Below are 71,686 nucleotides of genomic sequence, written 5' to 3'. Positions count from 1 at the left end.
GCACCGCCATCAAGTCCCAAGCACTGGCCGACTTCCTCGTCGGCTGGGCCGAGACCCAATACCTGCCACTGGCTCCTGACTCCACCCATTGGCGCATGCACTTCGACGGGTCCAAGATGCGCACCGGCTTGGGAGCCGGCGTCGTCCTTACCTCTCCCAAAGGCGACAAGCTCAGATACACGCTGCAGATTCACTTTGCCGCCTCCAACAATGTAGCCGAGTACGAGGCGCTCATACAAGGGCTCCGGCTTGCCAAGGAACTCGGCATTCGCCGGATCCTATGTTATGGCGACTCGGACTTGGTGGTTCAGCAATCATCCAGCGACTGGGACGCCAAGGACGCAAATATGGCAAGCTACCGCTTCCTGGTTCGGCAACTCAGTGGATACTTTGAAGGATGCGACTTCCTCCACGTACCGCGAGCCGACAACGAGCCAGCCGATGCCCTGGCTCGAATAGGCTCCACTCAGCAAGCAATACCAACCGGCGTCGCTCTACAACGCCTCCTCAAGCCGTCCATCAAGCCGTCTCCAGAGTCCGATTCCATCTTCGTACCGCCTGACCCCGACGCGGCCAGGTCCGGCTCGAAGAACCAAGCAGGCGACCCAGGGACTTCCGCAGTCGGCCCGGGGACTTCGGTAGCCGGCTCGGGGACTGCCACACCCGGCTCGGGGACTGCAGTAGTCGGCCCGGGGACTGCACCAACACAACAGCCGGCGGCCGACTCCAGCATTTCACCACCCAGCCCGCCCACCCTGGTGGCAGTAGCCACATTGGCAATAGGAGAAGTCGCGGCTCCGTCATGGGCTCAGTCCATCCTCAACTTCCTAGTAAACCAAGATCTGCCAACTGACGAAACAGAGGCAAGACAAGTCCAACACTGAGCCGGAGCATACACAATCGTCAACAGAGAGCTCGTCAAGCGCAGTGTCACTGGAGTCCTCCAACGATGCGTCGAGCAAGAGAAGGGCATTGCAATCCTCAGAGACATCCACCAAGGAGAATGCGGCCACCATGCGGCTTCAAGATCACTCATCGCCAAAGCTTTCCGCCATGGTTTCTTTTGGCCGACTGCTTTGGATGACGCCAAAGAATTGGTTAAATATTGCAAAGGGTGCCAACTCTTCAGCTCCAAGCAACACATGCCGGCTTCGGCACTCAAGACCATTCCCCTCACCTGGCCCTTCGCCGTTTGGGGACTGGACATGGTGGGCCCATTCAAGACGGCGCGCGGCGGCATGACGCATTTGCTCGTCGCCGTGGACAAATTCACCAAGTGGATTGAGGCAAAGCCGATTAAGAAGCTGAATGGGCCGACTGCCGTGACATTCATCGCAGATATAACAACTCGGTACGGCGTGCCACACAGCATCATCACCGACAATGGCACGAATTTTGCCAAAGGAGAACTGGCACGTTTCTGCGCAACGCAAGGTATCCGGCTGGACTTAGCGTCCGTCGCCCACCCGCAGTCAAACGGCCAGGTCGAGCGAGCCAACGGCCTCATCCTCTCCGGCATCAAGCCCCGACTGGTCGTACCACTGGAGCATTCAGCCGGCTGTTGGCTCGACGAGCTGCCGGCTGTCCTCTGGAGCCTGCGCACTACCCCAAACAAGTCAACCGGCTTCACTCCTTTCTTCCTCATGTACGGTGCCGAAGCGATCATCCCAACCGACATCGAGTTCGACTCGCCCCGGGTAACCATGTACACGGAGGCGGAGGCCAAGGAAGCACGAGAAGACGGCGTCGACCTGCTGGAAGAAGGCCGGCTATTAGCCCTCAGCCGGTCTGCCATCTACCAGCAGGGTTTGTGCCGCTACCACAGCCGGAAGGTCAGACCAAGATCCTTCCAAGAGGGCGACCTTGTGCTCCGGCTGATCCAGCGAACAGCCGGCCAGCACAAGCTCTCGGCCCCTTGGGAGGGCCCCTTCGTCATCAGCAGAGCTTTAGGCAATGACTCCTACTACCTAATCGACGCACAGAAACCCAAGGCACGCAAGAGAGACGACTCCGGCAAGGAGTCGGAACGACTATGGAACGCCAACCTCCTTCGAAGATTTTACAGTTGAAATGCAGTATGTATTACGCTAACTTTTATACTGAGTACGAGACAATAGCCCCCCCGAGGAGGGCTCGGGGACTGCCATCTTTTATTTATGAATGAAGAGTATCATGCTTATGACCTTGTCATTTCATTTACTTGTTCCGTCCGGCACCGGGTTCGACTAGTCGGCCCGGGGACTGGCCGACTGGAGTTATATTAGAAGTCCTACCCGCGGTCAGACAAGTAGTGTGCCGACACCCAAGCTCAGCTCTTGCCAAAGTCGCAGTTCGAAGAACCGGCTGTCCGGCTGGCAAGAGTTAAGAGCAGGAAAGGATGCCCACACGAAAAATGGCTAGGGACTAACGGACTAATATAACGAAAGTCGGTTTGCCTCCTACCACCGACCGACTACCAGAGTAGCCAGCCGGCCGGTTTCCATTCACTTCACTTTAATCCAAGAAAGCTCGAGTACTTGCCTCCCCAAAGAGGGAAGGCGGCAAAGGAAAAAGCCTCAGGATAAAAAGCATACGCGAATGGAAACCAAGCATGCACACAATAATATTTACATAAAAGACCTCCAAGAGACCAGCATTCAACATAGTTTGGATACACCCCCAGTGGGTGGAACTGCGAAAGCTTAATAAAAATTGTTCAAAAGGCAACAAGCAGGAAAAACAAGGACGGCAGATTAAGCCGGCGGAGCGACCGACGAGCCAGGCTGGTCGGTGGAGACGGTTGTGTCGGCTGAAGGAGTGGCCGGCTGGCGAACCTCGGCTTGATCACCGCCTCCCGCAGAGGGCGCGCTTGCGCGCGCCTCGTTGCTAGAGGCACAGTCAGCCTGAGGCCGGACGGTTGTTCCACCGGCCGGATCGACGTCTTCACCGTCCTCTTCTTCGTCGTCTTCGCCTTCGTCGCTGGAGGCGATCTCTTCCGCCGAGTCCTCGCCCACCGCCGGGTTCAGCCCAAACCACTCCTCCGGCTGGGCAACGCCGTCATCATTGATTTCAGGCGCAAAAACGCTGATGTTGGTGCACTCGGCGATCGTCGAAGCACGTTGAGCGATAGCCGGCCGCACCTCCTCCAGCTCCGCGTCGGCCTCCAGCCGCCAAGTGTGCAGCTGGTCCAGGTTCAGCCCTGGGTACCAGGCTCGGACGAACTCCAAAGCCCGCCCGGCTCCAAGCCGGGCCGCCGACGCCCTCCAAGCTTCAAAGCGACTGACTGCAACCTCCAGCCAGTCGGCAGTCCGGCTCGGGGTGCGGGGGATCGTCTCGCCGGGCCAGAGGGCGGCCAACACCTGCGCTCCGGCACGTTGGAGGCGGCGAAGCATACGATGAGCCGGCTGCAGCCGCGCTTGGACCGCCAAGAGCTGCTCCTCAAGCGTCCGATTCGCATCCGGCGCGATGTTGACCCCCGCCTGACGGCGCGCCTCGCGATGGGCCTCGATGGTTTGGGCGGCGAAGACGGAGTAGCCGGGAAAGTAGTCTTCACAGAGAACAGGAAGCAGCACAAGTCAGAGCAAAAACCAGGCAGCCAGGGGCAGGAGAGGAGCGAGGAAGGCGGCTTACCGTCGACCAAGTCCTCGATGCGGCCGAAGCCTTCATCCAGCGCTTGCCGGGTCTCAGCCCAGCCCACCGCCTCAGTCTCGAACTCTACCTTCAGGGCGGCTTCGCTATCCTGCGCTTTCTTCAGGGACGCCTTGTGGCTCTCCTCCTAGTCAGCCAGTTTCTTGGCCAGGCGGTCACGCTCCTGGACCAAGGCAGCGTACTCAGCATCCTTGGTGCGAAGGGCGGCCTGCGCTTTGCTGAGCTCCCTCCTCAAGTCGGCGTTGGCCCCTGCAAGCACGAAAGACAAAAAGAAAAAAGCCGATGAGGAAAAAGTCATCAGGAAAGATCCGACCCGGCTGCTCAGCAGTCGGCCCGAATCTCGGGGACTACACCCAGTGGGTGCGCTCACGCGCCCCCACAGGAGACAAACAAGATCAAGTACTTACTTCGGCTGTTGACCAGGTCTTCGGTCTTCCGACCCAACTCCTGAGCCTGAGAGTTGAAGGCGGCAGCACGGGAGTTATGGTACTCCTAGAAGAGCAAACAAGAGGCGAGAATAAGGTGATCGTCAAGGAAGATCCGACCCGACTGCTCAGCAGTCGGCCCGAATCTCGGGGACTACACCCAGTGGGTGCGCTGACGCGCCCCCACGGAAGAAATCAAGAGAACAAAGGGACTGAGGATAAAAGACTCACCCGGATGGCGGCCCGCGTCGAAAGGAACTCCTGGGTGTACTGCTGCAGCAAGGCGGCCTGGGCTTGAAGCCGGCTCCGGACCTCTTGGACCACCACGTTCAGCTCGCCCGTCCCCCCGCTGGGAGTCCACTCGGACGTAGCGGTGCTGGCCGCCTCCAGGGCCTCCGCCGACTGGCCGGCGCCCACAACTCGGCGCGGCTCCGGCACAGCGGTGCCTCCTCCTGCGCGCCGGCGCGTTACCGGCTGCACCTCGAGGCCGGCTCCGACCTCCGGCTCGCCCCCGGCCGGCTCCTCTGGCGCCGCTGATGATTGGCCGCCTTGGCCCACTCCGGTTGGCGCTGCCGGCGGCGCCCTCTCCGCGAAGACCGCGGAGTCCTCCCTCCTCTCCATCAGCGGCGGGTCTTGGCCGATTTCCTCCGCCAGGGGCCACGGCTCGAAGGGGAATGGCGAGCAGCGGAGGCTGGTTATGCGAGCCCTCCGCCTCCGTCTCCGCAGCCACCGCCTCCGCTTGGGCCTTGGCTGCCGCGTCGGCCTGCTCCTTCGCCGCCTGGGCGGCCGCTTGTTCCGCCGCCTCCCGCTCCTCCCGCGCCTCACGGGCGTTCCGCTCCGTGGCCTCCCTGAGGTTGGCACGGGGGTCCACGCGGCGGGAGCCTGAAGACCCTCCAGTCGGACCAACTACGGAGCCGCCCGGACCCCGCTCAAGGGAAAGCGGCGCCCTGTCCAGCGAGCGAGGAAAGGTTAGGAAGAATGTTCAACTGAAGAGAACAATGAAAAGCACGCGTCCAAGCAATCGATGACTTACGCTGAGACCGCCTGAGGCTGCTTCACCGCCTTGTGGAAGCGGGCTGCCTTCGCGGCCGCTTCATCTCATTTGGTCGCCGCGGTGGAGGCCTTGGACTTCTTCGGCCAGCTGCCGAAGAGGATTGATGCGGCCCGGCGCTTCTGTGCGCCGCCGCTGACAGCCGCTACGGTGGACGAGCCCGCGCCTTGATGGTCAGGCGCCGGCTAGCGGTGCGGGGCGACTTCGACTTCGGCATCATCCGGCCAGTCCTCGAAGCCGGAAGTAAGCCCCGTGCCTCCGGGCTCGTCATTGTCCCCCACGACGGCGTCTTCCATGGCGGCCGCTCCCAAATCCGGGTCGTCGACGTCGTCCACCGTGCGGTCGGGGACATACTGGCGCTCTATCCCTGCTGCCCCGGTCGTCGGCGGAAGGAGGGGGTTCTGCTAAGGAGGACCGACTGATCGGAAGCCGGCCATCATGAGGCCGGCTACCAACAAAAAGAAGAAAGAGAGGAAAACATACCACGGGCGGAGGGTTGGCGCGAGAATACGGCGCCTTGCCGTATCGCCAGTCCTCGGCGAGCTTGCAATTGGAGATATAATTCACCATGTACGACACCTCCGAATGAGGCATCTCCCTGGTGCTTAGCCGGCTTGGGTCGAAGCGGCCGCTCATCTGACACATCATGTGGGGACGGCTTTGGAGAGGAAGTAGCCGGCGCTCCACGAAGGCGGCCACCAAGTCGGCCCCGGTCAGGCCTTCCGACTGGATCATCACCCGAAGCCGGGAGACGGCTGCGTTCCCGGCCTGAGACAGTGACCTGGACCGGAAACTCCATGAGGGTTGCCTCCCAGCCGGCGGGCCGGCTACGTATGCCGACAGGTTGATGTGGTCTCCTTGCTGGGAGACGTTCTTCACATAGAAGTACGACTTCTGCCAGATATTCACCGACTGGATCAGGGGGATGGATGGGAACGGGTTGTTCTCGCCCGACCTCCTCATGGCGATGTAGGCCCCGCAGGGGGCGGGCACGCCTGCGACGACGGTGCCGAGTTTGCTCTGGAAGAATTCCCCCTAGAGCTCCAGCGTGGGGAGCACCCCCAAGAAACCTTCGCAGAGAGAGACGAAGGCCGACAGCAGCATCACCACGTTGGGCGTGAGGTGATGCGGCTGAAGATTGTAGAATTCGAGGAAGGAGCGCAGGAACCCGCTCGCCGGAAGGCCGAAGCCGCGCAGGAAGTGCGAGCGGAAGACAACCCGCTCGCCCTCCTCCGGTGCCGGCGAAATCTCCCTCTCCGGCGCTAGGCGGACCCGCACGAGGTTGGCATCGGGCAGGCGCCGAGTCCGGCAGAGGAACTCAACGTGGTGCTCATGGACGTTGGAGCTATCCCACGAGCTCGACAGCGCCATGGGAGCGAGACGAAGTGGTGGCGCGGCGGCGCTGAGACGGGAAGCTGTGGCGGCAACGAGAGGAAGAAGGAAGACGAGGGGGGCGGAGTGAGAGAGAGCATGCGAACCTCTGTCTCTCCCCCTCCTCCCCCTACTTATAGGCTCGCGCGGCGGAGCCAAGGAGGCGTGGCGTGGGGAAACGTGGGGATCGACTATGCCCACTCCCCCACGTCCCGCGTTTATTGCGCCCTAACGGCGAAATAAAATCGCCATGGGGAGGCGAGCGGTCCACCTGGGCCGTAGAAGATCAGCGCTCGGGTCGAGGCCTAGGAGTGGCGGGCCCGGGCCTGCGGCGGCGTCCCGTCGCGCGCGTGCACTGGCAGGGTTTCGCTGCCACGTGGCCCAGGGAGGGCCCGCGGTCGGCACGCGGGTCAACCACGTTCCCACCTGCAAGACACAGAGCTCTCCAAAATCGGCATACACCAGCAAAGTCGGCTCCTCAGGGTAGGAAGCTGACCAAGCTTCTCGTCCCTCTGTCCGCCTTGAAGCTCGATCAGCTTCGGGGACTACTGTCGGAGTAAATAGCCATGGGTAGCCAGGCCGGCTTCCCCTGGCCCTTCTAAAAAAATTACGAGCCCGTCCAGCTCTCAAGAACCCAAGACGTGGGGCCGCCTTCCCCTTGCTGGCCGTCACCCTGGCCGGCTGCCGGAAGGCGGCCCGACTTTAGCCCTCGCAAAGGAAGCCACGGGAGGGCCGGCTTCGAGAAGCCAGCCGCGAGAAGGCCGACTCCAAGAAGCCGGCTCCCACAAAGTGGTCGAGACCATACCCTCAAAGTTTGCATCCACCTAACGGCGATGTGACAGGGCGCGGCTACAGTAAAGCCTGCCACCCCCAAATCCCGGAGCACGATTGGCACAGTGCACCGTATGGGTGACCATGACCCGTCCGGTGCAACACTGTTGCCATGTTGACCCTGACGCCATCCACGATGGGCTGCCAGTACGGCCCATGGGCGGTGGGCCCCTTCGGGTAGAGAGACACCCGAAGGCGGCCACGCCTCCCCCAGTCGGCCCAAGACAGAGCCGGCTCCCCGTAGCCGGCTTGCCGCTTCCCTCGAAGGAGACGCCCCATTAAGGAGACAAGACGCGGTGAGGCTACAGCAATCGCCCGCCGGGTGGCGGCACTGTAGCCACGCCTACCTCGACGAAGCCCACGTCACCAAGATAGAGCAACAGTAACCAGCCGCCGACCAGGTCCTAGACAGTGGGGCCTGCCTGTCGACCAAGGGGCCGGCAGCCGGCGGGACCCACCAGTCGGCGGGCCCCAGCAGCCGGCGCAGAAGCCGGCGAGCGCAGTCACAGACGGCTGGGCCCCGCGCCCAGTCGGATTACCATTGTACCCCCAGGGGGTAGGCCTATATAAACCCCCCAGGGCGCCCATGCAAAGGGTTGGACCCCCAGCTAGTTTTAGACACCTCACAAGGAGAAGAAGCAGGCCAGCCGATCCTTCTTTCTCCTCCCACCGAACAGCTCAAGGAGCATTGTGTAGTTACTTGTCCATCTAGTGATCATGCGGAGACCCCGCAGAGCAGCAGTAGGGGTGTTATCTCCACGGAGAGCCCCGAAGTTGGGTAAGATCCGCCGGCGTGCATGTCTTCGCCTCATCCCGTTTCCAGGCAACGGCGATGTCTTACTGGCTCCCACAATGATAAGCCACCCGTTGGCATATGTCGCACCTACCACCCGACAGCACTAGAGGCCTCGAAAAACAGTAAAGTATCATCGGCGAATAACGGGTGGGATATACCAGGGGATGATCTGCATACCTTAACTAGGGTGATCTTGCCCAACCTTACTTTGTTCTTTAAAATTGCAGACAAGCCATCCGCAACAAACAAGAATAAGAATGGTGAGACACGGTCGCCTTGCCGAAGTCCACGCGACGGTGCAAATGAATCCAAGAGGGTCCCATTTAATTTGATAGAATATCTCACCGATGTGACACACGTCATAATCCAGTCAATCCATCGCTGATAGAAACCCCACTTTTGCATCACCCGCTTCAAGAAAACCCAATCCACTCTATCGTATGCTTTTGACAAATCAAGCTTATAAGCACAAAAAATCTTTGTTGGATCCTTCTCCTGCTTGATGTAATGAATGCATTCGAAGGCCACAAGAGCATTATCCGTGATCATCCTACCAGGAATAAAGGCACTTTGTTCTTGAGAAACTAGGGTATCCAATAGTGGTTGAAGCCGGTTCACCAAGCACTTTGTGATGACTTTATAAATTCCATTGCAAAGGCTAATGGGACTGTAATCAGAGATCTTAGCAGGGTTAGAAATTTCAGGAATAAGAACAATGGGCGTAGAATTTACCCCCTCAGGCATTATTCCAGTCACAAAGAAATCCTTAACCGCCGCAAGCACATCCTCTTTGATAGTACTCCAATTTCGCTGAAAAAACCTGGCGGGAAAACAATCCGGCCCTGGTGCCTTGAGCGGTCCAATCTGAAACAACGCATCAGAAATCTCCTTGTCCGAGAACAGGGCACATAACTTGACATTATCTTCATCCGTCACCATAGACTCCAAAAGATCGAGGACCGGTGAAGCATCAAGTGTCAGGTCTGCAGCAAAGATATCATTAAAATAGTCATTTGCAAGCTTACCCATTGCAGCAAACTCCGAGTGCACCATGCCAACACTGTCTGTAAGTTGGCGGATTTTATTCTTCCTAGCTCTCCATATTACCTTACTCTGAAAAAATTTAGTGTTTCTGTCCCCCTCCTTCAACCAAGAAATTCTAGATCTCTGAAGCCATAGCATTTCGTCTTGATATAATAACTCGTTCATTTTATTCGTCACCCTACGGATGTCCTGTTGGTCCGCATTCATATGCATGAGTTCTTCCAGTTGGGACCTAGATTTGGCCAGCTCCCTAGTAACATTTCCAAATTTTTTGCTCCACGAGCCGATAGTCTTTGTCAAAGCATCTCGCAATTGTCCAAGGTTTTGCATCCTTCCTACAGCCATCCAAGCATTTTTTATCACCTCTGGGAGTGTGTCATCCCTCTCCCAAAATAGCTCATACCTTCTAGACTTTGCTCTTGTTGGCCCCGGATCCGACGATCCCTTGAGTACAACTACCACATGATCAGAACATGGTGATGGGACATGTAAAACTGAAGATAATGCAAACATGTTCCTCCAGGGCGTTGGTAGCTACAGCTCTATCAAGGCGAACACACACATTACTTGCACCACTACGTTTGTTGTCATAGGTGAAAGGCACACCTACGAAACCAAGATCCACCAAGCCATAGATTTCCAATGCATCTTGAAAAGCTATCATTTGAGCTTCAGCCCTTGGAGTTGCTGACATATGTTCAAAGTCCCAAAGCGCCTCATTGAAATCTCCAATCACTAACCATGGCAAATGACTTACATTTTTCAGATTCTGTAATTTTGTCCACATGATATGTCTATTATCAACTCTTGGATCCCCATATACACAGGTGACCCTCCATTGCTTGGCGTCCTGATTAACTCGCACACGGGCGTCAACATATCGCTCATTTTTCTCCATGATCTCAACATCATAGGATTCATGCCAGAACAGGGCCAGACCACCACTCATTCCATCACTATCTACACCACAGAAGCCTTTGAGGCCTAAACGGCCCCGAATCCTCCTCATCTTTTCTGATTTTTGCCTCATTTCACACAGAAAGACCATAGTGGGGGAATGCGACTGACATAACGTCGCAAGTTCACGAACTGTCCGGGTATTCCCCCCTCCCCGGCAGTTCCAGCTTAAGTGAATCATTGGACTCGGCGGTCCTTCGTCTCGGAGGCCGCCTCCATACTCATATCAGTATCATCTCCGACAACACCTTCTCCCTGCCGTCTTCTTTTTACTATAGGTGCCTTGCCCGGTGTAGAGCTAGCTAGCCCTGTTACACCTAATGTTTCTGTAATACTCTTGTTCTCAATCAATAAAATTGTAGTAGACACTCTCCCTAATAAACTAGGCACTTCTTGTCCCCTAACATTGATGGAACCATCAGTAGTGATAAGTCTTTTCCAAGCACTCTTCCCATCCTCCCCTAGAGCAGCAACCTGACCGAGCAAACTGTTTCTGTTTTCAGAGCTGGCTCCACCCCCTTGCCCCGCTTCTGGTGCTGATCGTCCACCTCTCCCTCTGCCACCACCACCTTCCCCACGATCACCACGACCACGAGCTTCGGATGTACCTCTCCCCCTTCCAGAACTTGTCCATTCACCACCTCTCCCACCACCAGCACCTCCATTGGGTTCATTATTCCAGTGTAACCAGTCCCCCCATTCACAAGTACTTGGGTCATGTATGCCATCTCCACATTCCTCGACAACGTGTCCCAAACAGCCACAGAAAAACAGAAATCTGGCAACTTCTCGTAACTAACAGGGTATTTCTTCCTCTCTTTCAACGTGATTGGTACAAATCTCACGAGTGGTTCATTGACATTCACATACACTCTCACACGCAAATAGCTAGAAGGATTTATCTTCCCTTCATTAACAATGACAGTGAATGGTGGGTTCCCCACTTTCTTCGCAACCTTCTCTGCAAGCTCCTTTTTCCGTGTTAAACCATCTGGCAGACCTTTGATTCTTGCCCATAAAGGATACATATCTAGTGCATATTCAGCAACGTTCGTAAACCCATCATATTCAACAAGAACAATTGGATCTCTTCTAAACTACCATGGTCCTCCTTGCATCACTCGCTTCCAGTCGCCTAGACAATGGCACCGGGCCAAAAACAGATTCGAGCCCTTAATATTGAAGGTCACACCTTGTGCGCAGACCCAAGCGTTCCTCATGGAGTTCAACAAAGCAGCATGACTAAAAGGCCTCATTGTATGAATGCTTAATAATTAATCTAAGAACACAATTCTTTCATGTACTAATAGTCAGTGTTGTAGTAGTGTTTTTCCTAAAAGAATTAAATTGTCGTACTTGCATACACATTGCCTTGAAAACTAGACATAAAAGGAGCAAACGAAGAACTCTTGACCAAGACCTCCGCAACGGCCTTCTTCAATTGACGTCTCTCGCAACCATGAAAGTTGACCATCAGGCAAGGGAACAAGTAATGCTAGTGAGCAAAAATGTATCATTTTCACCTAAGGACTCACCAAATTTTGACCACATAGATGTCTTGACCGGTCACGAATGGCGGAGCTTCTTTATAGAGGACCGATGATGACTTCAGGTGTTGGGGTACGTAGTAATTTCAAAAAAATTCCTACGCACACGCAAGATTATGGTGATGCATAGCAATGAGAGGGGAGAATTTCGTCTACGTACCCTCGTAGACCGTAAGCAGAAGCATTATGACAACGTGGTTGATGTAGTCGTACGTTTTCACGATCGACCGATCCTCAGTACCGAACGTACGACACCTCTGCGTTCAACACACGTTCAGCTCAGTGGCGTCCCGCGAACTCACGATCTAGTAGAGCTTTCGGGAAGAGCTTCGTCAACACGACGGTGTGGTGACGGTGTTGATGAAGCTACCGATGCAGGGCTTCCCCTAAGCACCGCTACGATATGATCGAGGTGGATTATGGTGGAGGGGGGCACCGCACACGGCTAAGAGATCAATGATCAATTGTTGTATCTCCAAGGGGTGCCCCCTCCCCGTATATAAAGGAGTGGAGGAGGGGGAGGGGGCCGGCCTCCTATGGCACGCCCCATGAGGAGTCCTACTCCCACCGGGAGTAGGACTCCCCCCTTCCAAGTAGGAGTAGGAGAGGAGAAGGAAAGGGGGGCACCGCCCCCCCCCCCCTCCTTGTCCAATTTGGACTAGAGGGGGAGGGGGCGCACGGCTTCCCTGGCCGCCCCTCCTCTTCTCCCATTAGGGCCCATTAAGCCCAATATACTCCTGGGGGGTTCCGGTAACCCCCGGTACTCCGATATATGTTCGAAACCTCCCGAAACACTTTCGGTGTCCGAACATAGTCGTACAATATATCGATCTTTACGTCTCAATCATTTCGAGACTCCTCGTTATGTCAGTGATCATATCCAGGACTCCAAACTACCTTCGGTACATCAAAACACAAAAACTCATAATACCGATCGTCACAGAACTTTAAGCGTGCGGACCCTACGGGTTCGAGAACTATGTAGACATGACCGAGACACGTCTCTGGTCAATAACCAATAGGGGAACCTGGATGCTCATATTGGTTCCTACATATTCTACGAAGATCTTTATCGGTCAAACCGCATAACAACATACGTTGTTCCCTTTGTCATCGCTATGTTACTTGCCCGAGATTCGATCGTCGGTATCTCAATACCTAGCTCAATCTCGTTACCGGCAAGTCTCTTTACTTGTTCCATAATACATAATCCCGCAACTAACTCATTAGTTGCATTGCTTGCAAGGCTTATAGTGATGTGCATTACCGAGAGGGCCCAGAGATACCTCTCTGACAATCGGAGTGACAAATCCTAATCTCGATCTATGCCAACTCAACAAGTACCTTCGGAGACACCTGTAGAGCACCTTTATAATCACCCAGTTACGTTGTGATGTTTGGTAGCACACAAAGTGTTCCTCCGGTAATCGGGAGTTGCATAATCTCATAGTCATAGGAACATGTATAAGTCATGAAGAAAGCAATAGCAGTAAACCAAAATGATCAAGTGCTAAGCTAACGGAATGAGTCAAGTCAATCACATCATTCTCTAATGATATGATCCCGTTTATCAAATGACAACTTGTGTCTATGGTTAGGAAACTTAACCATCTTTGATTCAACGAGCTAGTCAAGTAGAGGCATACTAGTGACACTCTGTTTGTCTATGTATTCACACATGTACTAAGTTTCCGGTTAATACAATTCTAGAATGAATAATAAACAATTATCATGATATAAGGAAATAAATAATAACTTTATTATTGCCTCTAGGGCATATTTCCTTCATCAGGGTCAACAAGTAGTCCCATCTAACCGAGTCAAATGCCTTTCTGATGTCGAGCTTGAAAAGCAAGGTAGGCTTCTTCAACCGATTCTTCTAGCAATATTTCGCACGTACATGAAATTGTCATGTATACTTCTGGACCTGATGAAGGCACTCTATGAGCGGGATACCAGAGTGTTCATGAAAGGAGTCAGACGGGATGCCATCATTTTGACCACATTAGATGTGTTGACTGGTCACGAACGGCGGAGCTTCTTCGTCGCTGTGGGTTCCCGGTCCGGTTCAGAGACATGGTTGTCGCCCTACTTCGAACTTCATCCTCGAGAGTCCTGTTAAATGGGGTGCTGGGTGAGCCCATCTTGCATGGTGGCGGACTTCGGCAGGGTGATTCTATATCTCCTCTGCTTTTTGTCCTCGCCATTGATCCCATCCAGAGCATGCTGGACACCGCCACTAGGCAGGGTAAGCTGAAGCTGATCGGCGGCAGGACCGCCCACATGCGCACCTCTTTGTATGCTGACGATGCGGCAATCTTCGTGGCGCCCGTTAAGGAGGACACACAGCAGCTCACTTCCATCCTAGCTAATTTTGGGGAGGTCACTGGCCTGGTGACAAACTTGGAGAAGAGCACCGTTGCGCCTATTCGGTGTGATGGTATCAACCTCGACAATGTGCTTGAGAGATTCCCGGCCAAGCGCTCGGCCTTCCCCATGCGATACCTTGGCGTTCCGATGTTGGTTTACCTACTCAGGAAGATTGACCTACAACACTTAGTGGACAAGGCCGCAGGAAAGCTTGTGCCTTGGCAAGGCCGATTTATTACAGCTATTGGGCGCACGGAGTTGGTTAAATCTGTCCTTGTGTCCCAGGCAACCTTTCATGCTACTGTAATTAAGCTACCAGAGAGCACACTCGGCGCCCTCAAGAAGATTCAGAGAGCACACTCGCCCAATCACTCGCGGTAAGTCTTCAGGTGACTTCCAAACCTTCACAGACTCGGTCACTCGGCGATCCACAATTTCCTCTTGGATGCTCTAGACCATGACGGCTAACTGTCTGGAAGATGCACAGTCTTCAAAGTAACAAGCGTCGGATCCATGCAGGATCAATCTCTTCAGTGATGCTCAATCACTTTGGGTTTGTAGGTGTTTGGGTTTGGGTTTTCCTCACTTGATGATTTTCACTCAAAGTCCTCGGAGGATGGGATGCTCTCAAATGACAAGTGTCAGTTTCTCTCGGAGCAGCCAACCAGCTAGTGGTTGTAGGGGGCGGCTATTTATAGCCTAGGGAGCAGCCCGACATGATAAGACATAAATGCCCTTCAATGATATGACCTTTAGGTGGGTAGATATTTTGGGATAGCTGATGCATAGCATAGCAACGGTCGGAATTTTGAGTATCAAATTCCTCAGGGCTATCATATTCCTCACGGTGTAGGCAGTCCGCACTAGCAAATTCCTAACTCCTCAGTCAGAACAAATTCCTCAGAGACTAGAAGAATTTCGTCTCTGTCACTGAAGAATATGACTGAACTGTATGAGATTGTCAATGGCTTCACTCGAAGGGATTGGTAGGTGTAGGATTTTGAGTTGAGCATCACATGGAAATTTTTCCTTAGTATTTCCTCGACCCCCTTTAACAATACGGTGTTTCCTATGACTCAAGAAAGAGAAAATGAAACTACGAAAACAAAAGTCTTCACGCTCCATGTTCCTCGAATGAATACCAAGTCTTCAAGGTCACACAAATTTCTTCACTTTCAAAGTCTTCAGAAAGTCTTCAGAAATCCAAAGTCTTCAGTCGAAGAACTTCATTTTTAGGGGTCGACTTTCACTGTAAATATCAAACTCCTCGTAGACTTATAGACCCGTGTACACTCACAAACGCATCAATCCCTTAACCTATAAGTTTTCAATACACCAAAATCACTAAGGGGCACTAGATGCACTTACAGGATCTGATAAAGTCTCTGGTGGGCAATGCAAGGTCAGTTGGAGGCTGGTATGCAGACCAAAGGGGCTTGGTGGCTTGGGTGTCCTTGACCTGAATATGTTTGCTCGTGCTCTGCGATTGAGGTGGCTCTGGTACGAGTGGAAAGAGCTAGATAGAGCCTTTTTATGCTGCCTCAACTATCACTGTGGGGGATGGCCGGAAGGCGAAGTTTTGGCACTCCCCTTGGCTGGAGGGAAGGAAGGAGCCCAAAGATATAGCTCCATCCATTTTTGCGATCTCTGTAAGTTGGTTAGGGATGCCCTTTAGGACTGTAATTGGATCTAATGGATCAACATGTCTGACGGACTGGAGGTGCGGCATATTGAGCAATTTTGCGCAATTTGGGAGATGATTCGGCACATACAGCTGCATGATGACATGGCTGATGACATAGTTTGGAACCTCACGGCCAATGGAGTTTACACTTCGTCATTGGCCTACAAGGCACAATTCGAGAGGACTGTGGCCTCCAACATGACACGGGTTGTTTGGGGGCAATTGGGGGCCTCCCAAGTGCAAATTCTTTGCATGGCTTGTTATCATGAATCGGGTTTGGACGACGGATCGGCTTCAGAGGAGAGGATGGCCATATTGTAACTTATGTCAACTCTGGAAGAGGGAGCCTGAGACGGCGGCGCGCTTCCTCTTGCATTGCAGGTTCTCCACACGCATTTGGAATGCGGTTAAGTGTTGGCTCGACGTTCCGGAGTTGGATGTCGACGCCTGGGCTGGGATCCCCACGATCAAGCAATGGTGGGAGAAGATTGTCCTTGGACGAGGTCACAAGAGGAAGGCCGTGTCCTCTCTTCTAATGCTTGTATCATGGGAGCTGTGGAACCAGAGGAATGCGAGGGTGTTCCAAAAGAAAGCCACGATGCCGACCGTTGTGGTCGATTGAAGGAAATATGCCCTAGAGGCAATAATAAAGTTGTTATTTATATTTCCTTATATCATGATAAATGTTTATTATTCATGCTAGAATTGTATTAACTAGAAACTTAGTACATGTGTGAATACATAGACAAACTAAGTGTCACTAGTATGCCTGTACTTGACTAGCTCGTTAATCAAAGATGGTTAACTTTCCTATCCATGGACAAAGAGTTGTCATTTGAGTAACGGGATCACATCATTAGAGAATGATGTGATTGACTTGAACCATCCGTTAGCTTAGCACGATGATCGTTTAGTTCGTTGATATTGCTTTCTTCATAACTTATACATGTTCCTATGACTATGAGATTATGCAACTCCCGAATACCGGAGGAACACTTTGTGTGCTATCAAGCGTCACAACGTAACTGGGTGACTATAAAGATGCTCTATAGGTGTCTCCGATGGTGTTTGTTGAGTTGGCATAGATCGAGATTAGGATTTGTCACTCCGTGTATCGGAGAGGTATCTCTGGGCCTTCTCCGTAATGCACATCACTATAAGCCTTGCAAGCAATGTGATTAATGAGTTAATTATGGAATGTTGCATTACGAAACGAGTAAAGAGACTTGCCGGTAACGAGATTGAACTAGATATTGAGATACCGACGATCGAATCTCGGGCAAGTAACATACCGATAACAAAGGGAACAACGTATGTTGCTATGCGGTTTGACCGATGAAGATCTTCGTAGAATATGTAGGAGCCAATATGAGCATCCAGGTTCCACTATTGGTTATTGAACGGAGATGAGTCTCGGTCATGTCTACATAGTTCTCGAACCCGTAGGGTCCGCACGCTTAATATTCTCTATTTTTTTCTTCCACGAGAAGCACATATTTGCTTTTCGAGGGGGCACAAATTTGCTTTGCGCTTCTCGGAAAGGGAATCTTTTTTTGAAAAAAGAAGTGCTTCCCGCTCTGTTTTTCCCTGGAAACAAAAGTTCACAAGCAAGCTGCACAAGAATGAAGCCAAAATCACTATATTTGGCTGACCCACATTCAGGTTGCTCTTTAGGCGAGCGGTCTATCTGTCTTGCAAAGAGCGAGATAAGTGTCGTGGTTTTAGTGTTGAACTAAAACCACAACACTTATTTTAGAACGTGGGGGGGAGGGGGGTTACATAATTAGTTTCATGTAATATCTGAGCTAAAAAAATCGTCATTTTCTGGGATGAGGGCCTATAGCAAGAAATTATTCACTTTTTTGTTTAGCTAAGAAAATCAGCTTATACCATCCTTGTGGTAGCCACACATACGATGGGCGATCTCGGGGCGACTTCCGCCCCGCCGCCACATACGCCTGGCCGGGTCCTCGCGCCCGCCGGCGATGTTTCCATGTGTGTCCCCCGGACGCACTGTGGACCGTTGGCGGCTCTGTCCGCCCTTCCGTCGCTGGGGCTCCGAGCCCTTGGTGACCACGCTGTAGATCGATCTGAGAAAGAACAGGATGGGAGACGGGAGTCCAAAGCCGCCGCCGATACTCACACCTCTTTCCAGTATTGGGGCGCCCTGGTCTCGTCCAATGGAAGGGGGTCTAGGGTTCTGGGCGGATCACACACCGATCCGCGCGTTCCACCTGATCGATGTAAGCCACCAGATCGGATCTTCAGAACGAAGACGAGAACAACGATATTGATGCAGGGGATCATGATGGAAAGCACACCTGTAGTGCCGAAGGTGTACCTGGAAATCGGTGGGTGCGATTATGGGGCTCCCCTTGTGGATGCTGCCCGCCCGAAACCGGCAGAAGGGGAAATCGAGGGCACTGTGGTGGCGTATCCAATGGCACCTGCGCTCGCTGCAGCGGACCAAGGAATACTGAAGAAATTTGTTGATTTGAAAGGAAAATTAGCAAAGGAAGGGGAAGACCAGGAGGGAGAAGAAGTTTTGGCTATGGGTGACTTGGCTGATCAGGAAGGGGAAGATCAAAAGGAGGAAACATATCCTGTACTGGGCAAGCTTGCAGCCCAGCAGAAAGAGGTGGACATGCAAGCTGATCATGCAGGTTCTCAAGGCAGACCCACTGATGGGGGAAATCATGAAAACGGCAGGGAAAAGAGCATGCAGGACATGGAGCAGCTAGCAGAGGGAATGATGAAGGTGGACAGTATGGTGGACATGGAGGCAACCAGCCATGGGGCCGCTGGTGAACTGACGGGGCCAATTGTGGTGCCCCGTCAGGAGCAATGAATTGCATCAGTTGGAACTGTCGGGGTGTGGCCAACAAACCGACGGTTCGTGATGTAGTGGGTCTTATAAGGTCCGGTAAAGCAAATTTGGTCTTTCTGTGTGAAACTAGGCAAAAAGCTGAAAAAGTTCGTCGCCTTCGAGGGAGGTTAGGCTTAAGTGGTTTTGCTGGTTCTGATAGTGATGGCCTTAGTGGTGGTCTGGCTCTGTTCTGGTCCGATCAGTTATATGTGGATGTCAAAGAAACAAATGAACGCTATATTGACACTCATATCCGTGTCTCTCCGAATGACCCCTTGTGGCGCTTGACATGTGTTTATGGTGAACCGAGAGTGGAAGATAGACATCTCATGTGGTCTAAGCTCCAAAGTCTGAGGGTACAGACTGATTTGCCATGGTGTGTGATAGGGGATTTTAATGAAGCGCTTTGGCAGTTTGAACACCTATCAGTATCCAAACGAAATGAACAGCAGATGATTGCCTTTAGGGATGCACTAGAAGTTTGTGAGTTGTTTGACTTGGGGTTTGCAGGCCTCCCCTACACGTTTGATAATAAAAGGTATGGCAGGAAAAATGTAAAAGTAAGACTTGACCGTGCAGTGGCTAACAATGCATGGAGGGACATTTTTTCAGATGCTACAGTGCAACACTTGGTCAGCCCCTGTTCCGATCATGCTCCCATAGTGTTAAGATGTGAGAAGGAAAACGAACAGCAGCACAGGGCTGCCATGAGACACTATGAAATAGCATGGGAGAGGGACCCGAGCTTGGCTGAACATGTGGCAACAGCCTGGGCTAAAGCAGGGAATCGAGTGCACCTTGGTGACATTCGACAGGGACTCCGGGACCTGATGACGGAACTGCATGTTTGGAGCAAATCGAAGTTTCGCAACATAGTGCGTGAACTGGAAAAATCTCGGTGTCAGTTAGAGGAACTAATGTCCATGAACGCTGACAGGAAAGAAATAAGAAAAGTTGAGGATCATATGAATGAATTGTTATACAGAGAGGAGCTTTTGTGGCTTCAACGTTCTCGAGTCGACTGGTTGAAGGATGGTGACCGAAACACAAAGTTTTTTCAGCGTAAGGCAGTCTGGAGGGCACGAAAGAATAAAGTGAAGCGCCTCCTTGATGATAATGGTGAGAGTCACAATGATCATGTCGTAATGGAAAGTATGGTAAACTCATATTTTAAAAATATGTTTACTAGAGATGATGGCTTGGTTCGGGAACCCCTTGTTAATCTTTTTGAGGCAAAGGTTACTAATGATATGAACACCAAGCTTTGTGGTGAGTTTACAGAGAAGGAGATTTCTGATAGCCTGTTCCAGATAGGTCCTTTGAAGGCTCCTGGGAAAGATGGTTTCCCGGCACGATTTTTTCAGAGGAATTGGGCTGTTTTAAAAAATGATATTACCCACGCAGTGAAAGAGTTCTTCCGGACAGGAATAATGCCACACGGCGTTAATGAAACAGTAATCATTCTTATTCCAAAAGTGGCCGACCCCCAACGTTTAACAGAATTTAGGCCCATCAGCTTGTGCAACATTGTGTACAAAATTGTAGCCAAATGTCTAGCCAACAGGCTACGACCTATCCTTGATGAAATCATCTCACCTTACCAGAGTGCATTTGTACCGGGACGGCTCATCACTGATAATGCACTGCTGGTCTTTGAGTGTATGCACTTCATCCAACGGGAAAAGAACTAGGATAATAGCTTCTGTGCTTATAAACTTGATTTATCTAAAGCATATGATCGTGCGGATTGGGACTTCTTGAAGCAAACGATGGAAAAGTTAGGCTTTGCTCGCCAATGGGTACAGTGGATTATGACTTGTGTTACCTCGGTGAGATACTCAGTTAAATTTAATGGAGCCATCTTGGATTCGTTTGCACCGTCGCGTGGGTTTCGGCAAGGTGATCCCCTTTCTCCGTTCTTATTCTTATTTGTGGCTGATGGTTTGTCGGCGATCCTCAAGAATGGGGTGGATACAGGTGCGCTTGAGCCAGTAAAAATTTGCAGAGGTGCTCCTGGGATCTTCCATCTTCTCTTCGCAGATGATACACTGTTGTTCTTCAAGGCGAATCATGAACAGGCCAGTTTTGTTAAAGAGGCCATTGCTAGTTATGCACTAGCAACTGGGCAGCACAGAAACCCCCAGAAATGCTCTATTCAATTTGGAGAGAGCTGCCCAGAAGCTATACAGAAGGAGGTTAGACATGTTCTGGATGTTATTCAAACTGATTTTGAGTCCAAGTACCTAGGACTGCCCACCCCTGATAGAAGGATGCATAAAGGAAAATTTCAAAATTTGCAAGAAAGGCTCACTCAACGAATTTTAATATGGGGTGACACCATCACTCAAGCTGGGAAGGAGGTTTTTATCAAGTCGATCGCACAAGCAATACCCACATATATCATGGGAGTGTTTAAACTTCCAGCATCGGTGTGTGAGGATCTCTCGAGGCTAGTACGAAACTTTTGGTGGGGCTCAAAAGAAGGAAAGAGGAAGGTGCACTGGATGTCGTGGGACAAGATCATCGAGCCCAAGTGTAGAGGGGGAATGGGTTTCCATGATTTCCGTTTGTTTAATCAGGCCTTGCTAGCGAGGCAAGCATGGAGGCTCCTCACACGGCCCGAGTCTTTGTGTGCTCGGGTACTCAAAGCAAAATATTATCCTAATGGTGCTTTGGAAGATACGGTTTTTTCAGGTAATGCTTCTTCGACATGGCACGCGATCCACTACGGCCTCGAGCTGCTCAAGAAAGGCTTGATATGGCGCGTCGGGAACGGGGAGCATATCCGCATCTGGAGGGACCCTTGGCTCCCCCGACCAGTGTCTTACAGGCCGGTGACACCAAGGGGTACGTGTCGTCTACGGCGTGTGTCAGAGCTCCTGGCTGACGACGAAAGATGGAATGGGGAGCTACTGCAGCGCCACTTCCTTCCCATGGATGTATCCACTATCATGCAAATCAAATCATCGGCGCGCCGCATCGACGATGTTCTTGCCTGGGCGCCTGACCCCAAGGGAGTCTTCACCGTTCGGAGTGTGCTCTGCCCCTCCTAAGGTACGCGTATTTGCATGGAGGCTTGTTACAAACTCGCTTGCTACCTTGGAAAATAAAGCTAAAAGGAACATTGTGAAATCTGATATATGTGCGCTTTGTGGTGTGGAACGTGAGGACACTTTCCACGTCTTCTGCAGATGCCCAATGGCCCAGGGCCTATGGCACGCGATGAGCGAGCACTGGTGCATGCCGCAGCTGGAAGACATCAAGCACAATGGACCGGAATGGCTACTGCACCTCCTCAATCAGTGCAATGATGATGAACGACTACCAGTCCTCATGACACTCTGGAGAACGTGGCATGTCCACAATGAGATATCCCACAACAAGCCAGCTCCTCCTATCGCTGTGTCACAGAGGTTCTTGAATAGCTACATTGATTCATTATTGTGCATTAAGCAGCATCCGGAAGCAAGTATTGAGAAGGGCAAGATGGTGATCACCAAGGAGCAAGACGGCCGGTGCCGCGCTAGCAGGCCACAACCATTGTGCTGGAGCTGGAATGATATTACGTAGTTCTGAGGGCAACATAATTTTTTCATCTTGCCGATTCCTGCACACCTGCTGCAGCGCGCTCGAAGCTGAAGTCGCTGCCTGTGCAGAAGGCTTGGCTCTTGCTCTGGAGTGGACTAAGGAGCCGTTCATCCTTGAATCAGACTGCTCCGTTGCTGTCAACATGCTAAAGGATGGGGAACCAAATAGGTCCTCGATGGCAGCCATGGTGGAGGAAGCAAAACTACTACTGAAATCTGGACGTGAAGCTGTGCTGTTACATGTGAGACGAGGCCAAAATCCTGTAGCTCACACCCTTGCTCAGATGGGCAGGGTTTCTTCTCGCACTGCCGTCTGGCTCCGTCACGGACCAGATGAAATTAGCCAGTTGTGCCAGTTAGATTGTAATGAACCTCCTTGATTAATGAAAGGTTACTTTTTCCGCAAAAAAAAAGCTAAGATAAAGATTTACAATTGCAAATTATTGCAGGTAATGTGCTCTTTCGACAAGCTAGGTAGATCAGCATCAGCTGTTTGCACTAGGGCAGTAGTACCAATGAGGCATAACATAAAGCAACCTGGCGCATCTATCTCATGTCTTTTTTGTTTCTTGTTTTTATCTTATCTCTTGTTCTTTGTTTTTGTTTATTATCATACCAGCATATTAGCATAAGTAGAACTGATGATTATATTTATTGGAAGAAAGAGGCAAAGCAATTCCGGAACATAGTGAACAAGTTGAGGATCTTTTTTTTCTCCATTTTTAGGGGAATAAGTTTTTTTAGGGGTTTTTAGGGGAATAAGTTTTTTTTAGAAACTTTTAGGGGAATAAGTTGAGGATCTCAGAATTGGTATCTGTGTCATCAAAGCCCAATGGATAGTTCGGCCGGCCCAATTTAGTCCGATCCGACTCTAAAACGCCCTAATAAGTATCGACTATCGAACCATTATACTCGATCGCAGCAGCACCAAGTTGCGCAGATAACGATGGATAGGGCGACGTCGGCGGAGGATCTGACGCAGCAACTACCCGACGACCTGCTCGCCAATGTCTTCCGCTGCCTCCGGACGACGTCGCCCAGCCTCGCCGCGTCCCGGTGCGTCTGCAAGGCGTGGCGTGCCATCATCGACGGCCGCCGGCTGCTCGCGGACCTCCCTTCGTACTCGCTGACCGGTATATTCGTCCACCTGAACGGCGAGCCGCTCCCCAGATACTTCTCGGCCGCCTCATCATCCGTGAGCATCGCCCCTTTGGACTACTTGGATGCCCACGACGCCATTAAACATTTAGCGATCACGCAGCACTGCAACGGCCTCCTCCTGCTCAAGGACGACGCAGCTAAAGAGATCTGGGTGCTTAATCCCGCCACACGACAGTGGACGCATCTGCCTACCCCTCCGGTTATGTGTACACCGGGCATGGAGGATGTTGATCATGTAGATCGTTACATGGACTTCCATGACCAATACTTGGTGTTTGATCCTACGGTGTCACCGCACTTTGAGGTCTTCTTAGTCAAGTATGTTCCCTTTATTCCCTTGTCAAGCATTAACAAATTGGTTGGCCCTCACATACTAGAGAGAGAATGGCCACCTTCGAATTTTGTTTTGCTTGCCTTCTCATCGAGAACAAAGCGGTGGGACGAGAGATCTTTTGTTCGTGAAGGGGAGGCCGCGGGGACCATTAGAAGCATGTTACACGTTCTCCCGTCCGATGACTGGTATGCCGCATACTGGCAAGGAGCACTTTACTTCCACCAACGTGGCGTGATCATGAGGTCAGTGGCTACTGGCATCTTAATTACCACCTTATTTTGTTTTACGTTTGTAGCCAGTTATTATTCTAACTTTGTCCATGGTTTATCTTTTGCAGAGTAAACTTGTCAAATGATAAATATCAAGTAATTAAGCTGCCGAAAGGTTCTCGGAAAAATCTTGCCGGCCGTTATTTAGGAAAATCTAAGAATGGTATATATTGTGCATTACTTGATGACCCCAGAATTCGGATTTGGTACCTCGTTGAAACAGGTGATAACGTGAAGTGGATCTTAAAGTGCAGCATCAATGATGTTTATGGCAATAGAACTATACTTGGGTTTCATCCAAACAAAGAGACCATCTTCGTCTTCTGCACACTCTCCAAAAGAGTAATGGCCTATCATTTCAATAGCTCCGATGTCCAAGACTTGGGCTTCTTACATGTGGACCGCATATGGCTGTCTTTCCCATACACATCGTATTTGATGGGAGAGCATTCAAGCAACAAGCAGTAGCTTAGTTAAAGTACAATGGATTAGCTGAACGTTTTACTTGTTCATTAATTTGGGGCACAATAGTGATCGACTCATATAGCGAAATGAACATCTTCTGAATAACATTGTATTAGTTTATTGTTGGTACAACATGGCTTATTTCATGGCAAGGTAACGGAGACATTGATCGGCAAAGTGGTAGGTCATACAAAGCTGTAGAAATTCTTTTGCTTACAGTTTTGTACAGTGGTCCTTGAATGGAATCGTTTAAGAAAAATTTGTTCCTTCCTCGACTTTTATCAGCATATTACTTCTCCTTTATAGGAACAAATTGTACAAGAGGAAATATAGTTATGCCATTTATATCTGGGTTGCACGCGTCGGTTGGTGAGGTGGTGATCTTGCTGCTGCCGCCCTTATCATGGTGGCAGTGGATGTTGATCTCCTATGGTGTTGGGGCCCCTACGGTCGTTTCTGTGTGGCCACATGATGCGATGTATGTGCACCAGCTTTAGGCGGTAGTGAAGGTTGTGAAGCAGCGATGGCTTCATTTCGAGACTGGCAAGTGAGCCCATCGTACGGAGGTCAGTTTTGCACCAAAGGTCACGATTTCGCATTCTTTTGGTTCGCGGGCGACAACAATCTGCATCTCTGTGAGGCGGCCCTTTGCTTAACCAAGAGGCTAGTGTCGTGGTCCGGTGTTGCCGGTGAGGACGGCGGAGCAAGAGGCAGCGCATGGTGGTGTCATCTGATGTAGATCTACCACCGGCTGCCACTTGTGAGCATGGTGTGTGGCTGCCGGAGCGTCTCGAATTGGGATTTTGGCAGTTCCAGTGAACTTCTTCCCTGATCGACTCCGCTGCATAAGTAATGGCTTTTATGGTGAGCGTCTCTTGTCATGACCCGAATGCATGCTTTTGCAGGTATGGTCATCATTCGCGTGATTTCTCATACCAGGGACGTGCACGTACGTAGCTGTTGTTATCACAAAATTTGGAGGACGTTTCAAGAGGACTTCTATATGGCGGTGCTTCTTGCGTAACTGGTCTCAAAATCCAAGGTGAAAAATCCAAGGCGAAAAACCTGACAATGATGATGTTTTTGTATCATTGCTTTGTTGGAGGCATTGTTTAGAGTTTGCTCGGACTTGATCTTTAAGATGAAATTCCACAATCTGGCATTCAGTGGTTTGCTCGGGCAACGACGGCGCTTACACGCCATCTCTTTTTTCTTGAAGATGTTGCTTTGGAGAACCTTTATCGTAGTCCTTGTATTTTCAAGAGATGTTTGGTGTCAATGGTGTTGTATTTTCTCAACCATTGTTTTCACTTCGTGTCTTTTTTTTTCCTTTTTCTTCGTCTGGGCATAGCTTCTGTAGGCATGATTCTTTGTGCAAGTGAGTTGGCGTTGAATGTGTGCATCTACTAATGGAGAAGCAGCTACACTCCAACAAAAGTTTCATGCGATGTTTTCTGCGCAACTCTGGTCTGCCAGCATGCGTCTTTTATCAACTAAACAACACCAATTTTGTAGCTGCCTTAGAAATAACAAATTATTGATTTTATAATAAATGCATACATGATATCAGACGCTTCATACGCACCATCTCTAGGTATTTCTCATATCCAGGTTGCTATTCACACAATTGTTGCTAATTTTGAAAGGAAAGAATGATATAACTGACTTCCAACTCATGGAGTAAAAAGGATAATTGCCAGTTCTAGCTTTCAGTTTACATTTGTGTAACAGCAAGACCTCATCTCCTCATTCATCAAGAGTATTACAGTTACAAATTTTTTTGAAAAAAAAAGAGTATTACGTACTCCCTCCGTAAAGAAATATAAAAGCAGCAGCTAACATTTCCCTTGAACCTCCGTAAAGTGGTGATCTAAACACTCTTGCATTTCTTTAGAGGGAGTACATATTAGCAAAAAGAAGGGCTAGTGTGGAACTAAACCAAAAGCAGCAGCTAACATTTCCCTTGAACGTTCTTGATCTCTGATTGTTGATAACTCTCAGCAGATTGTCTTCACTTTAAATCGTTCGTTCATACCGTTTGCAAGAGCCTGCAATGAAATTCACAGATTGTTTCTCATTACCAACCTGACACCTTGAACCATCTCAAAGAAAAATCCTGATAACCTCGACCCTTCCAATTGGTGGTGGCCTCCGGGGTAATTCTTCTCCATGACAGCACCTAGGGCTAGCTGCCCTCTCCGACTAGAGAGTTTTCGGTTCACAAAGGTTAGATTGCATGGCACACGGAAAGAAGGAAATAATGCACACTAAAGTTTTTAGGCTACGTACACTTGAGCACATAGGCACAACAAAATTTGAAAAAATATCAGTAAGCCAGGAGGCAACAATCATGAAAAAAGAGCAACATAACCAACAATTAATAATGCAGTCCAGTGATTGGGTATGTTAACTTGCAACATCCTTATGTAAAAGTAGTCAGCCAAAATGATTAATTGAAATTCCAATTAATCACTGAAGAAACGAAGGGATTAAATACAAAAAAACCATGTCTTAAATGAAAGGATCTGGTTGGAGTCGTAAAGTGTGCTAGATTGTAGTATTATCTTCAAATCTACATAGAACAGATTAGTAAATTGAAATAGTAAGAAAGTAGTCTAATTCAATTTCTTCTTTCATCGCATCCACGTTCAATCAAGTAAAAATAAAAAAATACAAGACAAATTCTTGACCAAAGAATCCATGGAAAGAAGGAAAAATGACACAAGAATAGACTGTAATAAAAAATAAAAGAACTAAAATAAAAAGGGAGTCCAGATATCACCAGGGGAAATCTGTGTTTCCCCTCGCGTCGCTCCCTAGGCGACAACCCTAGCGCCCCCAGCTCCGGTCTCTCCCATTCGCTGCCGCTGCTGCCGGCCTCCACCATGGTGGCAGCATGCCCTACTACCAAAGGTGCTGGGGAGTTCTTTCTCTCGTTGGTAGGCTCTGGTGGTCGGCCCGCGGTTTGGTGTGGCATTGCTCGGACTAGCGCGTGCAGAGCAGCGGCCCCGGGACGAGCTCGCCAGACGGCCACATGCGAGGGAGGCGGAAGCTCAGGTGATGGTCAGGGTGGTGCACTTCGGCGCCCATGCTCGGCTGCGGGAGGTTGACTATCCTAGCCACAAGGGTGGTGTGGCAGTCCTGTCGACCCTCGCCGAACCTAGGCTCCCATGCCCGGATCTGCCCTAGGAGGTTGTGTGGGCTGTGTGGCGGCAGCCAGGGAGGGGTCGCTGGGTCGCTGATGATGCTCTGGATCTGCCCTTTGTCTCCTGGATCGGCCAGGCGCAGTCTGTCACCATAGCAGGCTGCAGGAGTGGTCTTGCTCTAGACCTGGAGAGTTGCGGTGTACATGGAAGCTCGAGTGGCGGCTCCGGATGCGATGGTTGTTTCGCAGTGTCGAGGGTCCCCCGGGCGGCAGGGCACCAACACTGGTTGTTGTTGGTGCCAACATGTCGGCGCCCATGGTGTCGTTCCTTGGTGTGCCGTGGACGGAAGATGGCAGCGTAGCAGAACTCACACATGGGTGGTTCGGGGATGGCCACTGCGGTTCAAGTTATTGCATTGGTTTGTCACTAAGTTGGTTGTTGTCGGCGACAAGTTGTTTGGGTTCCATAGCTATTGTTGTGTTGAAGATGACCGGCGACAAGTGTATGGTGAACTCCAGGGGAAAGCCTGGCACTGACTTCTAACAATGCCAGCGACAACGGCGTCCTCAACGTTGTTCTCCTCCTTGGAGATGTCGTCGTGGAGCCCCTTCACCTCCCTCGTCATTTGGATCTCGAGCTCTTCGAGTGAAAACTCAAGCTCTGACTAGGCCCCGAGCGGGTGTCGACGGCGTTCGCATCACTTCCCCCTTGGGGCATCAGCTTTGGAGGTCCAGTCTTCTACCAGATGACAATGGTTGAGGTTGTCCCACGGCTTTGGCGTCAACTAGGCAAGTGCACAGCCTCGGGGCCGGTGTGGAGGCTGAAGCGGTGGCTCCGGAGATCGCCTTTGTGATGTATGGTATTGAGTCTGGTCATTGGGCTGGCAGAGTCGTCGACTCATTTGGTATGTGATCACTTGGATGGCAAAGTCATCGACTCGTTTGGTGTGTGGACAATTGTGATGGTTTGTAAGCCGGAGTGGTGGCTCCAAGTTGTGTTGTTGGGTGTCGATTATGGTTGCTTGGATGGTAGAAAAGTCGGCTCGCTTGGGTACAGCCTCGGGGCTGGTTTGCATGGCTCAATTGTACCGGTTTACAGCAAATTTTCCTTATAAGCTGGCCAATTTTCCTTATAAGCAGCCAATTTTCCTCTTCTATATGAAAAGGCAGAGCTCCCGCCGGTTGCTCCAAAAAAGGTCAAAAATGTAGATTGAAAAAACTAGCGAATCTTCCATGCTTAAACATCCCGCAATATCCTTCAAAAGAGAAAAAAAAATGAAACTTCAAAACAGGGAGGAAGGCACTGAAAATGGGTCCAGCACAAAAAGGGAAAAGAATAAAAGAGCAATGGCTGACCGGTAAAACCACAGTGCAAGATCCCGCCTCATTAAACGGCACACTGTGCATCTGCCAAATAACCAATGTTGTTAAAAAAAAGGCAGCACAAAATAGCAGGCAATGAAAAAAGGCAGCTCAAAATATCAGACAAAATATCAGGCAATAACATGTTTTACTGGTGTTCTATTACCACATAGTGAGGACTGATAAAATCTAAATTAGAATGTCCGTGGTAGTGCCTCCCTCCCCTACTCACCTAGTTTTCTTACCACCTAGTGCTTACCTGCCCCCTGTTCTCCGATTCAACCAGTATGATCAAGTGCTGATAATAGAACAAAATCAAAATGAAAAAAGAATTTTAGTAGCTTTGAGATTGCAGTTAGACGAAATTTGGAACAGCTGGTCATGTGAATCAAAACATAGTGGGATTGTTTTACTTACATTCAACTATTGACTTTTTTTCTCCGGTCTTCATATAGGAGATGAATTTAAAACTCTGTATCATGTCAAATCATCAACATATGACTGCAATTGATGAAGTTCCATATGATTCATGGTGATGCATATTACGCCTGGCTTAAACATGCTAAGGAAACAATTCGAAAAGTATATACCTGGTTGCTGAAGAAAACCTATTGATCAACTGAATCATGTGACCACCTGCATCAAGCACAAAGGAAATAAAGATTTGTACTGAACAAAATTCTGATTTCTATTTCCATTCCGCAAAATGTACACAATTTTGATCTGTGCCGCTAGCCGACAAAATAACAAGAACTTCAGATTTCTAGCTACGTGAGTAAAACATCTCTCCGAAAAAGAAAAGGAAAAACATTCTCTCGCACATCATGGCTTCCTTTAACAATTTTACTGCGGATAGTCTTAGACACACTAACAATGCCGTGGGTCCCTGCGCACTACCATAGCAATCACAGGACAACATCGGACACCATATTAAGGTCTTTAGCTAAAATGTAGTCATAACTAAAGTAGCAAGTCTGTTTCATTCTAATCTTTTAATAGCAAAACTATAAATGGCTGGCATTTATGAACGAAAGATTGCTGCACAAAGCAGGAAAATATTTAGATGGATATATGGGCTTGATTCACCATCGTCCATCATTGTGGATGTGGTTTTTGTTGCCTTGATCTCCATGAAAGGGGCTGAAACCGATGGTTACACGCCATGAGCCCCCTTCCGTCATGACAAGGAAAGGACAGAGCGCAGAGTTGGGAAGAGAGGGGCAGCATTATTATTCACCATGAGGTGTAGGCTTTGACCACTCGCTTGGTTCTTACTGTGGAAAGGAGCACCCGGCTGCCGTGCAGGCCCAACAGTGGCTATGGCCCAGCGGCAGGCACTAGGCAGCTTAATCAGAGAAGAGTAGGGTGGGAAAGAAAAGTACGGAACAGCTCTCCATCGACCCGAAGCATGCTGATGCATGACAAAAAAGGAGAGGGTTGTGCGGGAAAGCAAAGGTAAATAAGGTAACCTAAAAACCGACGTGACTTGGACACTGGGGATATGACCTATTGGATAAGAGCCCAACAACAGTGTATGTCTTTCGGCACTGCAGGGTGCAGGAAGCGACGCTCCTACCAACCACAACAATGTGCCTCACGGCTGATCCATGGGACAATGGACGAAAAGCCTATGTGAAAAAGAGGAAGGGCCGTGTTGGAAACAAAGTCAAGCCCCAGAACACACGACGCGATGAAACCCAGCTGCTGCCGACGGGACCAACGAGAACAGAGACCCAGCTAGTAGAGAAGTAGCGACTTAGTGACCAAAGTCCATGAGCTTCGATGAAAACGAGCGGCCAGTAGCGATAAACAAGCAAATACCAGATTAAATAACCCACGATCGCCCATCACTAGGTAGCTCTCCCAGCCCAAGTGTAGGGCCATTTGAAGAAAGTAATACATTCGTATTATACTGCATGTAGTGAGATTGCATAAACATGTTGAGAGTATACATCCCATCCTTAACTGTACCACACTAGTTAACGACCTATCTAGGAAGAAGACTACTTTTCGTCCCTCGACTATTGACTCGTTTAATTTACGCCCCCACCCCCAACCCCTCAGAAAAAAAAAACTCAAACTACCCACAACTTGCACCATCAGCCCTAGGGATAAAGTGGAGACAGTGCCCAGTATGGCTTCAGAATTCAACAAGAAATGAGGTCATATCTCCTACAAGCGGCAGCCAGTACCAACCACCACATAGACATATTGTTTCCACACAAAAAGAAAGAATACATGAACCAGGTATAGCGCAGCATCAGGATTGTTGTGACATTAGTCATAAGGTATTATATTTATATAGGCAGAACAGTTGACTGAGTTGAACAAGCAAAATAAAGAGACAAAGTGATAAGGCTCTCTCTCTAGCACAGCTAACAACAGGGTGCCCCCCTTATTATGAGTCAACCATCTCATTGCATTAACCAAGTCAAAAGAAAAATGCAGAGTTGCAGAAGATGCAGAATTGGAAAGTTCAACAAATGTATGACAATATAGGGTTATACCCCGCAGCTGTGGTGGCTCAACGGCTGGAACAGTACGCTGTGGTGGCTCAGTGACTGGAACAGTACTTCACGCTCGAACAGTACCTGTGCAACAACCAATCTCCATTAGTGACGAGTGCATGAGCCATAGCTCAAAAAGATCAGAAAAAAATAACTTCACCACTATGAAATTAATGACTGAACCTCTGAAGTCAGGTCACTCTAGCATTATTAGGAAAATAGCTGAACAAACTCATGTTTGAACATCTAATTTGGGTTTAACCCATCCTCAAATTGCTGAAGTATGAAATGATCCAGACAGTACCACATTCTTTTCAAGTAATGTCGCATTTTCAGGTTGTTCTGAAATGACCAATTCCCAAGTATGATCAAACATAATAATGAGTTATCTATTTGAACCTTCTGAAGCTGCTAACAATACTCTCAAACATTTGAAGTACTGCAAGTAGCAGCTGTATAATCCTCACAGCCTTGTCTTTTTCGTAAAAAGAATCACCTTGACATCCACACAAAATTCCAGGAAGCGTTATAATATTGTTTTTTGGGGGTGGGGGGAGGGTGATTCTTGCAATTGAATGATCAGATTCTTGTGAGCAACTTGCTAGCCTACCTTTCTTTCAGGGCAAAAGGTAGAACAAGCGTGAATAATATCACATGGGAAGTTTGGTCCTCTTCACAAGGCCAAACGACAAATGAAACAAACTACACAAAAAATGTCAAGATGACAGAATAGAATGCACACCTCAATTTAGGGGCACATCATAGATGACACCTACACTGTTGATCATTGGCATTTTCATGCAAGCTAACAGGCATACAGACAAATTTGTCCTTAAAAAATGATAATGTGTGATTGCCAAATCAGACACGGATAATCCAGTCCAAAACACAAGTATGAAACTACAAAGAGGTGAGTAAAACAAGGACACAAGTTTCACTGATTTAACAAATAACAATTGATTATCAGCCACACAAATATAAATTTTTAAGCTTTCAGCGAAATACTCAGTCAACATGTCAAAATAGGGAGGATGAGGACGGGCTAAACATGAATAACATGCTAAGCATTGTCAGCAGCACGACCCTGAAGCAAGCTAAGGTCTGCTTGAGTAACTACTAGTAATACAATATCGAGAGCTGGGCAAAAGAATGCTATATATAATGGTATCTTTATTTTATATTGCCGATAGAAAATCCTTAGCTACAATGAAAAATGTGTAAACAGAAGCAATGGCGCCCCCTTAAGAGCATCGTATACTTAAAAGTAAGGTGCAATACTTTTTTCCATGAAGGTGCCTTTGACTACACTTATGTTAAGCAAATCAACCAATTTCCACAATGATTTTATAATTTTTTTGTACGGTGCAAGAACCAATTGTAAGGACAGAGAACCAAATCTAGGTTCCTGGCGTGGGCACACAGCACACCATGAGGTTCCTTGCAATGAGTTTGTATAGAATGTGTGTAAACCTTCGCACAACTGATATGATCAAACAAATGGTCAAAATAGTCCACTATTTTTCAGGACAAATACAGTTCAGTTATATTAAAAAAATTGATTTTGTCAATGAGGAAGAAAAAGATAACTAAGTTGTTAGCAAACATTTCAAAGCACAATAAGGACACTCCTACAACCATATACAAATAGGTTGATTCAGCTACTTCTGTGATATAAAGATAAACAATTACCTGCAGTGAAGAAATCTGCAAACGGATGATATGAATTCTCCAAAAAACTTTGATTAATTTTCCTGGACTGCATTGACTCAAGTTCAACAATGAAGGTATGGGGTCCTGAACAGCAAGACACCTTTATAAAAAGCGCATGAGCATCCTCTGAGTACCCCACTATAGCTTCCTTCCCTGTCCTGATACCTGAACAGCAAGGCACCGATATAAGATCCGCACCTGCATCCTCTGAGTACCCCACTATAGCTTCCTTCCTTGCCTTGATCTGATGTGTAAGATCAATGATCTTGTGGAAGACAACAATCTTCTGCAGCAGCCATGTGTGAATACCCTGACTACTGACCTCGCGTTTCCACATTTTCAAGCTCAGATACGAAAATACTGCGACGCCAACACCGCCATCCTCTCCCCTGATGATCCGGCTGTTGATAGAGTTGATGTCCACACGGGAAGGCCCCTCGGTCACAGCTAGTGTCTGGGTATGCAGATCGAACTCGAGTATGCCATTGTCATGCCCATACAACCACCAATAAAGGACATTGCCGACAAGGGTACAGGGGAAATGGACGTCAATCAGACCGTCGCATGGTTCTGTGGTGAAGACAAGATTGCTCCACATGCCGGTCTCGGAGGAGTAGACCCAGGCTATGGCTGGGTGGTTCTCTCTGGTGCCTACCAGGACCACCTTAAAGGGGCTCGAATGGCAGTCTCCGTGCACGTGGCCCTGGTCGTCGCCGGCGGCGCAGACCACAGCTCCACCAAAGACATACCGTTCCAAATACAGCGGAATTGCCACGCACAGGCGGTCGCCGTTGACGGGGTCGAACACAAGGAGCGCACGACGAAACGTGCTGATGAAGAGGACACGTCCATGGCGGCACCCGAGCAGACCCCAGAAATCGATCTCGTCGCCGGGCCGCAGCGAGAAGCGCTCCCGCGGGATGCGGTCGGGAGCGTCGAGGAGGGAGGTGAACACCAGCTCCCGGCCTTGCTGCCCGAAGACGCCGAGGATGGGGGGCTGCCGGTGGTGGGCGACGAAGCGGCGGTGGAAGGCGGGCGCGGCGGCGAGGCGCTCCCATTGCTTGGCGACGAGGGAGGCGCGGAGGAGCGAGGAGGGCAGCGGGGCGACGCGGAGGAGGATCTCGCCGAGGAGGTTCTCGTCCTCCAGAGGCGGCGCCGACGCCGACGGCGGACCGCGGCGGCGGAGCGCCATCTCGTCGCCGTCCCAGTGGATGTGGGCTAGGGTTAGGGTTTGGTTGAAACGGAAATGGGGAGTGGGGATGCGCAGGAGAAGAAGGAAGGAAGGAAAAGCCCAGTGGACACTTGGGCCGGCCCATTTTACTACGTGCTTGTCCGATCTCCAGCACCAGCCCAGTTCGGAATCGGATCCCGTCACGTGCCAACATGTCTCCCTGTACTTATACTTAATAAATATCGAACCATATACTTGATCGATCGATCGAAGCATCGCCAAGTTGTCAAGCATCAACCATGGAGGGCCTGACGCAGCGGCTGCCTCACGACGTTCTCGCCGACGTCCTCCGCCGCCTGCAGAAGATGTCGGCGTGCAGCCTCGCCGCGTCCCGCTGCGCCTGCAAGGCATGGCGCGCCGTGGTTGACACCCGGCGGCTCCTCGCGGACCTCTTCCCGCACTCACTTACCGGCATTTTCTTCCACCTCAACGGCGAGACGCTCCCGAGGCACTTCTCAGTCGCCGCGCCAGCCGCGAACATCGCCCCCTTCGACTACTTGGATACCCGTGACACCCTTGAATACTTAGCCATTAGGCAACACTGCAATGGCCTCCTTCTGCTCGTCGCCGACGATAACGACGATGAACCGGAAGAGGCATGGGTGCTTAACCCAGCCATGCAACAATGGACGCACCTGCCTACTCCTCCGCCCATGTGCACGCCGGGCATGGAGGACATGGATGATTACATGGACTGCCACGACCAATACCTTGTGTTTAATCCTATGGTCTCACCGCACTTGTTCATGAATCACTTTACTTCAACCACCTTACTTTTTGACGTTTTGATGTCGCAAGTTATTAGTCTAACGTTGATGGTTGTCTACGTTTTGCAGAATAAACTTGGCAAAGCACAAATACGAACTAGTTAAGCCCCCGGAAGGTTTTCCAAAATATCATATGGGACATTATTTTGGAAAATCCAAGAATGGTGTATATTGTGCACTACTCGATGCCCACGGACTTAGGATTTGGTACCTCGACGAAACAGGTGATCAGATAAACTGGATCTTAAAGTGCGATAGCGACGTAACAAATGATCCGATAAATTGGATCTTAAAGTGCGATGAAGATGATAGGAGCAAAGCACTAGCGGGGGGAGGATTTGGTTTTTGACAATGATGGTGCCGGTAGTACCAAATATAGGTCAAAGCAGAGTCGCATCAAATATTCTCTACTTGGGTTTCATCCGAATGAGGAGATCGTCTTCCTCCATACACCCTTCAACGGATTAATGGCCTATCACTTCAATAGCTCCGAGGTCCAAGACTTGGGCTGCTTACCCGTGGAAACTCAAAGCCGGGTAAGGTTGTGTTTCCCATACACGCCATGTTTGATGGGGGAGTTTTCAAACAACAAGTAGCTTAACAAGAATATCATCGGGATTAGTTAGCAGCTTGTTTGAGTAGTTCATGCTCTCCGTGCACATGAGCGATCGATTTGTATAGTGAAATGGCGATCTTGTAAATAGATTTATTTTCCTTAAGCTATGATATAGTAGTATATATATAGCTTACTCATGACAAGGAACTCGGCTATTCATAGGCAGTGTCTTAGATTGTACTCCCTCCGTCCCTAAATAAGTGACTCAACTTCAGTACAAAGTTGAGTCACTTTTTTGGGGACGGAGGGAGTATAAAAGACGTCGAAATTTGGTGGTGTGTAGCTTACAATTTTGTACTTGGTCGTGTTCTATGAATGAAATATGTTTAAGCAAACTTTTGTTCATCCCTCAGTTCAGCACATTACTCCTTTGTATGAAATAGATTGTGGAAGAGGAATACAGAGTTGTGTCATTTGAATTTGGGTTACAATCAAGCGATATTTGATTAACCGAGATTTAACACAATAAAAAAATCGATTGAAACATCTCTTTTTAAGAAAAAAAAAAGGGCTAAACATGATATGATATCAGGTGGAAACATGAGTCATGATCAGATAAGCGGACAACTAACAACTTGCCCGTCCAATGCAACCGAACCGGATTCAATCACGTACGCATCTCCAACTCTCCGTATTATATAAACATATCAAACGGTTCTACATCGAAAGTTGTGTAGCAACAAAGCAACCATGGCGCAGACGATTGAGACGCCGTCATCCACGGAGGACCTGACGCAGCGGCTACCCGTCGACCTGCTCTCCGACGTGCTGCGCCGCCTCCGGACGACGTCGCCGCCCAGCATTGCCGTGTCCCGGTGCGTCTGCAAAGCGTGGCGTGACGTCGTCGACACCCGCCGGTTGCTCGTGGACCTCCTGCCGCGCTCTCTGAGCGGCATATTCGTCCATCTCAGCGGCGACACGCGTGAACTGCTCACACAATACTTCTCGCCCGCCATGTCATCCACCAGCATCGCGGCCGCATTCGACTACCTGGACGCCGAGTGCTCGACGATCAAGCAGCACTGCAACGGCCTCCTCCTGATCGACAACGAATGGCCACGAGGCCGACGGCCTATCAAGGAGAAGGCGTGGGTGCTTAACCCCGCCACGCGAGGGTGGGAGCGCCTGCCCCCTCCCCCGCCCATGTGCACCCCCGGCATGGAGGACGTCTTCGATTATTACATTGAAAAAGTCATGCACTGCCATAACCAGTACCTCGTGTTTGATCCCGCCGTATCGCCGCACTACGAGGTCTTTTTAGTTAAGCGTGTTCCCTCCCTCCCCTGGCCTGGCCATGAGTATTACATGGAGGCTCATGTGGCAGAAAGAGAATGGCCGCCATCGACGTTCGTCTTGCCTGTCTTCTCGTCGAGGACAAAGCAGTGGGAAGAGAGGCCTTTTATTCGCCAAGGGGAAGCTGCGGCGACCATCGGCTATATGTTTGATGATTTCCAATGCCCACGATGCTATGCTGCATACTGGCGAGGGGCACTCTACGTTCACCAGAATGGTTTCATTCTGAGGTATTTTGTCATGGGTCTCACATCCTAAGCACCGTATCACCTTATTTTGGTTACGATTTGAGGTAACCGTTTGTTGGTGTAACTTTTAGAGTGGTTTGTGTTTTGCAGAATGACCTTGTCAAACGATAAATACCGAGTGATTGAGCTGCCGGGATGTTTTTCTGAAATATATACCACGAAGCAGCATTTAGGGAAATCAGAGAATGGCGTGTACTGTGCTCTACTTGATGGTCATGGTGGCCTCAGACTTCGGATTTGGTACCTCGACGAAACGTGTGATCAGATAAGCTGGAGGTCAAAGTGCGACATCAACCTTGGCCCTCTTCTAGCAGAATTTTTCGGGGAACACAGTGATACTTTCTCGGAACAGTGTGATAACAGAGGTTCCCTACTTGGATTTCATCCCAACGAAGAGACTGTCTTCTTACATACACCTCTCAAAAGAGTAGTGGCTTATCATTTCGAGAGCTCCAAGATGGAAGACTTGGGCTGCTTACCTGTGGAACCTCGAGACCACATATATGTTTCTTTCCCATACACTTTATGTCTGATGGGGGAGTTTTCAAGCAACCAGTAGCTAAACTAAAGTACCATCTTGGACTGATGGCATGTTTAGGCAGTTCATGTTCTTCACGTGTTGATTGGCGAGAAGGAGAAACCATAGTGCATTGCTTACGTTTTTGTACTTAGTCGTGGTCTATGAAAGAAAAATGTTTAAGCAAACTTTTTATACATTCCTCATTTTGTTATCAGCGCATCACTTTTTCTCCTTTATAATAGAAGACCACAAAAGAGAAAAATATGCAGTTATGTCATTTATATTTGGATTCAACCCAAGTGATATTTTATCTGGGGAGTGTGAATATGGTTTACGTGACTCGCTCAACCAGAATATATGCATTAGCCAAGTGCATGAGCATTCGTACACGCATTAGCATGGATCTTTGAGCACATCGAGAGATCACGAAATGATTGACTCAAACCATTGTAAATGGTGATGTACATTCGGTGAAAATAGGATTCGGGAAAGATAAAATTAAAACTAGAATGTACCGATATAGACTATATATCTCTAATGAGTGAAAACCCATCCGCGAGGAACAACCAACACAGACAGGGCACACCGCAAATTGGCATGTTAGGTCACTACTCCAGTGAGACGATGACAACAAATTGGCATGTTAACCCAAGCACGTCACTGTCCATCTAACCATCCAACCACAGGTTGGTATGTGTACTCTGTTTGTTATGGCTGTTTTATCATAGCATATATATATAGAGCAGAGGATCATGAATACAGTTATGGATAATATGGATAGACGAAGTGAACAAGTGGAGGGTTTAGAAATTGTTATCTGTCATCCTAGCTCCCACGGTAAGTGAGCTTTCTTTTGTGCAAAACTAGTTCGAGGGCTCTTTTGTAAATATAAATAAGCTCACCTAAATGAGAGCTTTTTTGCACATTGTTTTTGTTTCTTCTTGGTAACACGGGCACTCAAATACGACCTGTTATTAATTTTTCATGTGTGTTCATCTTGAGCAAAAAAAATAATTCATGCATGTTATTCCTCTTGAATAAATAAATAAAACATAACCGGTGTTCAATCTGTAGGTTACAGACAGTGTCCATAAAGTGAGAGCAGTGCGCTCAAGAATGTTATCTCAAGGTTTCAGTGCAACTGAGAAGCGAGTTAATTAACGCCACTGGTTTAAAGCCACGCAACATAAACACACCAAGCTGTCTTGGAAATCACAAAGTACCAAGCTGATTTTGTCATCAGCGTATTGCTTCTCCTTACAAGAGTATATTACACAAGAGAAGATATGTACCTATGTCATTTATATTTGGGTTCAACCTTACTGATATTCTTTTTCGGGATGGTGTGGATCTACGTGACTTAGTTGGTTAACCGAGATTTAATAGAATGTATGCACTAGCAAAGGCGCATGAGCGTTCCTACACCTATTAGCGTGGATCTTCGAGCACATCGAAAGATTATGGAAAGGTCGTTTGAAACCTCTAGCAAGGTGAAAAAAGGATTTGTTAAAGATAAATTTGAACGTCAAAACTACTAAAATTCTCCATGTCTTTTGTTTGGCAAAACATACGGTATGGCATCGCAATTTGGAATGGTGGAGAAACACAATCGAATTTGGGTATAACTGGTGCTCCCATGCTCATGCAGCCGCAGCTTACACAGGTTCGGCGGCACCGATGACGTCACCACGATGACATGAGCAACCTTCCTCTCAAGAGAAGAAAAGACATGAGCGACCCAAGCGCAAGCACGTCTATCCCATGCCCTCCTCTCTCTATTCTGTTTCTTGTTTTAATTAATGTCTATCCTTAGCTCTTGTGATTTGTTTGTTTTTATCATAGCATTAGCATGTATAGAACAGAGGACCACAAAGACGATTTTGGAACATACAGGTAGAGTAGGTGAACATGTGGAGGGTTCAAGAATCCTCTTGAGCACACTATAATTCCGCATGTGTATTATTTTCTTGAATAAATAAATGGAATGTAACTGGTCTTGACTCTGTTGTTTATAATGTCCATATAAAGTTAATCGATGGGCTCAAGAATGTGTTATCACAGAGTAAATTTCACCGGTTTAAAAGTCACACAAGTTGAACAGCACCAAGCTGTCTTGAAAACCACAGAGTAACCATGTCACACAAAGCAGCCTGAGAGTAAACTAGGTTTGCTCCTCACCTACACAGCACCAAGCCGTCTTGGAAAACACGCTCCGCTCTGCTCTGCTGGAGCGGCAGAGCATATATATTACAGGCATCCATGGCCGGGCACACTTGCTACTTGGTAGAGGTATAGCACTACATAGCACCATCAGGTCGACGACCCATGAGGAGGCCGGCGGTGGTTGCGGTGGCACTGCTCCTGCTCATCGCATGGCAGCCGTCGCCGGGGAGGACGGCGGCCGCGATGGACGAGCAGGACGACGATCCACCCGCCCGCAGCCTGCCGCCGCCGGACGAGCAGGACGACGATCCGCCCACACGAAGCATGCCGCCGCCGTCAGACGAGCAGGACGACAATCCGCCTCTGCGAAGCATGCCGCCGCCGCCGTCGGACGAGCAGGAGGACAATCCACCTGTGCGAAGCATGCCGCCGCCGCCGCCGTCGGACGAGCAGGAGGATAATCCATCCTGGCCTGGGCTTCCATTGTTGCCGCCGCCGCCCCCACCGGAGGAGTCCGATGCGCCAGGAGTACCCTCGCTGCCGGGCTCCATGCCGCTGCCGCCGCCGCCGCCGCCGGCGGAACCAGCAGCGCCGCCGACTCGCCCCCGGCGTGCGCGGCTGCCGCCGAGGCAGGACGATCCGCCGGAACCTGAGCCGCCGGAGCTGCCTCGCCATAGGCGGACGCCGAAGGATCCGACGCCGCCACGGACGGTGGTGCCACCGCAGGAACCGGGGTGGGCCGCGGTGCCGCTGCCGATGGCACCAATGCCGGCTCCTGGGAGGCCGATCAACTACAGCACCACCGGCTGGACGACCATGCTGGTGTTCGGGGACTCGACGGTGGACCCCGGGAACAACAACCGGCTGCAGACGGTGATGAGGGCCAACTTCCTGCCGTACGGCGCGGGCTTCCTTGGCGGCAGGCCCACCGGCCGGTTCAGCAACGGCAGGCTCATCACTGACATACTCGGTACAGACGCACTCTTCTTTCCTTGCATCTATTTCGCTGGTAAATTATGCATGCACAAGGTACCACTGGGCTTCTCTTCCAATCAAATGGTGGTGGAGCTCATGTGCAGCTACAGGATTGATGTTTTTGGTCGAAAGGTGAGTGACGCTCACTGTTGGTCAGTATGGTATTTACGGTGCAGTTTTTGGGATGTGCAGCGGAAAGACTAGGTGTAGCGAGGAGCCTTCCAGGTTTCCGCGAGCCAAGGTTGAGGCCAAGGCAGCTCAGAAGGGGTGTGAGTTTTGCATCAGCAGGCTCCGGATACGATGATGCGACCGCCAGGGTATCGGTATGTCAGCAGTATAACCTGCAACGTTTTTTTCGATCAGAGCACAAAGTCAGGCAAATCATATGAATCAAGTCAGGCGAATCTAAAGAAAACATGGTAAAATGCTACCGAAAATAGTTATTAAAATGGGCTAACAAAACAGATGAGGTATAGTTAGTTACTAATCCAAGCTATTCCGTTTATTCAGAGCTGGTATTTGGTGCTAACTAGCTAGCTGTGTTTTCATTTTCTCTCTCCATGGTAGAATACACTATCATTTTCCAATCAAGTCGAGGACCTATGGCGTTACAGAAGAAACCTCCAAAGATTAGTGGGACCAAGAAGAGCTGGTCAACTTCTCAGGAGGGCTACATTCGTCATAAGTGCTGGAACAACCGATCTGTTTAACCACTATCTTGCCACAAACCGTTCAGGAACAGAGAGTTGGCCGCCGTATGAGAACCTACTGATAACACGTGTCGCTAACTATACCCAGGTAAGCACTTGTCAAATGATAGTGTACTATCTTTTGTATGTTAGCTCAGTGCTCTGACTTAACCCTTATCATTTTACTCAGGCAATGAGAGCACTTGGAGGAAGGAGATTTGTATTTGTTGGAGTGCCCCCAGTTGGGTGTTTACCACTTGTTAGAACCTTGCTAGGCACGGGTGCAGAAACATGCCATGAAAACATGAACTCCATGGCAACTTCATTTAACAGAAGGCTAGGCGAAGTGGTGCGCTTTCTGAGGAACCAACGAGATATCAGAGCTACTTTTGTTGATGTTTATCCGATCATAAGCATGGCGACAATAGACCCCAAAAACTTTGGTAAGCTGTGATACATTTTGGTCCCTTTTAAATGAACAGCAGGAAAATAAAGTGTAATGGCAATGTTTTCTTATGAACGCCAGGGTTGACAGAGACATCAAGAGGCTGCTGTGGAACAGGGGTTATTGAAGTTGGGCAAACATGCAGAGGCCGATTAACATGCACAGATCCCAGCAAGTACATGTACTGGGATGCTGTCCACCAAACAGAGAGAATGAACCAAATCATCACTGATTACGTGATTATGAATTCAATTGGAGAAATTTATGCCTAGATCAAGATTGTGAATTCAAACCTACAGCCCACAGAGATTGTATCTAGTATTTTATATTTTATTCTAGTGCATATTCGATTGCAGTTCAATAGAACAGATCAGTCATACCATTTTCTACTATATTCCTTGTTCCATGATTGTGACTGCGAGATGGCACGATTTTTCTTAAGATGGCACAGATATTACATTCGGTAATGGAAGTGCTTGCATAGTCATAACTAAATATGGCCCTGTCTATTTGTTCTTCATCCTCCGCACACTCCCACACCCCCAACCACAAATTAATGGATAATCTCCAGCAATATGGACACCCGTAGCACAAACCGGTCTAGTACTCGTGATCCGCGGAGGAAATAAACCATGCAGTCAGAAATAGAGCTCCGTAAGTAATTGCCTTCCTCTCAGTGATAGCTTAACATTTGCATATGGGTCGGTAGAATCATGCTCAGAACACCTAGGACCTACATAACCTTATGAGGGAGAGTTATTTTTGACACCCAATGGTGGCTGAAGCCGTTACCTGATGATTATGTAGAAGAGGCCAGCAAATAGGACATTTTGGGTAAATATAGTACTGGCCATTATACTATATGTGTGGGAAATAAATTGCAGGACCAAAAAAAAAACAGGAGAATAAATGAAATGGTTAAGGTACCTCCGTTAGCATGGATCTTGAACAGGCCTCGCCAAAGCAAAAAAAGATTCTGAATTTACCGACATCAACAACTCAATTGGGACAACCTTAGCAGGACGGGAAATTTTAAGCCTAGGCTCCAGAAAAGCTGACAATATCCATTTGAAAGTATCAGACAGCACAAAATATATAGCGTAAATATAATCACAAATAGTTAGAATGAGTTCTTGGGACAATCCTAATACCTGGAGAAAGCTTCCGCCCCTCATACAGCAGTGCTGCTAGTGGATTTTCGGCCCAATGGTTCACAGCTAGGCAGCTTGTTGGCTGAAAACCTAGCAATTTACCTTCTTCTGACATCACCACCTAAATAGATGAATCAAGTGACACAGTGCAAGTTATAGCATTTGACCAAAGAGAATGAATAACGTATCAATTTATTTTAATAGAGGGAGCTTTAACATTATAATTATAAAAGCAATGTGGAAAAGAATATTAAAAAGAAGCAGTGTGGAAAATAAATATAGGTGCCTTATGAACCAGATCACACATAAAAGTAGGCAAACACTGCACGCACAGCTTATTCAAGAGGTATAAGAGAGTAGTTTACAGTTTTTTTTTGTCATATAACTGAAGTAAAGGATTAAGTCCAATTGCAGCCAAAGTATCAATAAGCATACAATAGCTGAGCAAACAGTAAAAGAAAGTGTAGACTCTTTCATGTGAGTCAGGACCAAATAACCAACTTGATACATGAAAGACAAGGTATTACACAAGGTTCACTCTAAATCATAATATTATGTAAAATCCACGCATACACTGCTGGAGTAAGATAAGTGTGAAACGGATTTGAAGGATACCAAAACTAAAATATTAAATTGCATTGGCATAATATTTAAGGCGGCAAAACAAATGCATTCTGCTTCAGCACGCGTGACAAAAAATCGAATGGCAAACAACAGATATAAAATTAAGAAATGGAACGTTATTAATTCATGACTGTATAAGCATATCGATATCAGACTCGAGTTGTAGATACACCATCACAAATAACAAATGTCTTCATCTGCTACAGAGATGTCTTTAATAAATCAGGCAAACTTACCTGAAAGCTAGCAATGTTCTGCAGACTTTCCTGGGTATTATCGTTTTGTTCCAGATGAGAAGTCATCTCGGTGGGAGTTGATACCAATGGGTTCTTATTTTCTTTGATAACAGTACAGGAATACTGAGCATCATCAGAAGCAGCATTATCGCCAAGATTGATGGCCTTGAAGCAGTCAGGCAGTTCTCCAATCCAAGCACCAATATTTTCATCAACCACTATATCCCCAGGGCAACCACATGAATCTTTTATTTTCTTAACAACAGATATGCAATAACCTCGTACCTGCTCAGGGGAAACAAATCAGAAGAGGAAAAATTGCAGAGCACCTGATATACGAAAATGCAGTGTCCACAATTGATACTATCAGTGCTTTCGCAAAAAAAAAAAGATACTATCAGTGGTTCCAGAGCCACAGAGACAGAGCACTAAACTCTTGAGAGCTGAATAGTTCTTGGAGGGTAATTATTTGTCATCAGATATGCCATTAATTATGCACAGTAGGTAGGTCTGATGGACATTCCAAAAGAGTACTGTAGTAGTTGAAATATATAATCTACATGCTACATGATGTTAGCAACAAGAAGAAAACAGAACACTCGTCATGAAGCAAAAGCGGCTTAAGAAATGACTTTTCCATAAATCATCTTTAGCATCTTCCAGAGACTCCATGGTTTTATAGTGAGCAGTTAACAGTTACTATATGCAAGTTGCAACAAATGAACGTCTCCTATTTAGAGTAACACCAAGTATCAAAGTTAGAATCGGTTAGAAAGAAAATAAAAATTAAATCTGAAATACTATGGGGAAATCATGATGAATCAATATCCTGTGAAAGGGCCAACAGCATATCACGCATAAACCCCACAAAACAGAAGCGGTCACAAAGGAATTCAGGCTAAAAAACAAATTTCTCCACAGAACAAGCATGAACGTCACAAGGAATGAGTATACCTCACTATTATCCAGAGAATGAACATCAGAACAATAGCTCTGTGATGATGAGGTGGGTGAACTGCCCATAAACAACCTTTTGCCTTTAAGAGATTGAGGCCAGCATAACTGAGCAACGACGCCGACAATAAAAATAACAGAACAACCAGCCAAGAAAGAAAAAAGGTTGTTCAAATAACCCTGCACCCAAAGAAGCAATGTTCGAAAAGAGAAAATAATAAATATTTTTACAGGCAAGCTTCGACTGAAATAAAGTAGCAGCATACATTGTTCCTTCTAATCTTGGATGGTTCTGCATTCCAGTGAGAACGGAAAGTTTTTCCAGGAATCGTAAATTGATCTTCAAAATACATGTCAACAACATTCCCTAGTTCCACCTACAGTTGCAGAAAATTAAATAAATAATACTGATCAAAACAATGGTATGTTTACAACAAGGATAGTGAAAGATTAACCATATACCAGTTGGAAGTGGGATATGGGAACTTCCCACCTATTATTTGCTAACTCATGACAGCCCTCAAGCTTCGTATTCTCGAATGCATTGGCATTAATTTGCAGTTTATAAGAAGGAACGAACTCATGGGCCCAAAGGATAAAATCAGGACCCCCGATCTCCGCCAACCTTCCATATTTTGGGGCTGGCCACCATGCATTCTTTGATCTGCCCACTTCATGAGAGGACTTGGTAAGATTAAAACTCTCCAAGCATCTCCTAGCGTTATTTGCAACTTCTGCCTCGGAAATTCTGTGTATACAAACAGTGGAATCAGATGAGCAGTTCAGCTTCTGCGTTTGAAAAAACCCGCCTGTGCCACCGAGGTAACTCTTTTCGGTATCCTCAATGACACATGAGAAAATTGCTTCAGCAAGAGCGGATAGAAGTTTTTCATCTGATGAACTGATGCTAAAATCCACAGGAACCTGGCATGCAACCACAAATTAGTAAGAGCTAAACAAACAAACAAAAAATCAGTATCAAGCCCCAATGTACACCTTCCGTTGTTTGCTCCAGTCCTGGATGTTCCTCCCTGAACCTGGGGAGAAGATTTCTAGCCGATAGTTTGAAAGCTTCTGCATCACAACTTGCTTGAGGGCCATAGCCAAGATACTCTCGGAATCAGGTTCGTTTTCAGAGAAAATATCATCACCAAAGTCCTTCTTTATCTCAGCGGCCTTCTCTTTGACTTCCTTGGCTTGCAAAATCTACAAATACAGCAAAACTTCCTCAAGAACAAAATGAAGGGAGACAATCAGACCAAAAGCAACAGTCCTTGCCGTATTTCACATATACAAACAGACTAATAAGCTCCTTCATGGATAAACTACAATTAAACGGGGTAAACAACGATCCGTTCTTAAACCACACATGTCTCGACTGCAGCATAAATGCCTTGTCCACCTGCACTGCCATTGGGAATCCACAGTTGAATCTAGCTTTTCAATGGGTTTCACCTTGTATTGGCTGCATATTTCTGATAATGGAAGTGCGACTAGAATGCTGGTGTATTCGAAGAATGTTTCCTATGGTTGGTGCGGCATGACGGCAGCCTATCCTAATCGAATGACAGGCACTGAAGCACTGCAAAGTAAGGCGCTCACCACTCGAGTGGACGCGGCGCCACCGGCTCCGGGGAGGAAGGCCTCCATGACCATGGCCTCGGAGCCGGCGCCGAGGTGCGCCTCCGCCGCCGCCCCACCGTCGGCCGCCGCCGCGGCCGCGACCGCCTGCTCCCGCCGCGCGGCGCCGGAGACCTCGAGCCGCGCGAGGCCCGCCTCGTAGCACCGCGCGATGGGGATGACGCGCCCGCGGTCCCCCGCCGCGCCCCGGTTTCCCTCGCGGTCACCGCCCCCGCCGGAGCGAGCCGCCGCGGCGGGAAGGGCGAGGCGAGGAGTGGGGGCCAGCGGTGGTAGGGTTCTGAGAAAGGGGGGCGGGTAGCGGGGGGAGGGGGAGGAGGCGGCGAGGCGCGGGCGGAGTGGCGGCAGGTGGAGCGGGAGGAGGAGGGACGGAGATGGCATTCTGTGGGAGGGGCTCGCCGGAGACGAGGGCGCCGGCGACCGGGGAGACTCGCGGTCGGCTGCGGGCGGGCGCGGGCAGGAAGGGGGGAAGCTTTCGGAGGTTTATCGTGTCAGCAATTGGTTTTCTTTTAAATTCACTCACGGTCAAATATTTGTATATTCAAATTAAATAGAAAACATTATATTTTGCAAAATATAATGCGTCTTTTTTAAAAAACTTTCAATTTATTCTTCTTCGATCATGGCAGTACAACAAACATTAAAAAATAATAGAAATTACATCCAGATTCATAAACCACCTAGCAACGACTACGAGAACTGAAGCGAGCCGAAGGCACGCAACTGTTATCGTCCCTCCCTCGTCGGAGCCAGGTCCTTATTGTAGTAAACAGTCGGGAAATTGTCGCCGTCACACCAGAACAACAACCGTCGCCGATGAAGAGTAGCATAGATCCGAAGAATCCAACCTAATTAAAGACACACGAACGTAGACGAACGACAAACATATCCGAGCAAATCCACCACGCTGAAGACACATCTCCACACGCCCATCGACGGTGCTAAACGCACCACCAGAACGTGGGCTAGGCAGGGAGAACCTTATTCCATCTTCAGCCGCCACCGTCTCGTCTTCTTAAGCAGAACACAAACTCTAATAAAAACACAAAAATAACATCTAAAAACGGCGCCCTCCCAGCAGCAAAGGCCTGGAACCACCACACCTCCATGGCCCTAAGAGCAACTCTAGCAGACCCCTTATCCTCCCGGCCTGGCGCGGACGGTCACAGTTGCAGACTCCACATAATTGACCCGTAAAAAAGGATATTCCCGAATATACTTTTTTACGGGTCGGCTTTTGCGGCGTCTGATCTGGCGCAACTCCTCCCGGCCCTCAAAACTTAAATTTGCACCTTAATTTGATCTAGCATAATGCATTTTTTTGCTTTTTCAACAACATTGGATACAAAAGACATCACCAAATCTTTGCTAGAATAGCAAGACCAAAGAAAACAAGAACCACACGTATGAATTTCAGAAGATTTCCAACTTCCATAACTGCTCCCACAAGTTGGATTAGTATCTTCTCAACGCATTCATTGCTGATTTGTGGATTCTTGATTTTGCATTCTTCTTTCTTCATCTTTGGTTCGAAAGAAGTAGACGTTGCTTTCCCTCTAGTTGCACATGCAGCCGCATCATTGCCTTCGATTGTACTAAGGAGTGCACCAACATCTATTAAGTTTTTTTCTATCAATAAATCAATATATTGGCCTTCCCAAAACCAAAATGAGCATCCATCGTCCTACACAAAAGAATGAGCAAGTTCGAAATGAGCTACCGCAATTGTACTAACGAATGAGCAATCAAATGAGCTACCGCAAGTGCACGTACCCCATCGTTTTCGCATTTGAAGAACACTCATCCGGGGTGCTTCGGTGTGCCCGAAGTTAGCCGCAGCACGGTCCGCGTGCAGTCGTCGCACTGTATGAGCGGCATCAGCAAGCCACAGAGACGTTGCGCAAGCGCCGAGCCCGGTGGACGGCCGGACGAATCCATGCCCGCAAACCGTCGGCGACGGCGGGCGGACGAACCCGTACCTGCATGCGGCGATGCGCCCTTGCCGGGGCTGCGGGAGAGGCTCCCCGACCACTCCATCGCTTGGCGCAGCCTCCGGCGGCCGGAAAAGCCAAATCCGGCGGCCCGCGATGAAGTGCCACAGATCCGCAAATCCGGTGGCCCGCCGTCGCAGGGGGAGGGAGGGGAGGCCTCGTGCATGTGGCGGCCTTTCGGCGTGCTCCTGCTGGCTGCTTTCGCCGGAATCTTGGGCGGCAGGCCGGCGGCGGCGCGAGGGGGGAGGAGAGGTGGTTGGTGGGGAAAGCGCGGGCTGAAATGTCCCCCCCCACACCAACTGCTTCTGCTTATATGTAGGGCACCGCAGCGGCGAGGGGGAAACCCGCGAATAAGCAGGTTGAGGCCGAGATTTTGCCGCGCCCCTCAAAAAATTTTGCGGGCCAAGGTGGGATGCGGGGTCTAATTGGGCTGATTTTTCCGCACCGACCCGCATTTTGGCGGTTATTTTGCGGGTCGGGGCGGGATGCGGGGTCTGCTAGAGTTGCTCTAAGGCCACCAGAGACGAGACGGACCGGCGACAACGCCGGCGAGAGGTGAAGAAAACCTAAGCTTGGAAGATGTGTGTGTGTGGGAGGGGGGTGTTATATAAAGCGTGTTTTGACCATACAAATTCAAACTTCAACAAAACGAATACATCGACACTGCTTTGTTTTGAGATGTCCCATTATCCCTTTGATCGTAGTTTTCACCCTGAGATGAGCAGGACTCTTCTGAGGCTAGCTACCGATTTCAGGATGGACAATAGGATAGTTCCATGGGACAAACTCACCGGTAGTGACACCATAATGAATGAGTTGGCTCACGAATTACATATGTCTGGGTGGCCTGAAAGGACCTATGAGGAGGTACGTATAGAACTTCTTAGGTTGCATGCAAGGTGGAAGAAGGTAGTGGAGCCGGAGAGTGAAACTTTCAGAAGGACTGCAAAAAAGCATCCATTTTTATGGACTGAGGAGAGCGAGGACGAAGATGATATCTTCATGCTGCCGCTTCCGGGTTCTGCATCGTCAAAGAGCAAGAGTTTTGCATCGTCCAAGGGCAAGAGTACTGCATCCTCGAAGGGCAAGAGTTCTGCATCGTCCAAGGGTAAGAGTTCTGCATCCTCGAAGGGCAAGAGTTCTGCATCGACGGAGGATGACGATGATGACTTCATGTAGTTTTTATGATGTATGTTGTAAGTTTAGTCGTATGTACCATTAATTTAGATGTAGTTCTATCTAGTTGTTTATACCGTCTTGTTGTACGAGCATTATGTTCTATCTAAATATGATGTTGTAGTTCGGATAACAGAGTACTAAAATAGAGTAGGCATATGTCTCATACATAAGTACATAGTCATTCGTCTCATACATAGAATAGACATAAGTCTCATACATAAGTAGATGGTCATGTCTCTACTGATAGATGGAAGCGTCAGTGACGACGTCTGGCCTGGCAGGGAGACGGATCTGGAAGCGGCGACCATCCGAACCTGTTAGGTGGCCTAATGTTACGAGGAGGAATTTCAGACTCTCCCTGGTCATGCTGTGTATCCTGTGTGGGGCCTGGTGGAGGAGTCGAATACATGTTCATCCACTGGGTGTGCTGCGACATCTAAGCATGTATGTTCTCCTTGGGATGTTGATCACTCCCCCACGTATCATGTGATGCTGACATAGACGCATGATATCCGTAGTCTCCTGCACGATGGAACGTTCAGTCATGAATAATGAGGCCGCCTCAATTAATATTGAAAACAATAAAAATGAAGACACTTACATGCTGGTTGTGACGGCTGCTCTGGCTCAAACACCAAGCTCGACGAGGGACCGTGCTGCTGTGGCTGTGGAGAAAACACGAAGCTCGACGAGGGACCGTGTTGCTGTGGCTGTGGAGAAAACACGAAGCTCGACGTGGGACCATTTTGCTATGGTTGCTTCCACGTTGAACTGCCAGGTTGGTCAGGATGGGGTGGCCTGGTTGTCGGCTGATGTGCTAGACGTGGACGTGGTTGATGTCGGTGCATGGAGTGACGCGGCTGCTGCTGCTGGTGCTGAACAATGTCGGTTCTCCGGGTGCACGTGATAGCCTCGTACACAGTCCGTATCTTGTTCTGAATTCGTTCCAAGAAGGGTTGTAGCACTGGACGGTGCTGAAGAAGAGGTCTAGACGACAGTGATCGTCCAAAGGTGGTCACGCCCTGGTAGAGTTCGTGTGTCAAGGTAGCCTGCAAATTTCCATGACGATTAATAATGTATGTCTCTTGCACGTCAAAGTATGTGAGAATATTACTTAAAGAAAATATATCTTACCGCGTACTGCCTAGAGCCCGAAGTGTCATAGCTCGGGTACATATCCGACGGAGTAGGATCCGGTATCTCCTCTGGGTGGGAGTGCTCAACGATGCGTAATCGTGTTCCGGTCATGTAGCGCCGCAAATAGAGATTGAATTTATCGAGATCAAAATTGTGATTCTCATGCCATAGATGTGTGTTTGCTGTCTCCCATTCTATAACATACGGCTCTAGTCTAACTAGCCAGTCAGCAGTTGTCCTGGTCATGCCCTTCCTTGTCGTCCTAAAATTGTGGTGTGTGTTCAACAATTACCTAAAGCTTCGAATGGAGTACTATGAAAGATAATGCAACATTGAAAAATTAGTTAATACCTGTGGATGTGTGCTGGCACTGGGTTCTCTATAGGGGGAGGCAGCTCCAACTGCAGAAGACCAAATTGCCTCATAACCCTCTGTTGTGCCATCTCCTCGACGAAGACATCGAAGATGATTTTTGATTTTGTCATCCAGTAATCTCGGTCCCTTGTGCATAGCACAGACAGACCACCAGGGTATCTCGCTTGTATGGCTGCTTCCGTGTAGGGCTGCCAGATGACCCCGGTGTACGCATCGAACTGCTCATTCAATGCTGTGTATGCCTTCCTGGTCTGATCACTAGCAAATCGTCTCTGTAGAAAACAAAAGTTAGTAGCCGCTAGCATTGAACTATCTCTTGTGCAGAAAAAAGTTACGTTAAACTATAACACGATGCATACCTCGCGACGTGTCCAACACAGACCGAAAGTAGGCATGTCGATGCCGTCAGCATCAAACATGGCGTCTATAGGCTCACGAACACGTACATCTGGTCGCCCTATAGAGAACCTCTCCCACGACCATAGCTGTAGGAATAGAGGGCATCCAAGAAGGGCTGGCTTTCTCGATGTAAGCTGGCAACCGTTGCACATACCTCGGTATGTAGCCGCTAAGACCGCCGAACCCCAACTCCTCTGTCTGATCTGATCCGCCGTCTGAGCGCTCGCTATATCGAGTGCCATAGGGATGTAGAGCGCGTTAATAGTGGTGACATGGTTCTCTGTGAACATCACCTTGCCGAAAAGCCACATGAAGTAGGCCTCCAGGCTCCGAGTGAACTGTTCCGCAGTTAATGGCGCCCGGAAGTTTTGGATTTGCATTAAGCAAAGAGAAAGTTTTAGTTAGCCGCAGTTATTTTCTGTAAAACCATATGCACTATAACTTGAAGATAAGATGTTGGGGAAATTACCCGGAAATTGAGCAACCACTCATACTTAGGTCCGTGATGCTCCCATACCGGATCCGGAGCATACGGAAAAACACCATGAAAACGTTGTGTAAGGGCTAGCTCCCAACCAGCCGATGCTTCCAACGGTCCTATGGTATGACCTGCCAACGGTAGTCCGAGCAAAAGTGACACATCCTCCAGAGTAGGAGCCATCTCTCCCCATCGGAAGTGAAACGTGTGGGTCTCTGGCCTCCAACGGTCCACTAAGCAGCTCAGCAAGGACCCGTCGATGGCGATGCGTTTCTCACCCGGGATAGACTCAACCAGACGCGCGAAAGGTAAAAGGCCGGCCCATTTCAACCTTCATCAGAGAACATTTCAGTTAGTGTCTCCCATTAATATGCATGTCAGTGTGCAAATTAATAAAACACGTACCGCTGAAGCCATCCTGGGTGTATCATCCAGTTTTCTTTAGGAGTGCGAGTGACAAGAGGCTCAAGCTTGCGCTCATACCATATCGCACCACGATGACCCCTATCAATGTCCCCATTCAACAACCACATTCCCGACATTCCCGCATATAAAAAAATTTAGAACATAGTGCCACACTTAATACAAATTCAGAACATAGTGCCACACTTAATAAAAATTCAGAACATAGTACCACACTTAATAAAAATTCAAAACATAGTGCCACACTTAATAGAAATTTAGAACATAGTGCCACACTTAATACAAATTCAGAACATAGTGCCACACTTAATACAAATTCAGAACATAGTGCCACACTTAATACAAATTCGGAACATACTACTGCTAGCTTAGCTTCTTCCTCTCGCCCTTACTCCTCCACGCCCAGTGACGAAAGTGGGACAATTAGTGTCCCTATGGCCAAATTCATTGCACAGAATGCATTGCCTAGTCGGACCTCCTGCTTCAGATTCATCCATATCATTCCGGATGCGTCGACAGTGCCGTCTGCCTCTACTTGTACGCATATGCTCTGGGTTTGGAATGTAACGCCTTTCAGCGGGGTTGACGCTATTGAAATTACCCATTGATCGAAAACCCATCAGCTCACCTGTCCAGGTATTGAGGACAAACTCTTTCAGAAAAATGGAGACACAAACGATATTGCGTCCATTCCAAGCTGCCCGCAAGCAGCAAGTACATGTGAGCAAGGTAGGTGAAGCAATTTCGGTTTGTTGTATGTGCACTCACACGTTGGCCAGGCTTCATTACCAATTTTCACCTCATGCGTCCTCAACTCATTTGCACATCCGAATTTGTTGTTGGCTAAGCGGACCTCAAACCTTCTTTCTTGATTACCGTTGGCGACTACAGTGTGTGATCTAGCTTTTTGCATCTTGTTGTCCATGTACTTCGTGACTCTTTCACAGTACCGTGTATTCGGGTTGTTGAAGATATGTTGCTCTACTTTTTGACGTCTATCTCTGAAATACTTGACGGTGCCATAGAAAATACCCTCAACGATGGCTGTAAGTGGCAATGCCCAGTTTCCTCTGAGGACAAAGTTGTATGTTTCTGCGAGGTTTGTTGTCATGACACCGTATCGTGCTCCGTGTGTGTCATGTAGCAAAGACCACCTCTCTAGAGGCTCATGCTCTATCCACTGCTCGAAGGTTTTAATCGACCTCCCAAGCCTTCTCCTAGTACCAGGTGGGTCAAAGCCTGGCAGGTCACATAGCCCAACAGGCTCCTCCTCCACGGCCGTTGTTCCTATTGCCAACTGTGCAGCTACTGCTTCAACATGTGCCCTCACCGCTGCATCTCTTGCAGCTTTCCTGTCCCTCACGTGTCTCTGCGTGCACACATTAAGTCTGTCGCGTATCAAATTGTACTTCCATAGCTGGTTCTGCTTGCAGAGTTTTTTGAACAGATTCATCAGGTTCTTATTTCTAAACCGCGAGAAGAAATTAGCCCCCAGATGGCGCATGCACCAACGGCTCTGCAAGTCCTGCCATGGAACTTGTTCCTCAGGGCCTGGGTTTGTCAGTGTCCTTATCGCACTGAGTATACCTGCATGCCTATCATGAGGGATGCACACATTGGGCTTCTCCTTCACAACTGATATTTTCAACTGCCTGAAGAACCATGTCCAACTTTCAATGTTCTCACTCTCCACAAAAGCAAATGCGAGTGGGACGACTTGATTTTGGCCGTCTTGACCTATGGCTGTCAGGATCTGACCCTTGTACTTGCCTGTGAGAAAAGTACCGTCAACACATATCACCGGTCGGCAATGCCTGAAAGCTTTGATGCATACACCGAAAGAGAAGAAGAGACGATGCAACACCCTCATAGTTGGGAACTCTGGCATGAACATGTCTTGGATATCGATATAGGTGCCTGGATTCCGCTGCTGCAGGGTGTGGAGGAGTTGGACAACAGAGTCACATGCATCAAAATAAGAACCAAATCTCCTCTCAAGCGTCGCATGCTTAGCCCTCCAAGCCTTGCCATAAGAAATTCTGTACTTGAACCTGGCGAAGACTTTTGTCTGGACTGCCTTCACTTCCATAGCTTTGCCCTGCACTATATCATCGTAAAACAACCGAGCAATAAGCGTGGATGAAAGGTTGGCATGATCCTGAGGGATGCAGGGAATAAGACAAGTGTGATTAACTAAGTCACTTATCACCCAACTTGTGCCATACTTAGGGAGAAAGCCGTGCACCCTGGCGGGACAATCTGCGTTCTTGCATACCATTGTCAGGAATTTCTGACTGGACACCTGAGCTGTGAAAACCCTTTGCGTGGACATTGCCCAGTTAATTATTGCATCTTCCAGGGCTTGCTTGTTCGGATACATAGCACCCGTCGCAATATTGTTCTGGTGATATTGCCAGGCTGAATCATGTCCGTCATTCACGGTCATTGCAGATGAGAAGTCATGATTCCACGATGCAGGATTCGGGACCTCCTCTGCATTTTCTTCTTCATCTGACTCGTCAGAATCATCGGCATGACCCCTTTCAACATCGGTGTCTTCTTCTTCCATCTGGTCCTGCATTTGCCCATCTACCTCGTCAGCATCCACCTCGCCATTGTAATCACCATCGGCATTTCCTCCTTCTACCTGACTACTCTGCCCTGGTTCATAACCATAAGCATTTCCTCCTTCTACCTGACTGCTCTGTCCTTGTTCGTAACAATCATCTCCAACATTTGACATAGATAACTGCCTCCCTACACTGCTATGACCAGGATCGTAGCCACCCTCGCCTTCATGTGTAGTGACCTCCTTCACGACGGGAAGAACTAAAGCAACAGGATTGAATCCCCTTCGTTCACAACCTTGTAACCACCGCACCCATTCGGAGTCTCGCTCTATCGGCCTCAAATAAAAGTAAATTATTGAACTTGACCGTGTCCACAATGCATGAACACCGACGGTGTGTGTTTCAGTATCAAGACCTAAACTTGCCCCGATCCATTCTTTCAACTGACTGACAGACCATGTTTGAGGTGCGCTCATTGGCACATCTATATGAGTAAATTCACTCAGATCTGCTCCCATCTCAGTTGTTTGGACAGTACCATGACCATAGAAAAATCTGAAGTTCACTACATCAGACATCTCGGCTCACCTATTTTTTTTCAACAAAAAAATACAGGTATTAAGAAACAACTTAATATAGCCCCACTAAGAAATATTAGACATGTCTATATATTAGCTAGCTATATATTACAGAATATTAATGGAGCAACTAATACAAGTATTAAGCAACAACTTAAAATGCTCACCAAGAACACCTAAATATTTACGTTTACTACCGGAGCAACTCCAATTACTGACACACCTAAATATATTTACGTTTACTACCGGAGCAAATAACAATGATCGCACACCGGAACCGGGAAATAAAATGCTCACCACGACCACCTAAATATATTTATGTTACTACCGGAGCAAATAACAATAATTGCACACCGGTACCGGGAAATAAAATGCTCACCACGACTACCTAAATATATTTACATTTACTACCGGAGCAAATAACAATAATCGCACACCGGAACCGGGAAATAAAATGCTCACCACGACCACCTAAATATATTTACGTTACTACCGGAGCAAATAACAATAATTGCACACCGGTACCGGGAAATAAAATGCTCACCACGACTACCTAAATATATTTACATTTACTATCGGCGCAAATAACAATAATCGCACACCGGAACCGGGAAATAAAATGCTCACCACGACCACCTAAATATATTTACGTTACTACCGGAGCAAATAACAATAATTGCACACCGGTACCGGGAAATAAAATGCTCACCATGACTACCTAAATATATTTACATTACTACCGAAGCAAATAACAATAATTGCACGCAACTTCGAAAATAAAAATGTTTGTTGAAATATACCCTTGTAGCGTGCGTGCGAACGACGAACGGCGGCCTTCAATCACCGGAAACTCCACCAAACTACCGGAGCTTCACCTCCACCACACTGCCCCAGCTTCACCACCACCACCTCCACCTCCACCACCGCCACAACCTCCACCAATGCGCTGAAAAAATGGTCCAACAAAATGCTCACCACGATCACCACAAGCTACCCCATCAGTAGATTGAGGTCTCTTTTGGCTCCCCTAACTATGTAGAACCCATTCACGGTGCCAAATCCGCGAAAAAACGGGGCATTTTGGTGTATTAATTGGAGCTAGTTCGTGTAAGAGAGAGGATGAAGGAAGAACAGAGAGAAACTTGCGGTGGGAGAAAGGGAAAGAAGAAGGAGAGGAGAAAGAGGCGTGTGCTACGGGGCCGGCTCCCTGTCGGCCAACAGCTGGCTGACTGGGTCGCCCGTGACCCAGCCCGCGCCTACAGCCAGCGCCTGACGTGGCCTGGCCAATAGTCGGCCTCCGCGTGGCCGAGAAGCCACCTGTCGGCTCGCAGTTGGCCGATAAGGCCCAGTCGGCCTGCTGCTAGCTGACTAGGACCAGTCGGCCAGCTGCTGGCCGACGGTGTATTATTTTTGAAAATAATTTTTTGGGCGTAATATTTGTGCAAATTACTAAAAAAATGTATTATTTTAAAAAAATTAGCACTGATACAACGCTACAGCTAACAGGCAGTAGTCGCACGGGTGCCACCCGCGCTACTACTATGTCCGTTAGTATTAGCGTAGCGTGGTTCTGGACCATCGCTACTGCTAACTAATTAGGAAATAAAAAATAAATTCCAGCCATGGCTGCTGTTGCTATGCGTCATCGTCCTCTTCATCCATGGTCGATGCTGATCCTGGTGGGGGTAAATGTTGGAAATATGCCCTAGAGGCAATAATAAATTAGTTATTATTATTATTATATTTAATTGTTCATGATAATCGTTTATTATCCATGCTAGAATTGTATTGATAGGAAACTCAGATACATGTGTGGATACATACACAACACCATGTCCCTAGTAAGCCTCTAGTTGACTAGCTTGTTGATCAATATATGATTACAGTTTCCTGACCATGGACATTGGATGTCGTTGATAACGGGATCACATCATTAGGAGAATGATGTGATGGACAAGACCCAATCCTAAGCCTAGCACAAAGATCGTGTAATTCGTATGCTAAAGCTTTTCTAATGTCAAGTATCATTTCCTTGGACCATGAGATTGTGCAACTCCCGGATACCGTAGGAGTGCTTTGGGTGTGTCAAACGTCACAACGTAACTGGGTGGCTATAAAGGTTCACTACAGGTATCTCCGAAAGTGTCTGTTGGGTTGGCACGAATCGAGACTGGGATTTGTCACTCCGTGTAAACGGAGAGGTATCTCTGGGCCCACTTGGTAGGACATCATCATAATGTGCACAATGTGATCAAGGAGTTGATCATGGGATGATGTGTTACGGAACGAGTAAAGAGACTTGCCGGTAACGAGATTGAACAAGGTATCGGGATACCGACGATCGAATCTCGCGCAAGTATCGTACCGCTAGACAAAGGGAATTGAATACGGGATTGATTGAGTCCTTGACATCGTGGTTCATCCGATGAGATCATCGTGGAACATGTGGGAGCCAACATGGGTATCCAGATCCCGCTGTTGGTTATTGGCCGGAGAGTTGTCTCGGTCATGTCTGCATGGTTCCCGAACCCGTAGGGTCTACACACTTAAGGTTCGATGACGCTAGGGTTATAGGGAATAGATATACATGGTTACCGAATGTTGTTCGGAGTCCCGGATAAGATCCCGGACGTCACGAGGAGTTCCAGAATGGTCCGGAGGTAAAGATTTATATATGGGAAGTCCTGTTTTGGTCGCCGGAAAAGTTTCGGGTTTTATCGGTAATGTACCGGGACCACCGGGAGGGTCCCGGTGGTCCACCAAGTGGGGCCACCGGCCCCGGAGGGCTGCATGGGCCAAGTGTGGGAGGGGACCAGCCCCAGGTGGGCTGGTGCGCCCCCCCACAAGGGCCCAAGGCACCTAGGGTTTGGGGAGGGGGCGCCTCCACCTAGCTTGGGGGGCAAGTTTCCCCTTTCCCCCCCTTGGCCGCCACCCTAGATGGGTTTGGGGCTGCCGCACCCCTTGGGGTGGAAACCCTAAAGGGGGCGCACCCCCCTCCCTCTCCCCTATATATACTTGAGGACTTTGGGGCTGCCAACACATGAGTTTTGACCTCTCCATGGCACAGCCCTGCCTCTCTCCCTCCTCCTCTCCCGCAGTGCTTGGTGAAGCCCTGCAGGATTGCCACGCTCCTCCACCACCACCACGCCGTCGTGCTGATGCTGGATGGAGTCTTCCCCAACCTCTCCTTCTCCCCTTGCTGGATCAAGGTGTAGGAGACATCACCAGGCTGCACGTGTGTTGAACGCAGAGGTGCCGTCCGTTGGGCACTAGGATCTCCGGTGATTTGAATCACGACGAGTACGACTCCATCAGCCCCGTTCACTTGAACGCTTCCGCTTAGCGATCTACAAGGGTATGTAGATGCACTCTCCTTCCCCTCGTTGCTAGATTACTCCATAGATTGATCTTGGTGATGCGTAGAAATTTTTTAATTTCTGCTACGTTCCCCAACAGTGGCATCATGAGCTAGGTCTATGCGTAGTTTCTATGCACGAGTAGAACACAAAGCAATTGTGGGCGTCGATTTTGTCAATTTACTTGCCGTTACTAATCTTATCTTGATTCGGCGGCATCGTGGGATGAAGCAGCCCAGACCGACCTTACACGTACTCTTACGCGAGACTGGTTCCAGCGACTGACATGCACTAGTTGCATAAGGTGGCTAGCGGGTGTCTGTCTCTCCCACTTTAGTCGGATCGGATTCGATGAAAAGGGTCCTTATGAAGGGTAAATAGAAATTGGCATATCACGTTGTGGTTTTCGCGTAGGTAAGAAACGTTCTTGCTAGAAACCTATAACAGCCACGTAAAAACATGCAACAACAATTAGAGGACGTCTAACTTGTTTTTGCAGCATATGCCTTGTGATGTGATATGGCCAAAAGGATGTGATGAATGATATATGTGATGGATTGATCATGTTCTTGTAATAGGAATCACGACTTGCATGTCGATGAGTATGACAACCGGCAGGAGCCATAGGAGTTGTCTTAATTTATTTATGACCTGCGTGTCAACATAAACGTCATGTAATTACTTTACTTTATTGCTAAAGCGTTAGCCATAGTAGCAGAGGTAATAGATGATGATACAACTTCAAGAAGACACGATGATGGAGATCATGATGATGGAGATCATGGTGTCATGTCGGTGACAACGATGATCATGGAGCCCCGAAGATGGAGAACAAGAGGAGCAAAATGATATTGGCCATATCATGTCACTATTTGATTGCATGTGATGTTTATCATGTTTTACATCTTATTTGCTTAGAACGATGGTAGCTTAAATAAGATGATCCCTCAGTAAAATTTCAAGAAAGATGTTCCCCCTAACTGTGCACCGTTGCGAAGGTTCGTTGTTTCGAAGCACCACGTGATGATCGGGTGTGATAGATTCTAACGTTCGAATACAACGGGTGTAAGCCAGATTTACACACGCAATACACTTAGGTTGACTTGACGATCCTAGCATGTACAGACATGGCCTCGGAACACGGAAGACCGAAAGGTCGAGCATGAGTCGTATAGAAGATACGATCAACATGAAGATGTTCACCGATGTTGACTAGTCCGTCTCACGTGATGATCGGACACGGCCTAGTTGACTCGGATCATGTTTCACTTAGATGACTAGAGGGATGTCTATCTGAGTGGGAGTTCATTAGATGAACTCAATTATCATGAACATAGTCTAAATTGTCTTTGCAAATATGTTGTAGATAAATAGCTCACGTTGTAGCTCCCTGTTTCAATACGTTCCTAGAGAAAGACCAAGTTGAAAGATATTGTAAGCACTGATGTGGACTAGGTCCGTAGTCCGAGGAGTGTCCTCACTGCTACACAGAAGGCTTACGTCTTTGATGCACCGCTCGATGTGCAAACCCCTACAACGTCGTTTGTGGATGTTGTGAACACCTGACAGACACATCCTGATGACTACTTGATAGTTTAGTGCACCATACTTTACGGCTTAGAATCGGGATTCCAATGACGTTTTGAACGCCATAGAACATATGAGATGTTCCAAGAGCTGAAATTGGGATTTCAGGCTCATGCCCGTGTTGAGAGGTGTGAGACCTCTGACAAGTTCTTTTGCCAACAAGATGGAGGAGAATAGCTCAGCTAGTGAGCATGTGCTCAGAATGTCTGGGTGCTACAATCACTTAAATCAAGTGGGAGTTAAACTTCTAGATAAGATAGTGATTGATAGAGTTCTCTAGCCACTATCACTAAGCTACTAGATCTTCGTGATGAACTATGACATGCAAGGGATGGAGTTGATCTCGGAGCTGTTCGCGGTGCTTAAGACCGCAAAAGGTAGAAATCAAGAAGGAGCATCAAGTGTTGATGGTTTAACAAGACCACTGGTTTCAAGAAGGGCAAGGGCTAGAAGGGAAACTTCATGGATGGCAAACCAGTTGCCGCTCCAGTGAAGGAACCCAAGGTTGAACCCAAACCCGAGACTAAGTGCTTCTATTGTAAGGGGAACGGTCACTGGTAGCGGAATTACCCCAAATGCATGGTAGATAAGAAGACTGGCAACTTCAACAAAGTATATACGTGTTATTAATGTGTACATCGCTAGTACTCCTGGTAGCACCTGGGTATTGGATACCGGTTCAGTTGCTATTACTGGTGACTTGAAGCAAAAGCTACGGACTAAACGGAGACTGGCTAAGGGGGAGGTGACGATGTGTGTTGGAAGTGTTTCCAAAGTTGATGAGATCACCATCGCACGCTCCATCTTCCTTCGGGATTAGTATTGAACCTAGATACATGTTATCAGGTGTCTACGTTGAGCATGAATATGATTAGATCATGTTCATTGCAATACGGTCATTCATTTAAGTTAGAGAATAATGGTTATTCTGTTTTACATGAATGATACCTTTCATGGTCATGCCCCCTATGTGAATGGTTCATTGAATCTCGGTCGTGGTAATACACATGTTCACGCCAAAAGATGTAGAGTTAATAATGATAGTACCACTTTCTCGTGGCACTGCCGCTTAAGTCATATTGGCGTAAGATGCATGAAGAAACTCCATGTCGATGGATGTTTGGAGTCACTTGATTTTGAATCGCTTGACACATGCGAGCCATGCCTCATGGGCAGGATGACTAAGACCCCGTTTTTAGGTACAATGAAATGGGCAAGTGACTTGTTGGAGATCATGCATGCTGATGCGTGTGATCCAATGAGAATTGAAGCGTGCAGTGGATATCGCTATTTTCTCATCTTCACTGACGATTTGAGTAGATATAGGTATATCTACTTAATGAAGCACAAGTCTGAAATGTTTGAAGAGTTCAAGCGATTTCAGAGTGAAGTTAAGAATCATCATAACAAAGAAGATCATGTTCCTACGATCTGATCAAAAGGGGATTTTCTGAGTTATGAGTTTGGCAATCACTTAAGACATTGTGGAATTGTTTCGCAGTTGAAGACACCTGAACACCACAAGGTAATGGTGTGTCCGGACGTCGTAATCGAACCTTATGAGATATGGTGCGATCTATGATGTCTCTTACCAATCTACAGTTTTCATTTTGAGCTTATGCGTTAGAGACAGCTGCATTCACTTTAGATAGGACACCATCTAAGTCCGTTGAGACGACGTCGTATGAACATTGGTTTGGCAAGAAACCAAAGTTGTCGTTTCTTAATGTTTGGGGCTGCGATGCCTAAGGCTTCAGCCGGAGAAGCTCGAACCCAAAGCGGACAAACACATCTTCATAGGATACCCAAAGGTGACAGTAGGGTATACCTTCTATCTTAGATCCGAGGGCAAATTGTTTGTCACTAAGAACGGGTCCTTTCTCGAGAAGGAGTTTCTCTCGAAAGAATTGAGTGGGAGGAAGATAGAACTTGATGAGGTTGTCGAACCTTTACTTCAACCAGAGAGTGATGCAACACAGAAAGATGTTTTTTGTGGAGCCTACGTCTGTTGAAGAGGAAGTTAATGATAGTGATCATGAAGCTTCGGATCAAGTTGCTATCGAACCTCGTAGGTCGACAAGGATATGTACTACTCCTGAGTGGTACGGTAATCCTATCTTAGATATCATGTTGTTAGACAACAATGAACCTACGAGCTATGGAGAAGCGATGGTGGGCCCGTATTCCGACAAATGGTTAGAAGCCATGAAATCTGAGATAGGATCCATGTATGGACTTTGGTGGACTTGCCAGTTGATCGGCAAGCCATCCAGATAAATGGATCTTTGAGAAGAAGACGGACGTGGGCGGTAATGTTACCTTCTATGAAGCTCGACTTGTGGGAAAGAGTCTTTTCACAAGTTCAAGGAGTTGACTACGATGAGAATTTCTCACCCGTAGCGATGCTTAAGTCCGTCGGAATCATGTTAGCATTAGCTGTGTTTTTCGATTATGAAATCTGACAGATGGATGTCAAAACAAGTTTTCTTACCAGTTTTCGTAAGAAAAAGTTGTATGTGATACAATAAAAGGTTTTGTCGATCCTAAGGATGCTAAAAGGTATGCTGGCTCCAACGATCCTTCTATGGACTAGAGCAAGCATCTCGGAATCGGAATATATGCTTTGATGGAGTAATCAAAGCTTTTAGGTTTATACAATGTTTGCTAGAAACTTGTATTTAAAGTGAGTGGGAGCACTACAATATTTCTGATAAGTATATGTGGATGAAATATTATTGATCTGAAATAATGTAGAATTTCTAGAAAGCATAAATGGTTGTTTGAAGAGTGTTTTTCAAAGGAAGACCTGGATAAAGTTGCTTACATATTGGGCATCAAGATCTATAGAGATAGATCAAGACGCCTGATGATACATTCAAAGAACACACACCTTGACATGTTTTTGAAGGAGTTCAAAATAGATCAGTCAAAGAAGGGGTTCTTACCTGAGTTGTAAGGTGTGAAGTTGAGTAAGACTCAAAGCTTGACCACGGCATAAGAAAGAGAAAGGACGAAGGTCGTCCCCTATGCTTTTGTCATAGGCTCTATACGGTATGCCATGCTGAAGTACCGCACCTGATGTGTGCCTTGCCACATGTCTGGCAGGAGGGTACAAAGGTGATCTAGGAGTAGATCACCAGATAGCGGTCAAAATTATCCTTAGAGGAATAAGGAAATGTTTCTCGATTATGGAGGTGATAAAGAGTTCGACGTAAAGAGTTACGTCGATGCAAGCTTAACACCTATCCGGATACCTCTGAGTAGGATACCAGATACGTATAATGGAGCAACAATTTGGAATAGCTCCAAGTGGAACATGGCAGTAGCATCTACGATATAAAGTTTTGTGAAATACATAGGGATCTGAATATGGCAAGACCCGTTGACTACAACCTCTCTCACAAGCATAACACGATCATACCCAGAACTCTTTGAGTGTTTATCACATAGTGATGTGAACTAGATCATTGAGTCTAGTAGACTCTTGGATGTTGGTCGCATGGCGATGTGACCTGTGAGTGTTAATCACATGGTATTGTGAACTAGATTATTGACTCTAGTGCAAGTGGGAGACTGTTGGAAATATGCCCTAGAGGCAATAATAAATTAGTTATTATTATTATTATATTTCATTGTTCATGATAATCGTTTATTATCCATGCTAGAATTGTATTGATAGGAAACTCAGATACATGTGTGGATACATAGACAACACCATGTCCCTAGTAAGCCTGTAGTTGACTAGCTCGTTGATCAATAGATGGTTACAGTTTCCTGACCATGGACATTGGATGTCGTTGATAACGGGATCACATCATTAGGAGAATGATGTGATGGACAAGACCCAATCCTAAGCCTAGCACAAAGATCGTGTAGTTCGTATGCTAAAGCTTTTCTAATGTCAAGTATCATTTCCTTGGACCATGAGATTGTGCAACTCCCGGATACCGTAGGAGTGCTTTGGGTGTACCAAACGTCACAACGTAACTGGGTGGCTATAAAGGTTCACTACAGGTATCTCCGAAAGTGTCTGTTGGGTTGGCACGAATCGAGACTGGGATTTGTCACTCTGTGTAAACGGAGAGGTATCTCTGGGCCCACTTGGTAGGACATCATCATGATGTGCACAATGTGATCAAGGAGTTGATCACGGGATGATGTGTTACAGAATGAGTAAAGAGACTTGCCGGTAATGAGATTGAACAAGGTACCGGGATACCGACGATCGAATCTCGGGCAAGTATCGTACCGCTAGACAAAGGGAATTGAATACGGGATTGATTGAATCCTTGACATCGTGGTTCATCCGATGAGATCATCGTGGAACATGTGGGAGCCAAAATGGGTATCTAGATCCCGCTGTTAGTTATTGGCCGGAGAGTTGTCTTGGTCATGTCTGCATGGTTCCCGAACCCGTAGGGTCTACACACTTAAGGTTCGATGACGCTAGGGTTATAGGGAATAGATATACGTGGTTACCGAATGTTGTTCGGAGTCCCGGATAAGATCCCGGACGTCACGAGGAGTTCCAGAATGGTCCGGAGGTAAAGTTTTATATATGGGAAGTCCTGTTTTGGTCGCCAGAAAAGTTTCGGGTTTTATCGGTAATGTACCGGGACCACCGGGAGGGTCCCGGTGGTCCACCAAGTGGGGCCACCGGCCCCGGAGGGCTGCATGGGCCAAGTGTGGGAGGGGACCAGCCCCAGGTGGGCTGGTGCGCCCCCCACAAGGGCCCAAGGCGCCTAGGGTTTGGGGAGGGGGCGCCTCCACCTAGCTTGGGGGGCAAGTTTCCCCTCTCCCCCCCTTGGCCGCCACCCTTGATGGGTTTGGGGCTGCCGCACCCCTTGGGGTGGAAACCCTAAAGGGGGCGCACCCCCCTCCCTCTCCCCTATATATACTTGAGGACTTTGGGGCTGCCAACACATGAGTTTTGACCTCTCCATGGCGCAGCCCTGCCTCTCTCCCTCCTCCTCTCCCGCGGTGCTTGGCGAAGCCCTGCAGGATTGCCACGCTGTTGGAAATATGCCCTAGAGGCAATGATAAATTAGTTATTATTATATTTCCTTGTTCATGATAATCGTTTATTATCCATGCTATAATTATATTGATAGGAAACTCAGATACATGTGTGGATACATAGACAACACCATGTCCCTAGTAAGCCTCTAGTTGACTAGCTCGTTGATCAATAGATGGTTACGGTTTCCTGACCATGGACATTGGATGTCATTGATAATGGGATCACATCATTAGGAGAATGATGTGATGGACAAGACCCAATCCTAAGCCTAGCGCAAAGATCGTGTAGTTCGTATGCTAAAGCTTTTCTAATGTCAAGTATCATTTCCTTAGACCATGAGATTGTGCAACTCCCGGATACCGTAGGAATGCTTTGGGTGTACCAAACGTCACAACGTAACTGGGTGACTATAAAGGTGCACTACAGGTATCTCCGAAAGTGTCTGTTGGGTTAGCACGAATCGAGACTGGGATTTGTCACTCCGTGTAAGCGGAGAGGTATCTCTGGGCCCACTCGGTAGGACATCATCATAATGTGCACAATGTGATCAAGGAGTTGATCACGGGATGATGTGTTACGGAACGAGTAAAGAGACTTGCCGGTAACGAGATTGAACAAGGTATAGGGATACCAACGATCGAATCTCGGGCAAGTACAATACCGCTAGACAAAGGGAATTGTATACGGGATTGATTAAGTCCTTGACATCGTGGTTCATCCGATGAGATCATCGTGGAACATGTGAGAGCCAACATGGGTATCCAGATCCCGCTGTTGGTTATTGGCCGGAGAGGTGTCTCGGTCATGTCTGCATGGTTCCTGAACCCGTAGGGTCTACACACTTAAGGTTCGATGACGCTAGGGTTATAAAGGAAGTTTGTATGTGGTTACCGAATGTTGTTCGGAGTCCCGGATGAGATCCCGGACGTCACGAGGAGTTCCGGAATGGTCCGGAGGTAAAGATTTATATATGGGAAGTCCTGTTTTGGTCACCGGACAAGTTTCGGGATCACCGGTATTGTACCGGGACCACCGGAAGGGTCCCGGGGGTCCACCGGGTGGGGCCACCTGCCCCGGGGGGCCACATGGGCTGTAGGGGTGTGCACCTTGGCCTATATGGGCCAAGGGCACCAGCCCCAAGAGGCCCATGCGCCAAAGGATAAGGAAAGGAAGAGTCCTAAAGGGGGAAGGCACCTCCGAGGTGCCTTGGGGAGGAGGGACTCCTCCTAGCCGCACCCTTCCTTGGAGGAAGGGCCAAGGCTGCGCCTCCCCCTCTCCCTTGCCCCTATATATATGTGGGGGGTGGGAGGGCAGCCATACCAATGTTCTGGTGCAGCCCTCCCCTTCTCTCAAGTCCTTCTCCTCTCCCGTGGTGCTTGGCGAAGCCCTGCAGGATTGCCACGCTCCTCCACCACCACCACACCATTGTGCTGCTGCTGGATGGAGTCTTCCTCAACCTCTCCCTCTCTCCTTGCTGGATCAAGGCGTGGGAGACGTCACCGGGCTGTACGTGTGTTGAACGCGGAGGTGCCGTCCGTTCGGCGCTAGGATCATCGGTGATTTGGATCACGACGAGTACGACTCCATCAAGCCCGTTCTCTTGAACGCTTCCGTGCGCGATCTACAAGGGTATGTAGATCCACTCCTCCCTCGTTGCTAGATGACTCCATAGATTGATCTTGGTGACACGTAGGAAAATTTTGAATTATTGCTACGTTCCCCAACACACGCTCCTCCACCACCACCACGCCGTCGTGCTGCTGCTGGATGGAGTCTTCCCCAACCTCTCCTTCTCCCCTTGCTGGATCAAGGTGTAGGAGACGTCACCGGGCTGCACGTGTGTTGAACGCAGAGGTGCCGTCCGTTCGGCACTAGGATCTCTGGTGATTTGAATCATGACGAGTACGACTCCACCAACCCCGTTCACTTGAACGCTTCCGCTTAGCGATCTACAAGGGTATGTAGATGCACTCTCCTTCCCCTCGTTGCTAGATTGCTCCATAGATTGATCTTGGTGATGCGTAGAAAATTTTGAATTTCTGCTACGTTCCCCAACAGTAAATTCGTCCATGGAGATGGTGCTTCCCCATCCAAATCTTCTCCACACCTCTCCTTTGTTGCTGCTACAAAAAAGAGAGACAAGGATTAGAAGAGGAAGAGAGAGATAGAGAGGTGTAGGTGCAGCAACTCACCAGTGGCCGCCGGAGTTGGAGCCGAAACCCTAGATGACGCCATGGATTGCGTCCATCAGAGATCTGGCCATCGTCATGGGTGGCGCTCTACTGGATCTTCCTCTCCTTCTAGCAGCGGAGGAGGAGGAGGAGGAGGAGGAAGGAGGGGCAGCGGAGGAGGAGGAGGAGGAGGAAGGAGGGGCTACGGTGGAAGAGGAGGTCGCCGGATTTGAGGGAGACGTCGCGGCGCAAGGTTGGCAGTTGCCGTGGAGGAGGAGACACGCATGTGCAGGAGCTCCATGGAGAGAGAGAGAGAGGATGAGGAGAGGGACGGGGGAGAGGAGTGATTTGGACGAGATGGGGATTTCAGGGTGGTTAAAATACCCGGTACTTAGTAGTAGCGCGAGTTTTTGCCCCTCGCTAATACTATGGCATGTCCCAGGGGGCACGGTAGAGACCTCTTAGTAGTAGCGAGGGATAAAAACCCGCGCTACTACTATCAACTTAGTAGTAGCGCGGATTTATAACCCTTGCTACTACTATAGCACGTGTATCACACATATTATCATGTGATTTTTTTATCATTTGTCCTAGAAATAAAATATATCAATAAAATGAACAAAAATATAAGTTAGACAATAGAAAATTAGAGATGTTTAACAATTTTGAAAATATTTTTTTAATGGAGGCAAAAGCTTAGCCTAATCTCATTAATAAAGAAGAGAATTGCTCGGTTGCAGAAACCAATACAACCCACAAAGGGGCACCACCAGCCAACCTGGCTATCCACACACACACACACACCCGCACACACACACCCACACACGCACGCACGCACACACACACACACACACACACACACACACACACACACACCGTCGAAAGAGGAGCACCGTCGAGGCAGACTACAAGTGCCATCGTCATCACTTCTCCGCAAGCCAGCGACTCCGACTTCACCGCAAACCACCATCATCATTCACTAGTAGAAAAAGGGTCAAACGTGAAGCACATTAGTGCCGGTTTGAATTTGAGCCGGCACTAATGGTACCATTAGTGCCGGTTCGAACGACTATGCATTAATGCCGGTTCGTGTTGAACCTTTAGTACCGGTTCGTGTCACAAACCGGTACTAAAGGGCTAACCTTTAGTACCGGTTTGTGCCACGAACCGATACTAAAGGGGTCTGACCTATAGTACCGGTTTGTGACACAAACCGGCACTATAGGGCAATTTTCAAACTCTACCCCCCCCGGTGTGTCGCCATTTCAGTTCTGAAAAAATCAAAAGAAAATGATAAAAACTTCAAAAAATAAAATCCTTCGAGAGGTAGTTATATTACTACATCTACTAGTTAGGAAAATTTGAAAACTTAAATTTGGACATGTTTTGCAAAAAGTGTAGGGAAAATGTAAAACGGCTATAACTTTTGCATACGATGTCGAAAAAAACGTAATATATCAAAAAATTCAGCACGAAAATCCGCATCCGATGGAGACAGCCTATGGCCTGTTTGCAATTTTTTAGAATCCTCAAATTTCAAAAGGAAAAAAAGATATGGTCAAATTTCAATTTTTTTAAATTTTTTTGTTAAATATGGTCAAACTACTTATTCAAGAAGTATTAATGTTACTACATAATTATTCAAGAATATTAGTGTTACTAAATAATTATTTCAATTTTTTGAATTTTGGTCAAATCTGGTCAAACTGTGGTCAAACTATGGTCAAACTTATTCAAGAAATATTAGTGTTACTAAATAATTACTGTTTTTAGAATAATAGTTTCAAACTCAAACAATGAAATGTGTGACTTCATGCTCAAGCTAAACAGGGTTAATACGATTGGCATCTTACTATTGTCAGGAAAACAACAAGTGCAGACTTGGAAACGAAGGAGAATAGAACCCAAAAGTTAAGCGTGCTCGGGCTGGAGTAGTGAGAGGGATGGGTGACCGGTCGGGAAGTTAGATGATTTGGAATGAGTGATCCACACTTGAGCAGTTAAGAGAGGTGATTAGAGACTAAATCACCAAATAATTCATAAAAATAAAAAAATCAAATTTTTTTTTTCCAAAATTAAAAAAAAATTAAAAAAACCCTTTAGTACCAGTACTAAAGGTCCCCCATACCAGGGCGCGAGCTCACGCCACGTGGTGGCACTTTAGCGCCGGTTCGTGCCGAACCGGTACTAAAGGGGGGGGCTTTAGTGCCCACCAATTAGTGCTGGTTATGGAACCGGCACTAAAGGCCCTTATGAACCGGTTTTAAACCTCCGTTTTCTACTAGTGGTTGCCAAACAGGACACCACCCCGAACCTCCACATTGTATATTGACTACTGCCAACTAATATGCACCCCCTGCCACCCGCAAACCATGCCGCCGCAATCATAGTACCATCACGCTGCCGCGCCCCGGCTCTGGCCTGCAGCACGTCGGGCCCATCATCAGCAGCAACCACACCTCGCCGCAGCCCACTTGTCGCAGCTCACCACAGCCCACACACAACAGACCGCTCCGACCACCGCAGACTGCAGACACCGCCAACCCACACCATTGCACAGATGAACTCTAAAATCCCAAACCATTTTTCAAGTCTCACATGCTACACCTCTGAGAGTTTCGGGTAAAGTAGAAGTTCAAATATTTGTCGCGATACAAATATTAAGAAACTTGATGTACTATCATCCATTTGTTTGCATAGAAACCAATAAACAAACATCACTCCAGTTCAGAGTAGCAAGGCAAACAAAATAAAGACTACATGCAGACAAGAATAAAAATTATGTTAATAAGCTACACAGTGCCACTTGAATGGGAGAATACATATTGCTAGTACACTTTGTCACTCCTCTCATGGAGAATGAATGAATTGCAATTAGTGAAACTTTCTTCCGGTTGAATGAGTGCATCGAGGTAAAATTTTAGAGACATGATTATATCATTCGTGGAGACAAAAATACTGACCAGAAAGCAACAACTCAAAAGGATAATTTACGACTTTCGGCTCAAGAGGATTCGCCTCCATCACCAGCATATAAAAGACCAATGAACTAAAGATCGAAGGTACCACAGGCATAGAAGCTTCAAGCGATATTTCTATTTCCAGTAAACTGACGAAGTGTAGTAATAAAGGAGGAGCTAATGCCATGTGTGCACAACCAGCATATGAAAGACCAATGTATTACAGCAGGGTATATTCAATTCATAGATAATCAGTGAACAAGAGGGCATAATTTCAGTTCATAGCCAGCCTGCTATATAATTCATGCTAATTAAAAAGACACTACTCTTAACCCGTCTTCAATAATTCTACAGCTAGAGCAAATTAGGACACAACTTCTAATTATAAATTCATTTTCTAAGAAGATATTTTCATCAGCATGCCATGTTTTACAAAGTTCCTCTGGCCAAAGGTTAAAATCTAAGAAAAAAAATGCGTTTCAACTGTCAGTGGAAACACAATTTTTTGGTACGGTGTGTAAGGTGGTTTGGTAACCCCCTTTACAGAAGTTTAATGGCGAATAAACCTAAATGTGAGAGTGGGTCTTACCACACTCTTCCAAGAACTTTAAAGCCTCATCAGTAGCATTTCAAGCCAAATTCTTGGTCAGACAATATAAAATCTCCAGAAAATAATACAGATGAGGTTAATATTGCAAGGCAGCCTTGTCGCCAAACTCTTGTTACAGCTCGAAGAGATAAATGCTTCAGCAATTATTAGAGTTTTTCTGACCTGAGAGTTTTTCTGGCACCATGACGGGGCA

General features: G+C 48.0%; 3 protein-coding genes across 7 annotated transcripts; 1 reads left to right on the top strand and 2 right to left on the bottom strand.

Annotated features, from left to right (window-relative positions):
- Positions 1–26,066: 26,066 nt before the first annotated feature.
- Positions 26,067–34,367, bottom strand: LOC125515341. Of its 4 annotated transcripts, none has more exons than XM_048680795.1 (6): positions 33,089–34,367; positions 31,400–31,483; positions 29,483–29,528; positions 29,310–29,393; positions 26,510–29,190; positions 26,067–26,433 (listed from the first exon to the last, which is right to left on the bottom strand). In XM_048680795.1, the coding sequence occupies exons 1-2, from the start codon at positions 34,299–34,301 to the stop codon at positions 31,467–31,469; spliced, it is 1,230 nt and encodes a 409-aa protein (XP_048536752.1). In that variant the 5' UTR covers positions 34,302–34,367; the 3' UTR covers positions 26,067–26,433; positions 26,510–29,190; positions 29,310–29,393; positions 29,483–29,528; positions 31,400–31,466. The 4 variants fall into 4 exon arrangements, with proteins under 4 accessions (XP_048536752.1, XP_048536753.1, XP_048536750.1 ...); XM_048680796.1 differs by having other exon boundaries at positions 26,067–28,786; positions 28,887–29,190; XM_048680793.1 differs by having other exon boundaries at positions 26,067–29,190.
- Positions 34,368–39,834: 5,467 nt separating this feature from the next.
- Positions 39,835–47,142, bottom strand: LOC125512751. Of its 2 annotated transcripts, none has more exons than XM_048677843.1 (9): positions 46,624–47,142; positions 46,018–46,227; positions 45,484–45,945; positions 45,288–45,398; positions 45,022–45,201; positions 44,068–44,352; positions 43,208–43,328; positions 42,984–43,110; positions 39,835–41,263 (listed from the first exon to the last, which is right to left on the bottom strand). In XM_048677843.1, the coding sequence occupies exons 1-8, from the start codon at positions 47,038–47,040 to the stop codon at positions 42,989–42,991; spliced, it is 1,908 nt and encodes a 635-aa protein (XP_048533800.1). In that variant the 5' UTR covers positions 47,041–47,142; the 3' UTR covers positions 39,835–41,263; positions 42,984–42,988. The 2 variants fall into 2 exon arrangements, with proteins under 2 accessions (XP_048533800.1, XP_048533801.1); XM_048677844.1 differs by lacking the exon at positions 39,835–41,263 and adding an exon at positions 42,425–42,789.
- LOC125512752 (GDSL esterase/lipase At5g45950-like) lies at positions 40,110–42,450 on the top strand. The gene is made up of 6 exons (XM_048677845.1): positions 40,110–40,258; positions 40,355–40,917; positions 41,115–41,245; positions 41,490–41,720; positions 41,802–42,054; positions 42,138–42,450. The coding sequence occupies exons 1-6, from the start codon at positions 40,110–40,112 to the stop codon at positions 42,326–42,328; spliced, it is 1,518 nt and encodes a 505-aa protein (XP_048533802.1). The 3' UTR covers positions 42,329–42,450.
- Positions 47,143–71,686: the final 24,544 nt, after the last annotated feature.

This window comes from Triticum urartu, chromosome 6 (assembly GCF_003073215.2).
Source record: "Triticum urartu cultivar G1812 chromosome 6, Tu2.1, whole genome shotgun sequence".
NCBI classification, from domain to species: domain Eukaryota; kingdom Viridiplantae; phylum Streptophyta; class Magnoliopsida; order Poales; family Poaceae; genus Triticum; species Triticum urartu.
This window is presented reverse-complemented; position numbering and strand designations above follow the sequence as displayed.

Bases quoted from the DNA above. Each gene is read 5' to 3' on its own strand.
- LOC125515341 (XM_048680793.1), bottom strand. From the start codon at position 34,301: ATGGCGCTCCGCCGCCGCGGTCCGCCGTCGGCGTCGGCGCCGCCTCTG.
- LOC125512752 (XM_048677845.1), top strand. From the start codon at position 40,110: ATGAGGAGGCCGGCGGTGGTTGCGGTGGCACTGCTCCTGCTCATCGCA. The intron at 40,259-40,354 runs GCCCACACGAAG...GCAGGAGGACAA, and splicing joins GACGAGCAGGACGACGATCC to TCCACCTGTGCGAAGCATGC. The intron at 41,246-41,489 runs GTATGTCAGCAG...TCTCCATGGTAG, and splicing joins ATGCGACCGCCAGGGTATCG to AATACACTATCATTTTCCAA.
- LOC125512751 (XM_048677843.1), bottom strand. From the start codon at position 47,040: ATGCCATCTCCGTCCCTCCTCCTCCCGCTCCACCTGCCGCCACTCCGC. The intron at 45,399-45,483 runs GTATATGGTTAA...CTGCAACTGTAG, and splicing joins CCATATCCCACTTCCAACTG to GTGGAACTAGGGAATGTTGT. The intron at 44,353-45,021 runs GTATACTCATTC...TCCCCTGAGCAG, and splicing joins ATTCTCTGGATAATAGTGAG to GTACGAGGTTATTGCATATC.